Source organism: Arachis ipaensis, chromosome B9, assembly GCF_059453495.1.
Source record: "Arachis ipaensis isolate K30076 ecotype BB chromosome B9, ASM5945349v1, whole genome shotgun sequence".
Classification (NCBI taxonomy): Eukaryota; Viridiplantae; Streptophyta; class Magnoliopsida; order Fabales; family Fabaceae; genus Arachis; species Arachis ipaensis.
In genome coordinates this window covers 12,466,362-12,538,450 of record NC_142444.1, presented here as the reverse complement: position 1 = coordinate 12,538,450, position 72,089 = coordinate 12,466,362, and the positions used below count along the sequence as shown (strand labels likewise).

The window sequence follows — 72,089 nt, the reverse complement described above, 5'->3', positions numbered from 1 at the left end:
AAAGCAAGTGGAAAGCATGTAACCCACTTGGGCTTAGATCAGAAAATTATTTGGGCCCAAGTAACATTAAAACAGCCACATTTATTTTTGTTATTAAAACCAAGGCTGAGTGTAAATTGGGCTTAGCACAATACATTTATTTCCGGCCCATGATTAAACCTGCAGCAAAATTATAATCATCAATGTATTGAATAAAAATTCAGATCAAATAATTTTGCAATTAATTAATTTTAATAATGTTTAGTCATCACACATATTAATTTAGAGTTTTCCAAACTCATCACTTTCTCCACAACTTTTTAGTGTAACTTTTATTAAAATAAAATTATTTTTTTATGTTAATTTGAAAGATATTTTATTTTCACTAAATTATAAAGTGTTGTTTAAAATAGCAGTGATCATAAAATACCAACTATAAAGCACATCTTTTATGATATTTAGAGAAAATTAGTACCACCAAAATTTAAAATATTGATGTAATTTACGATTTCAGAAGATCTCAATACCAAAAATAAATTACAACGAAGAGGCATAATAAACTAAGAAGATGGAACTTGTGTACTTTGTGAGTCAGTGCGAGAAATAATAAATCATCTTTTCTTGCATTATTCCTTTTCTAGTGAATTATAGTAGATAATCTTAAATGGAGCATGTAGGGGTGAACGCGGATCGGATCGGATCGGATGTGGACAAAATTTCGATCCGATCCACACTAAAATTATCGGATCGGATCGGATCCAATATTCGCAGTTTTTAAGTTTGGATTCGATTCGATTCGATCCGATCCGCATATTTGCGGATCGGATCGGATCGGATATCGGATATATCCGCAAAACTCAAAAATATTTTTAAAAGCTTATTTTTATTAAAAAAATTATCAGTAAAATTCATTTTTTCTATTTTTTTAAATAAAAAATTAAAATAATACAACATATATGATAATTATTAGTTGAAATAAAACATAAAAAGAATATTTAATTATTTATTTCTTTATTTTTGCAGATATGCGGATACCAACACAAAATCCGCAATCCGATCCGATTAGTGTGCGGATCTGATCCGCTATCGGATCGGATCCATATTCGCAATTTTCGTATCGGATTCGGATAAACACCGCGGATACGCGGATCGGATCCGATTTATGAACACTCCTAGAAAGATGTATACAATAGATGAGTGCCAATAATATTTAGATTTGGTTTGAGAATTGAATGCAATAAAATGTTATGGGATTATATAAAAATAAGTGGCATAGATTTTTTTTACTATTATTTGGATTATCTGACAAAGTAAAAATATGAAAATTTTTGAAAATAAAGTGTTTGATATTAATAGCAGTTAGCAGCATGTTAATATACTTGTAAATCAATGGAGTGTAATAAAAAAGAAGAAATATGATAGATTCAAGTTAACAAGGATGGAAGAAGTTATGTTCTTACCTGTAATAATTTTGTTGTTGGTAATTACCTTAAAAGATATGATAAAGTGTTTTATGGGAGAGAATATTATTGAAAAATCTGATGATAAAGCTATATTATAAGTATGGAATTAGTTCTTCAATTTTTACAGGAGGAATTATAGATCAAAGAAGAAGACATTGTGATCTTTATTGACAACAAGAATATAGTAAAATGGCTAAACGTGGAGGAAAGTACGTCTTGGGAGTAATAGAGCATAAGAAATAAAGCTCATAGAATAAAGCATTTGGTACAAAATATCGGGATCAAGTATAGGAACACTGAAAATTTTAAGGCAAGAAAGGAATGGAAGAGTGTGGTTGTGACAAACAATAACTATTGGATAAAGTAAATTACATAAATATAAGTGCACGGTAATGAAGTTGGTTGGATGAATGAAATGAGTCGGCGAAATTAAGATGATATGAGTGGTTAGTATGGTGAAATCATTTGAGAGAAAATTAAAACAAGGCAAACACAATATTTAAAGTGTTCATCAACAGACATGAAGAGATTCATTCTTATTTTATGTTACTCATTATTTATTTGTTTGAAGGTTTGTTATGTTTTGGTTGTTAGTTTCTAGATGTTTTTAGTGTAATGTGCATTTTGTTTAATTTAGATTTATTCTTGATGGCATTGCCAAAAAAAATAATTTATAAATTAAATATTCTCTCCCTAATTTGGGTCGAATTCTGTAACAATGATCTAAAAAAAGTGTTTAATGGACGAGTGCAACTCCTTCAGTGTTGGACGAGTGCAAATTGATACCTGTTTAATGGACGTGATCAATGAATGAATACACATTACAATAGGTATAAGTGGTTTTGATGTGTTGGTAAAGGAGGTAGGACGCGAGACGTATGGTATAAGTTGCAAGTTGGATAATAGTGCTGTTGGTGACACAAGTTGTGAACAACAGAAGAAAAATGCTGCAGATAACCGTATAGATGCAGATAATAGATTGACGAGGCTCACAAATCCACTAGGATGCGTAGAACTGGCAACTGAACAGCTAATGGCGGTGACGCAGGAGGGTGACAAAGCTGAGGACAGAATGGTAATTCCAGAAAATATTTTAAACGAGTGGAATTATAAAGATTCAAAAGAGAATCAGTTCAAATTTGTAACATACAATCCTAATAATGAGGCTATTGAAAGGAGTGCTAATTTTTAGGGGGGTGCTTCTATGAGCAATAAAGAAGATTCTGACAGAACAGTATCTTGGGATTTTGCCAATTTGAATTATGGGCTACAAAAAGGTGTCATAAAGGGTACAACAAAAATAATAATAGAACCAAAAACTGGCCTGAAAACAATATTAGCGGCAATATGGGCTGTGCTATGGCTACAGGCCCAAATACTACAGCAACTCCAATTTGGATGAGCGCTACTTCAGGCGGTGAGGGTGGGCCGGTTCTAGAGAAGCCGGGTCGGGCGCAGCATGATCTCAACACGGATAGCCATCACGGACATCACGTTGCAGCCGAGGGAAGCAGGAGCGGCGGTGTATCTGCTGCATAGTTATCAGAACCGAACCGGTAATCAACCCGGATTATTGGTTCAACCGGTGGGTCACTAATTCACCCAGTTAACCCGGTTATTACTAAAAAAATATAAAATTATATTAATAAAATTGAAATAAAGTCTTAAAACTTAAAATGCGAGTCTTACAAACATTAATAATCAAATATCAAGTCTCAAATATAACTAATAATCTAAAAGAAGAGTTAATAAACTAGTTTCTAGTATAAAATATGTTCTCAATTTAAATCAATAAGAGCAAGTTAAAGATAACACAATCATTAAATCACGTCCAAGGGGTGAACTCAAAGTCGGCATCAACATCTTCATAGGGCAAATTAGGAGCTTGATCAACATTTTCCTCATTTTGATTTGTATCCATATCTTCCATAGCATTGTTACTTGGTCCATCATTATCTTGGTCATCTTCCAAATTTAATTGATCTACATTTGTGTATTTTTGACAAATCAATATCAAGAATAATTCGTAATAGCAACTGACAATTAAAATATTCAAGCAATTGAAGTATTTACCAAGATCATCCAAAGTTGGTTGAATGGACATATTTGCCAATTCATTTCGTAGAGCATCAACCTCTTCAGGAGTTAAAAACGGCGGTGAATCTTCCAATATCCAATCCGAATGGTCATCAAATGTATCAAGACAAATTGGATCATAGCTTTGCTTTCTCATTAGATTCCTATGTTATCAAGTTATGTGATTACTAAACTAAAGATTAAATTTTAATGAACAATACTTCTTAAAATTAGATAAATAATTATAGAAGATACCTTTGTTGTAGCCTCAAGTTATAATGAACGAAAACAAGATCATTAAGCTTTTGATATTGTAACCGATTCCTCTTCTTTGTGTGGATGTGTTCAAAAATACTCCAATTTCGCTCACAACCAAAAGAACTACAAGTTTGACTTAAAACACGAATGGCTAACTTTTGTAAATTTGGTGCTCCAGTTCCATAAGATTCCCACCATTGGTCTTAAAATCAAAAGAGGCAATGCATTACAATTAGCTTTTTTAAATAAATAAACGAATAAAGAAAGATAAAACTAAATATAATATTTACCTGGCATCACTGTGCTTCATTCATGCAGTGCAAATTGTCTTCCAAAATCATCTTCAGCATTAGAATATATTCTCTTCTCACTTGTCAACTTAGTATTCAATTATGGATCATCATATGAATATTTTTCAATTACATCTAGTAAGGCCGTGAGGGTGAGGGTGAGGGACTGCCGATGGAGAGACGAGGTTGGCTTCGGGGGGGTATCGGCGGTGACTGGTGAGGGTTCGGCGGTGACTGGTGAGGCCGATTGATGAACTCAGAGTCTCAGACACTCAACTCTCCAGAGATTTGTCTCAGATGCCATTAGGGAGATGTGAGGCAATGGAGGAAGGGGGATAGCCTAGGGTTTCATTTCAGTTTCAACGGAAGAGGGGGATGATTAGAACGACGCCGTTTAGGATAATAAAAAAAAATTGCACCACCCGGACCGGGTCAAATCACTCGGCCGGGTCACTGGTTTTTATCAAAACCTGTCGGGTTGAACCGGATTCCACCGGGTCCATTGCATGGCCGGTTCAACGTGTGGCTCGGCCCAACCAGGTGACCAGATGACCGGGTTTTCGGTCGAACCAGCCGGATCGAGCCGGGTTTGATAACTATGATCTACTGGTTGGACTCAAAACCGGCATTCACGAGGAGATGGTGAATGCCGAGACGTGAACCATCGAAGCCATGCATGTGAGAACCACTCAGGCTGTGAGGTTGGGCTGATTCTGGAGGAGTCGGGGTGGGTGTAGTGTGCTATCCACTCGGATAGCCATCACGACCTTCGCGGTGTAGCCGAGGGAGGCAGGTGCATCTGTGCAGGCGTTGGCTGGATCTAGATCCGGGGTGCACAAAGAGATGGGAAATGCCGCGGTCGAAATCAAGCATGTGAGGTCCATTTGGTTGTGGGGAACGAAGGGGCTAAGATTGAGAAGGTGGGGAATGATAGGAACAGTGATGAAGAGGCTATTAGGCTTGAGAATCATGTAAAGGTACCGGTGGAGTTGGAGGAGGAAAGGATTAGAGTGACCGAAGGGGCTGATAGCGCAGAGACGCAAGCAGTTAGAGGCGTTGGTGATGAAGGTGCTGCTCGAGAAAGAAATAGTGGACCTGGTGATGTTAGTGATGTTGGGAATTATGGGTATATTGATGACGGAAATGGCACAGACGGGGAGACCAAATTTGAAAGTGAAGTAGTAAACAGAGAAAGGGCAAACAATGACGGTGTTGTCGTTGATATTGTAAATAGACGCTGTGGGTCAAATGCAGGTCAGAGTGGGTTGATACAGGATGGAGAAGGAATGGAAGATGCTCAAAGTGGACAAGGCGGGGATGAAAATGACGCAGAAATTGCTGACAATCAGAGTTCAACGTTGGAGGAACAGGTACTGGAAAACAAGAGGACGTGGGAAGTAGCAGTGGAATCTGGTGCTATGTTGTACAACGAAGAAGATGATATCATGGCCATTCTTAAAGCTCAAAATGAAGAAATTGCTCAGAAAAAAATGGCGAAACAAAAGGCGAAAGCAAGGCGGTGCAGACCCAAGAATAATAAAAAGGTGTGTAATAATTTTTTAAAATGATCTTTAGTTCTTGGAATGTTAGGGGGTTGAGGGGGATGGTAAGGTGAGGATGATAAAGGACCTTAAGAAAAAATATAGGCTGAACATGCTAGTTTGATTCAGACTAAAAGACCTGTAGTGACGAAGTTTGATGTGGCAAGTTTTTGGGGGTGTGATAGTGCAAGGTGGGCATATGTTGAGGCTGGCGGTGCGTCGGGTGGATTGTTGTTAATGTGGGATGAAACTAATTTTAAGATGAATAACTGTTATAAAGGGGAGAGATGGCTGTGTATGGAAGGGATCATGTGAAAGAATAATTTCAACTGTGCCTTTTTCTTGGTTTATGGTGCTCACACTAGAGAGGAGAAACTTGCTGTGTGGGAGGAATTGAGCTATACTGCTGGATTATGCCAGGTCCCTTGTTGTTTCATGGGAGATTTTAATGAGATTGTTAGCGTTGAAGAAAGAAAAGGTACTACTAGTCTAACAGCATCTGCAGAAGACTTCAAGGATTGGATACAAGATATGCACCTGTTGGATTTGCTGCTTAATGACCGTAAGTTTACGTGGTTCAGAGGTCGTTCTTGCAGTCGGCTAGATAGAGTTCTGGTTAGTCTGGAATGGGCTAAGGAGTTTCCTGAGATTCGCTTAAGAGGAGGATCAAGAGGCATGTCAGATCCCTGCCCGTTGATAGTGGAAGGTTCAAGGTTGAGGGATGGTCCTAGACCGTTCAGGAGCCTAGACTCATGGTTTACACATGATGCGTGAACATCTTTGCTATATTTTCCTAGTGAATTTGCATCTAAATTTTTGAGTTTAATAAAGAATTAATTATCTTTTAGCCAATATGGATGCTACTTTGAATCTTTTGCAATTCTGTTTATTTTAGGTAGTATTCAGCTAGATTTGATGGAGTTTCTGCAGAAGAAGAGATGAAGGCGAATGATGTTGTCAACCCTGACCTCTCTGCACTCAAACCTGAATAACTCAAGCTACAGAGGTCCAATGGACGTGATTCCAGTGGCGTTGGAAAGCTAACTTCCACAGCTTTTCAACGATATATAATAGTCCATATTTCTTCTCCGAACTCGCTACCAAGGCTGCGCCTAACTTGAGATTTCTCAAGTTAGGCGCAAGACACAACAACAATACGCGAGATTGGTCCTGCTCACTTCAAGTTAGGCACACTAAAGCCCAAGTTAGGCGCACTAAAGCCCAAGTTAGGTGCAGCTTCACTCAACTAAACTCCAATTCATGCTGCCAAGCCCAGGTTAGGCGTGGATCCTAGTGAAGCCAAGTGGTCCACATCCATCAATTGAAGATTTGCTGATTGCTATAATTAATTCTAATTTAAATTCAAATTTTAAAAATAGGAAAAGATATTATTTTTGTTTTAAAGATAGATTTTAAATTAATTAGGATTAGATATAAATAGGGGGATACCACCTCAACATTATTTCATTCCAGACTTCCAATTCTATACAAATTTACATTCCGTAATCCTAGTTTTCTACTCTGAACCATGAACAACTAATCCTCCATTGTTAAGGTTAGGAGCTCTGTCTATTTGTATGGATTGATTTTATTGCTTTATCTATTTTAATTCATGTATAGATTTATAATTTAAGAATTATTTTCGCTCTTTATCTTATGAATTTGGATGGAACGGAAGTATGACCCTCTTTCTATTTGAGTTCTTATATAACTTAGAAAATCTCTTTACTTGAACAACAGCTTGAAAACATATTCTCCTAAATTTTAATTATCTGGATTTAACGGGACACGTGATATATAATCCTTTTATTTTTGGGTAATTAGAGTTTTTGTGGCATATAAACTGGAATTTAATCATGTAGCTTCTAATTGGAATTAATTGACCAAGAAATTGGCATTTAATGAATTTTAGAGGAGACTAGAAATGTCTAAGGAATTAGGTCTAGTCACATATAGTTTGCCATAAATTAAATCCTACATAATTAAAATAGTTAGTAAAAAAAGTAAATCCGGAAAAATAGATAACTCTGAAGCCTTAACTGCCTTCTCAATATTTTATTCCCAACTTATTTATCTGCCTATCTTTAATATTCTAAATTTACTGTTAATGCTTTTAAACTTCCAAACACTATTTTTTGATTGTCTAACTAAGCCTATCAAACAGTATTGTTGCTTAATCCATCAATCCTCGTGGGATCGACCCTTACTCACGTAAGGTATTACTTGGTACGACTCGATGCACTTGCCGGTTAGTTTGTGGTTAGAAAATCCGCACCAACACACGAGGGTTTTCTCAGAATGGTAAAAGAGGAATGGAGGGGACTAGGGGAGATACAGTTCACAGACAAATTAAAGGCCTTGACGATTCCGTTGGGGAGATGGCACAGAGACAATTTTGGAGACATGGATAAAAAGATCATGAAATTTGAGGAAGAGATCAAGAAGATAGATGATATGGTAAGCAATGGGGTATATGATGGTACGGTTGAGGCAAGAAGAAAGGCGTTAGTGACTTGTGAGAAGTGGTATGCGAGGAAAGAAGTACACTAGAAGCAGATGTCGCGTTCTCGTCTCGCAAAGGACATGGACAAAAACACAAGGTACTTCCATAACATAGCTTCAGCAAGGAGGAGGAATAACAGGGTTGATGCACTGGTAATTAATGGAAGGTTGGTAAGAAATCAAGCAAGAATAAAAATAGCTATCAGAGAGTTCTATAAGAAATTATATCATCACGAGGAGTCTCCTATGGTGGGTTTTAGAGATGGTCTGGTGGGTATGATAGCTGAAGAGGATGCTGCGGCCTTAGAGGTGCTGCCGTCGGTTGAGGAGATTAGAAATGCAGTATGGGACTGTGATTCTTCTAGAGCTCCATGGAGTGATGGGTACAACATGAATTTTATTAAGAAGTGTTGGGACGAGATTGGGGCTGAGTTCACAGCAGTTGTGGTGGGGTTCTTTCAGACTTCTAGGCTACCGACCGATACTAATATAACTTGGGTTGCTTTGGCACCGAAGTTTGTTGGGGCTAAGGAAATCAAGGACCTTCGACCGATTAGCATGGTGGGTTGTGTGTATAAGGTGATTTCTAAGGTGTTGGTTGGGATGATGAGATTAGTTATGCCAGGCCTGGTTGGAGAGACTCAGAGTGCGTTCGTCAAGGGTCGGAAAATATATGACGGGGTGCTTATAGCATGTGAAACTGTACATTGGCTTAAATTGAGGAAAAAGCAGGCGGCCATAATCAAACTAGACTTTCAAAAAGCATATGATAGGGTCAGGTGGAGTTTTGTAGACATCGTCCTACAGAAGATGGGCTTTGGGCGAAGGTGGAGGGAATGGGTTATGGAATGTATCGGCACAACCTCTATCTCCATTTTTGTTTGTACTTGTTGTTGACGTCTTGCATAGAATGATTGGAGAGGCAATAAGAAACGGCAGGATAACCCCTTTATTCGTCGGGAGAGACAATATTGAATTGTCATATCTTCAATTTGCTGATGACACTGTGCTGTTCTATCTGCCAGAGGAAGAGACCATTAAGAATTACAAGAGACTTCTACGATGCTTTGAGTTGATGTCGGGTTTAAGTATCAACTTTGACAAGTCCAGTTTGATCTCAATCAATTGTGAACAACAGTGGGTTCGGAGTATGTGCAGCTTGCTGGGGTGCAAGGAAGCTAACCTTCCAGTCAAATACCTTGGAATCCCTTTAGGAGCTAACCCGAGGTTGGTTAAGACTTGAAAGCCGATCATAGACAAAGTGGAGGAAAAGCTCAGCTTGTGAAAATCTAAGGTACTAAACAAAACCGGGAAGTTGGTGCTCATCAAAGCAGTGATAAATAGCTTGCCGGTATATTACTTAAGCTTATAGAAGATGTCGAAGGCGGTTACAGAAAAACTGATCCCATTACAAAGAAAATTCTTGTGGAGTAAGGAGGATGGAAGGAATGGTATGGCTTTGGTTAGTTGGGAAGTGGTCCAAGCTCCAAAAAAATTGGGTGGGCTAGGTATCGGAGATGCGATGATTCGTAACACAGCTCTCCTATTCAAGTGGTGGTGGAGATTCTCGAAGGAGTGTCCATTGTGGAAGAAGGTGGTGTGCTCTTGTAATAATCTCTCTCCTAATGTGCTATTATCATGGTTCTGAAAACCGAACCGAATTGGTCGGTTCAACTGGATTAACCGGGAACCGATCACCTAATCGGTCCGAGTAAGGCCAGAAACCACTTGGCAAAAAACTGATGAAAAAACCGATCAAACCGACACTTAACCGGTGAATCAACAGAACCGTCCGATTTTTTAGCGGGTTTTTTGGTTTGAATAAAACCCCTAACCAGCGTCATTTTGTCTCTTAAAAAAAAAAAAGAAAGGCTAAACTAAACGAAGCTGAACCCTAATCAATAATCACCTTCACCCAGAAGCCAGAAGAGGAATCAGCACCCACACTCCCACAGCAACTATCTCTCCTCTCTTCGCAGTCGCATAGCCACCACCACCAATCGAGCAGCCCACCGCCATCGCCACCGCATCACGCAGCCACGGCTTTGACCACCGCAACCACCACCGCGTCCTTTTTCGTCGCCGAGCTCGCCTCCTCTTTCGTCGCCGTTAGTCGCCGCCGGTAAGTAATACTCTGTTGGTTTTGATGTTCATGGTTTCTGATTTTGATTTTGATTTTCTGGATTCATGATTTTGATTTTCTGAGGTTATTTGTTCATGATTCATTTGTTTGCTACTTCATGATTTTGGTTGCTGAATTATTTATTTGTTCATGGTTTTCTGATTTTGATTTTGATTTTCTGGATTCATGATTTTGATTTTTTATTTTCTGAGGTTATTTGTTCATGATTTATTTATTTGCTGCTTCATGATTTTGGTTGCTGAATTATTTATTTATTCATGGTTTTCTGAGGTAATTTTTTGTTTTTGATTTTCTGATTGTTACATATGGAACAATCACAAAATAAACCACAGCCACAAGATAATGCTATTCAAGATTCTCAAACTGGTTCATCTAGAGGTAAATCTGATCCAGCTTGGCAATATTTTACAGTGAAATATGACAAAAATAACAAAGCTCAATATACATGTATTTTCTGCTTGAATACTTACAATGGAGGGGGATATACAAAATGAAATATCATCTTGCAAAAATTCCTGAACAAATTAAAGTTCGTAACAAAGTAACTGAAGATGTTGAACTTCAATTCAAAAGACTTTTGGAGGAAAACAAAAAAAATAAGGCAGAAAAAAGAAAATTTACAAGTGATTGTTATGATGTGGAAACATAAGCAGAAGAAGAGTGTGAAGCGCCTAATATTGTATAGGATTAGGCGCTTCACACTCTTCTTCCGCTTGTGTTTCCACATCATAACAATCACTTGTTAATTTTTTTTTACTGCTTTATTTTTTTTGTTTTCCTCCAAAAACCTTTTGAATTGAAGTTCAACATCTTCAGTTACTTTGTTATAAACTTTAATTTGTCCAGGAATTTTTGCAAGATGATATTTCATTCTGTATATCTCCCTCCATTGTAAGTATTCAAGCAGAAAATACATGTATATTGAGCCTTGTTATTTTTGTCATACTTCACTGTAAAATATTGCCAAACTAGATCAGATTTACCTCTAGATGAACCAGTTTAAGAATCTTGAACAGCATTATCTTGTGGCTGTGGGTTACTTTGTGATTGTTCCATATGTAACAATCAGAAAATAAAAAAAATTACCTCAGAAAACCATGAACAAATAAATAATTCAGCAGCCAAAATCATGAAGCAGCAAATAAATAAATCATGAACAAATAACCTCAGAAAATCAAAAATCAAAATCATGAATCCAAAAAATCAAAATCAAAATCAGAAAACCATGAACAAATAAATAATTCAATAACCAAAATCATGAAGCAGCAAACAAATAAATCATGAACAAATAACCTCAGAAAATCAAAAATCAAAATCATGAATCCAGAAAATCAAAATCAAAATAGAAAACCATGAACATCAAAACCAACAGAGTATTACTTGTCGGCGGCGACTAACAACGAAAGAGGAGCCGAGCTCGGCGACGAAAGAGGACGCGGTGGGTCAAGGCTGGATCCACCGCCATTGAATCGTCGAAGGTGGTCCTTGGCAAATTGGGAACTGGAAATTAGGGTTCTCCATGAACTGCAAACGCTCTTCCTTAATCAAACAAGAGACCTCGCCGGAATCCTCAGCAGGATTTCCGCTATGAGATCGTCCAGAAGGATAGGCGGTTCCGGCCACTCCTCGGTGGTTGTGACAACCTTCCCCTTCCTCGAAACAGTATCATCATCATCATGAGGAATGGGACCCCTCGTCATACAGTGAAATGCTTCTCTAACAAAAAAATAAGAAATAAAAAACAATATAATTCTAACAATTCTACTCTCAGAGGTAATGTACAAGATAAAACATACATTCAGATTCAATGAGAAGAAAATCATAGGCCTCAATGTTTTCAGTTAAAATTAGAACAAAAAAAAAAGTAAAACAGAGGCTTACCTATAAACGAGGAAGATGACGAGGGTGCTGCTGCAACTTTTTGGAGGTTCTGACTTCTGATCTATGAATTTATCCAATGTTTATTACGAGGGTTTTTCCCTGGAATCAGAATCGGTATATGGGATTGGGCCCCTAATCATTCAAAACTTACTACTAGTTAACCAGTTATTTTATCTCTCACTTGTTCGTCGATTTCTCTCCTCCTAATATTCAAAATGGATTTAGCTTAAAAATTATTTAACTATTTTTTTTTCTTTTCAAAGAGGAATTTTAAATAATTTATTTTTTATTTTATTGTTAATTTATTTCTTAATTAGTTATTTACCATAGCCAAGTGGTCACCAAAGATTCTATCTTTGAACTAAATATAGAAAATATTAACTTGATCAAATTGTTAAAGTATATAGAAAAATATTTTTTCCATATAGAAAGATTTGTTATTTATTTATTTAGTGTATTTGTTAAATTTTAATAATAAAAATATAAACAAAATAATTAAAGAATATTTTTTTAAATATTATAAATTTTTTTAAAAAGATTTTTTGTTTAAAAAATATTCTAAAATAATAAACAAATAATATTTTTATGTTATTGTATTTAAATATAATTATAAATTAAAAATATTTTTATATGATATTTAAATATTAAATTATTTTTAATTTATTAAAAATATTTTAAAAAATTCTTTTCTACTAGTAGATTGTAGGGTACATACTATTCTACTAGTAGGGAGGACTTTTCAACAATTTCAACTTATAGAAAATCACGTAAAAAAAACCTATAAAATATTGTGATAAGGATAAATACTTATTTAATGGATAGTTCACTTTTTTAATTGTAAGAATTTAATTTTTTTTAAAATAGATTAAAGTTAATGAAACTTGAAAACAACACTTTTATATGGGATTTTTTTACAAAATAAATATTAAAATGATTGAAATATGTAATTTTTGAAATTTTTATCATTTTCCATTTTTAACATTATCTTGTTTAAACGAGATAAGGTTAAATGGCGCCTATAAAAGCAACTCGTTGACAGATGGGTCGGGACCACTTCTGACCCACATTTCTCTTCTTTCTCTCCATTCCTAGGCCAGTTTCTGGATATTTCTGAGTTCCGGGATCGATATGGCACGCAACCCTGACATAAATTGACTAAACGCGAGCTGATACATTGTGGGAGCTATCGACTTCGAGGTTGGTGCTATCTTTTATGTTTCAGATTAATAATTGATTGTCTTTTAATTAGTGAACAGACGGCATAAATGGAATCATATTTAGGTAACACAGAGTATGTTAATTAATAAATATGGATTAAAATATTTATAAGTAATTAACTTAATTTATAGTTAACCTTTTATTTATAGGGAAGTCTTGTTGACAACTTAGTTAGCAGAAATTAAGTTTATTCATAGTGAAAATTTGAAAAATATGTTGGTAGGCAAATAGGGATAATAAGTGCTATTCATTCTGATGTTTAGCTGATGATGATTATCTAAGTTGCATATGATATTTTTTTAGAATAGATCTAAACATGCTAGAAAAGTTGGTTTAAATTCTTCTATTTGTAACTTTTTATCTTTAAACAGAGGCCTCACCTTTTATTGCCTAGGTGTGTTAGCCACACACTTGCACCTCCGGATGCCATCATCCCTTACCTGAGGGAAGCCGGATTTGGCGACACAGTGCAGTTCAGGGACTTTGTCTTTGACAATTCCCTTATTACTACATTTGTTGAGCGGTGGCGTCCGGAGACCCACACTTTCCACATGCCATGGGGTGAGTGCACCATCACTCTATAGGATGTTGCGTACTACCTTGGATTATGCAAAGATGGAGAGCTAGTGGGTGGGTGCCCGCGTGACTTCTAGACTTGGCACCAGCGGTCGACATGGGAGTACGTGGAGGAGCTCCTAGGAGACAGACCGCCCTTTCCAGAGATTCTGTCAGAGGGCGACCTGGAGGGTCCAAGGACAACCGTCGGTGAACTGCCTGCATCGTATGTGGTACTTCAACCGGCTCGACTCAACTACTCGATACTCTGCACTTCGTCGAATGCTGTAATTCTTTACATCTTGCAGCACTGTCTCTCTGCTCTTGAATTTATGACCAACCCTAAACTCCATACTGCCATCTGTGTTGTAATCCTCGACCCCCATGTTCGAGTACGGTGTTTTCTCATGAATCACATCCAAGTCCAATGTGTGGTAGTGGTTGGGCACAGATGATAACTCTGGGATTGGCTTGGGAGGTGGCAACAGGTATCGACGTGGTTTCCCAACGGGAGTCTCTGGTACGAATTCATTTTCGTCATCACCCTCAGATGAACCACTTCCGTCACTATCGGCAATGTAGTCATCGTCCAATTCCTCACCCTCCAACTCCATGTCCTGCACTGGACTCGCATAGTGCAACAGGCGTGGTGCGAGAGGAAGGTCATCCGCTACGAACTCCGAGGTATCACTACCGCCCCACCAACGTCATAAACTTCCGCTAAAAGCTCCATCACTTGTTCAACTATAATTCTTCCGTGCATATCAAATATAAGGCACACATATGCTCATCGTCATCGAGCCAAAATAGACGAAATCGAAACACCCCATTCCCCATTGGTGTTAGCATCCTATACCCAATTTGACCAACTTCTTTTGCCTCTGCACCACCAACATGAGACAATATCATACTCTTTAGCTCCGACAATAAATCCGCTCTTCTAGTTCAGAAGAGCGTCGGACTCTCGCACTCAAATATCACCCCACTGTCACAGTTTCTCATCCGAAAGTTGGGATAAACTATCACAACAAAAAAAATCACTACTACTAGACATTTTTTCCAAATCTCTAGGAAGAAAAAGAGAGGAGAAGAAAGATTTGATGATTTTGTGAAGAATACTAACAGTTTGCTAGTCTTTTTATAGAAGCCATATTTTTGTCCTATTATATCTCGTTTATTGTGTCAACGACGTACTTTTAACTTTATCTCGTTTACAGTGTAAACGAGATAAGACAGGTATCACAACACGTTTATAAACGTGATACATGGAGACGTGATACATATAAACAAGATAAGGCTATACTTATCTCGTTTACACTGTAAACGAGATAAAGTTAAAAGTAAAAAATGGTAAAAATTTTAAAAATTACGTATTTCAGTAAGTTTAATATTTATTTTATTTATTTAAAAAAATTCCTTTTATATGTATATAGTTAAGCATGGACTGAGACAAAGTTACACACATAATACTAATATATAAATATTTTTCTCTCTTTTTATAGATGTAAATTGCAACATATAATAGTAGTAAATATATATGAATCATCTCACTTATATTGAGATAATAATATTAGTGAATATTAATATTAGAGTTTTCTATTTACATTTCTTTATTTTATATTTATTTTCTCTTCCTTATTTATTTATTTTACAATACGTTATCAGTATGAGGCTCTTCTCAAAATTTCAAAAGACTCGTGTAATAAATTTTTATTATGTCAAAACTCTCTCATCTTGAATTTAATGTTCTTGATATATCTGGAAATAACTACTTATCATGAATATTAGATGGCAAAATTTATATTGATTCAATGGATCTTGAAAATACCATTAAGGCTAAAAATAAAGCATCCTAGAAGGATAAAGCCAAAGCCATGATCTTCCTTAGTCGTCATTTTAACGAATGATTAAAAAATGAACATCTCACACTAAAAAATTCTGTAAATCTATGGAAGAACCTTGAAGAAAGATATAATCATTAAAAGATAGTGATACTTCCTCAAGCTCGATATGAGTGGACACACTTTTATCTACAGGATTTTAAATCTATAAATAAATATAATTAAGCAATGTTCCGAATTGTTTCACGAATGAAATTATGTGGGAAAAAGATAACTGATAATGACATGTTAGAGTAAATTTTTTCGACATTCTATGCCTCAAATGTGCTCTTGCAGCAGCAGTATCGAGAAAAAAAATTTAAAAATATTATGAACTAATTTCTTGCCTTCTTGTTGATGAACGAAACAATGAATTGCTTTTAAAAAAATCATGAAGTGTGCTGAGCAGGCGCTGTCCTATTTTCTGAAGCAAATACAGCAAATTATAACTTCAGAAGAGGTAAATGGCAACACTTTAATAAGAAGAAAAATTATGGCAGGAAGAAAAATTATGTTCACAAAAAATGATCTCACCAAAAGTGAGATAAAGAAAGAAGTTATGAGTAAAATAAATCAATAGAGGATAAATATTTTCTTTGTGGTAGAAAGGGTCATTGATTGCGTACATGTCGTATCTCAAGGCACTTAGTTGATTTTTATCAAGTATTCTTGAAAAATGATGACAAAGGAAATGAGATTAATTTTGTTTCAAAAGATATTGTTGAAAATTACACCACTCATTATGAAGTATCTGATTTCTTTAACAATCTTGAAGAAAAAATTGGTCATTTAATTAATGATAGAAAAATTTAATATTTGAGTTTGTTAAGTATTTATGTAAATAAATAATGTAAGAAATTTTTTGTTAAGTTTTATTTCCGATGCATTTAAATTTTAAATTTGGTGTATATAAATAATGTTTAATAAAATATTAATGTTTATGTTTAAAAATTTCAAAATCACTAAATGTGTCAAGTTCTGTAATAATAATAATAATAGTAAAATTTTTAGTATATGATACTATGTACAATGCCTGTTAGAAAAATAATTCCAATTAGAATTGTAATTTTATTGCGCATGTACTTTTACTAATTTTATTATTATTATTATTTGTCATTGAAGAAAATGGTAAGGACATATAATGAAGATGTTTGTCTTGCGGATACTACAAGTTCGCATACCATTCTCAAAAGTAATATATTTTACTCATCTTGTACCAAAAGAAGAATGTGTTAATACTATTATTGGCTATGTGATAGAAAGCTCCGAAAGAGTTATAATTTTGTTTTTTAAAAGAATAAAATTCATAATAAATAATGCACTATTGTCTACTAAGTCTCTAAGAAACTTATTGAGTTTCAAAAATATTTACCAAAATAGATATCATATTGAAACAATGAATGAGAAAAATCATGAGTACTTATGTATCACAATTCATAATTTAAGTAAAAAGGTTATAATAGAAAAGTTACCCTCACTTTTATCTAGGGTATGTTATACCAAAATTAATGTAATTAAATCACATGCCATTGTAAACTAGAATTATATTAACCTAAATGAATTTATAATTTGGTACGATCAATTGGGTCATCCTGAAATAACAAGGATATAGAGAATTATTGAAAATTCACATTCACTAAAAAACTAAAAGATTTTTAAATTTAGTGAATTTTGTTGTGCTGCATGTTCTCAAAAAAAGCTAATTTTAAGGTCATCACTAGCAAATATTGAATTTGAGTTTCCTGAATTCCTTGAAATGATTCAATGCGATATATGTAGACCTATTCATCCACCATGTGAATCTTTTAGATATTTTATGGTCATATTAAACGCATCTTCGAGATGGTCATATGTGTGCTTATTGTCTTCTCGCAACTTGAAGTTTGCGAGATTACTTGCTCAAATTATTCGATTAAATATTTAAAGGCACAGGTTTTAGAAAATCCAATTAAAACAATTTGTCTTATGCTGGTGCCTCTCAAGCTTTCGATGCTTATTGTATGGCCAATGTTGTAAGTGTTGAACATCCAATAGCTTATGTTCATATACAAAATGGACTAGCAGAGTTACTTATCAAATGACTCCAATTGATTACTAGACCCTTACATATGAGAACAAATCTCCTAACTTTTGTTTGGGACATGTCACTTTACAAGCTGCAGCATTTATTTGCTTAAGGTCAATAAGTTACCATCAATTCTCTCATTTGCAATTAGCTTTTAGTCAACAGACAAATATTTCTCATTTGAGAATATTCGGGTATGCAATATATAGAAATCTGATGGATTCTTACCATCACATAGAACAGGCTTCTGAAGAAAGTAGAACATCTAATTTTACTATGGCCATCAATGATGTTATCTTTGAACTAAATATAGACAATATCAACTTGATCAAATTGTTAAAGTATATAAAGGAAAGTAATATCATGCACAAGGTGAATCTGCTACTAAATATCTACATTTTTGTCAAAATTTACTTGATTTTCCAGGTTAATAGTTATGGAGAAAAGGTGGCTAATTCGGAGAATACATCAGCACGCAATGGAATTCGGGAACATGGAGAGGAGGGGGGGATGTCTGTCTGCTTTCCAGGCATTAGCGGATATATTACTATCACTGACAAACAATGATAGCGATGGAAGGATAATAATTTCGAGGTCTAGTTCATCATCAAGCTTTAGGAAACAAGGAGGATATATCAAGTTTCTTATGCTCAGTGGTGAGAAGATTTTCTCTGAAGCTTTCTTTAGATTGTAGATGAAGCACATGCTGTTCTATTAGTAGGGGGAACTCTTCAACCTATAGAAGAGACAAGGGAGCGATTATTTCCGTGGTTACCACCGAATCAGTTGCATTTCTTTTCATGCGGCCACATTGTCCCTCCAGATAGCATTATGCCAATTGCGGTTTCTCGTGGTCCTTCTGGCCGCTTCTTTGATTTTAGCTACAGCTCTAGAAGCTCACCAGACTTGGTGACTGGTTCCTGAAGGAATCGTAGTCTTCTTCCCTTCCTTCGATTATTAAGGTAAAGTGTATGAACTCTGGGGATCTTCTGGCATCATTGAGAGGATTACTAGGAGGAAGCGTATCTTTAGAGAGCCTAGGAATAATATGGAAGTTGAATCTGTTCTAAAGGAATATAAAGATACCATTTGTGCATTATCTCAACTTAAGTGATGGAATGGGTCGGTGTGTCGTCATGGTTGGACTGCAATCTGCTAGTTCAATAAAATGGTTAAAGAAACGATTTGATTATTCAAAGAGGTAAATCAGTTTAAGCAAATAAATAGATCTCTATATACATGCCGATGAGTATCAACTACTAGACAAACATCCACATTGTACAAAATTAGAGTCCCCCAAAAGCATGTAACACGATCATGTTTCCCCACAAAAGCAAATAACTAACCACAAAGAGGGCTTAATATGGCACATATATAAACCCTAATTAGTAATCAGGGAACAAAAATTCCCTGTTCTTTACTGCTATGAATGTTTCCTTTCCCACTTCCCTTCACGTCTGTTATCCCTTTCTCTTCGTTCACCAAGTTGCCTTGACTTGCTTCCCCTTGAACCATGCCTTTGGGAACCATATGCACTAGATTGGCCATCAAAAGCTGACACTAGTTCTGGATCTCCAATGCTGCCGGTATCCCCCGAATCCCGGCTTCCATCAGCGTTTTCTTCGTATAAGCTACTGCTGTCATCCTGGCTATCACGAGATCGTAAGATGGTAGGCTGGATGGGAAATGACCGGGACCCAGAAACAACAATTGATGGTGAGCCTCCTATTGATGAACTCGTGGAGGGAATTTCCGGCTGTAAGCTCCCAGATCCAGCTCTAGTGCTGCCTTCAATAGAAGACCTTCCGTTTTCCCTCTCACGAAATCTTTCCCGGGGTCTACTGCAAGATCAAGACAAAACAAAATTTGAACCAATTTACCATGCAAATCCCAAAACAACAAAGATAATTATATCACTGGAGTGAAGACTGTGTTCTACTATGGACACCATCAACTTTGAACATACGAGAAACTATTTCAGGCAACAATTTTAGCCCACAATTGAACTAAGATTTTGCCTCTACATGATTTCCATTCTCTCCCTATCTCTTACATCCTTTTTCTCTCTAAAGCTATTCCAAAACTAGATATTTTCTTCCATCCACGACAATCAAACTCGAGCTTATGGGGACTAGGCGCTAAATCACTCGAGCCAACAAGCATTGGCATAGACCTTCCTCTTTTATCTGTTTATTTATTTTTTACTCTCTTTTTCTTATGAGAATTAATTGTCTACCTCAACTTTTGCAGTCTTTCTTTTTCATCATAATTTCCTTTTTTTCCCCCCAAGTATTCATGTGTGTGTATGCGCATGCATGTGTATCACTTAAAAGATGAAAACCTAATGAACCTCAAGTATGACCATCTAAGGTAACATCAACATAAAAAAAAGTAAAAAAGACTACTGGAAAAATTGATCAATCAAATTTTATTGAGAAGTCCAGAAACCACATGACCTCTAAAAACTGTAGATCAGAACTTTATCCAAATTTGATCAATGTAAATATAAGAAAGAGGACTAGAATCAATCCTTAATGGTTAGACATACAACATTGTACCTATGCAACACAACAACGATTAGCAAACCTTGAGCCACTAACTGCGACCAATTACATGGATTAAATGTTGTAGCATCGTATTACTTATTTATTTTTTCAATAAAAAGAAGAATATCATTAAGAAGGAAACAAGAATGATACAAGAAATTGGGAGCATAAGTGATCCACCTTTAGAAGAGCCAAAGGCAAACAAAAGAAAAGCCATCTATAAAGTATTTAGTGCCATATTGTAACTTACATATAAAGATAGAGAAATCACTGCTGAGTAACTTTCTTAGCGGGAAGCCTATAGTTTTCTTGGATTCCCTATTCAATTTATTGAACTATCGTCCATTTGATCTACTCTCCTTAACGGAGCTTTTGTAAATCTTTCCTACACAAGCAAGCTTCCTATATCAATATTCTTCCATGTTTTTCCACAGGAAGTGTTCAACTTCTTTCAAATGCATTCATTTTCAATCTTATATTATCTAACGTGTTCATTCCTACGACACAATATTCTGGATATTAAGCTTATTCTTGATGGCTTTCATCATCCAACATTAATTTCCATATGATGTCTCTTCTGAATTTTTTTATTCTGTAAGAAAACCTAAAAGGAATGTAACTTGATATAATAGCTTACCTGCTGTGAGTGGAGGAAGGATAGTCCCGTCGAGATGTTCGAAGTCCTGATTCGGCTTGCTCTATTTCACGCTGGAGTTCTCTCTGCATAAAATCGGAAGGTATTATTATTTTGAGGACCTGAACCAAACCATCATAACTATATTCTCGAAGCCTCAATCAAGAAAGTCTGACAAATGGACATGTCAATAAAATATAAAATAATGCATCCTCCTGGGAAATAGTTGGCAACAAGACAATACAACAAAGTCAAAATGGCACTGCAGGTGTAGCATACCCGCTTAAATTACACAAACAGTACCCGTCATGATTACTGAACTGATAACCAGAAGTAAAATTATGAAGAAAATAATTCCTCAGAAGAAAATTGCTCCAACAAATGTATCACACACAAGAAGCACTGTAAAAATAGGTGTGCTTGATATCTGGAAGGCCTCTTCATCCATCAAAAAATCCTAATTGCATAGTAATTTACAGGATAAACATGATCTCATGGCTAAGGCAGTTGCTAAGGAGCTGAACATTTGTTGAATTACCACATTTAAGCAAAAATGTGATAAACATGCAATTGTATATATGTCCTATATAGTCTTCCATGATAGGTCCAAGCACACAGATTGTCAGTTACTTTGTGAAGGAGAAGATTCAGTTTGTAGAATACGTTGCTACAACTTTAATGTTCTAATGACCTATTAGAAAATATGTCTACTAAGATAGCATTTGGTAAGTGTTTCTCCATATCAAGATTGTGACGCAGTTCCCTTGTTTTAGCACGCTCTATTTAATGTTCTAATGACCTATTAGAAAATATGTCTACTAAGATAGCATTTGGTAAGTGTTTCGAGACAGAGGAGCTAGAGACCTTGGGGACAAAAACTATTTTGAGAAGGGGCAGAACAAAAACTTAAAAATATCCATGTCTATGGAAAAATTTAAAATGTAATTTATGTGCTTCTAAAATAGAGACACACAAAAGACATGTCTCCAGGAGGATTTTTAAACCAACTTATGTACCTTTGAAGAATGGACACGGTAGATGGTATCTATTGTCCCACTGTTTCTGCCCTTTTTGTCTCAAAACAGAAAACGAAGACTACCTAACTGCCTTAGAGATCCAAACCTGGATTACATACATGATTACACCTAAACTTGAGCATTACAAGGGGTAATGCTTGACTAACAGATTTAGTAAGACTTAATGGACAGGGCTAGTACATGTAGTAATGCTAACATAATTCAGAACGGAAAATCATGTTGATAAAGTGAAATTACTTGTGTATTCCTCTCCTTCTCCATATCAAGATTGTGACGCAGTTCCCTTGTTTTAGCACGCTCTATTTCCAGCAACCTCTGTCTCTCTAGCTCTTTTTCCATTTCAGCTGCTCTCTCCCTGTTGAACATTTTCAAAAAGATCAGATTTCACTACCATCAAGAGCCAAAAGCAGTATAATTCTCAATAATGGGTAAGAACCTATCAAGTTCTTGAAGAAGTTCTGCCTCCCGTAGAGTTGCTTCTTCTAAATACTTTTGGCGGGCATGTCTTATAAGTAGTTTCTTTTGCCTACGAGCTAGAATATCTTCTTTGAGCTTGGACTTTTCTCTGGTAAAACATAAGAATAGGTTTCCAAACACTTAGCCACAGAACTCACTAGCAAACACAGCCAAAGGAAGTAAATACTGTTTTATTAACACGGTTTCTCCAATTTGCATTCTCTTTCTAGTGGAGTCCTATCATTGCTTCAGAAAAGAAACATATGATCACTATGATAAAAAAATAAAGAATCCTATAATCACTTACAGGGAACGAATGCACTCTCTGATTTGCTGAAGCCGTGAAACATCCTTTTCCAAGGCTGTAAAAAATGATTAAATTTTGTAAAATCGACAACAGTAGCCGCAATGACAAAAAGTTACAGGGAAAGTTTAGTTTTGGTTACATGAACCTTTATACACTGGAGTTAAAAGTACTTACCGGGTAGACTTTGAATCTGATTACCATCTTTGGCATCCTTAGTCTGTTTTGGTAGTGTATTTTCCTTCTGTATAATGTCTAGTTCAAGCTCCGCCTCCTCTACCTCCTAGAAAATGGTCAATTACATGTAACAGGTTGAAATTTTTAAAATAATAAATGGATTCAATTGACCATGCTTACCATATCATCTTGGTCAATTTTATTTGAAAATATATCAAAGTATGAGTGAACGGCTGTTAGGTTGGAAAGGACCTGTTCAAGTCAGCAAAGTTTAGAAGGTAACCATGGATCAGAAGTGAAAGTATGCAATGATATGCAAAATCTAACCACGTTTCTAAATGACCATCCTTTAAAACTGTTGCCTAATGTAAGCAATCATAAATTGCAATTTGCTAAATATTGCAAGGGGATGTGGGATTAGGACAGAATGATGCTGGTTTGACTTTAGCAACTTACCCTACTAAATAATTTAAAGTGACAGAATTTTTACTGATACTAACCACTAAATTAAAACAATCTGATATAGATTTTGAATACAAACACTTCATGTGTCAATGAATACAAACGTGAACAAATAACTTATTTGTATAGATTTTGAATATATTATGCAAATGTAGATTTCAGTTTATAAAAAACATTACATTAAATTATTTTAAGATAGTTGCCAGAATTCGACTGAATTGCTTGAGAAAAGTCATTATCAGCACTAATAATTTATACAGACCATGTACAAGGAGAATCCCTGTAAGACCCCATTATTAATCGAAAGAACAAACACAAAAGATAAAAAGGAATGTCTGGGAAAAGTTAGTAACCCCCAACAATATACCATCCAGTTTGTCAAAAGCAATTGTCATAAGGCAACACTCTAGGTCCATGCAGTACCCCAAAGTTTTGTTACTCAATATTGGCATCAGTCATGGAACAGACACATCAAACATATGGTGTATCTATAAAAGGACTAAATCTGGTTAAAATTTAGAATTTCATCAAAAGGATGACATGATGATTAATTGTTATACCTGGAGAATAGATTCACGGGTGTTGGCAAATTCTGGATCACAATACTTTGGAGAACTTGACGAAATTACTTCTTTCAGGGCCTAACATAAGGATAATTATGAAAATCAGCATGGGGTAAGAAAAACGTAAATATAAAATTTCTGCATTGATCAAGATACCATTTTGGCCTCATCTCCCTCGTCTCTAAATCTACACAGAACTTGACAAGTCCTTTTCTCTATGTCCCCAAGCTTGCCATCTAGAAAAAAATATAGGGCATAGAACTTATGGTTATAAGCAAGCATAAATTATCCAGATTACAATATGCCAATTCCACATGGTAAAGATTATTTAGCATAATAGAAAGGCTAAAGATCCATACCATGTTTTGTTGAGCCTAACTCCTCAATACTTCTCCATACATTTTCAGGAATTAAAGAAATATCTTCAACTGGTGAGTACAAGCAAGCACAAGCAATAAGTGCCAATGAAAGTTGTAGGACAGGACCATCATGCACTTGTTGCGTGTTATGCAAACAACAAATAGTATCTGCTGCCATAAGAAAAGATTGAAGCTTTTGACGCTCAGCAAATGGAATGTAATTTGAAAGAAGTGCCATTGCATGAACCCTTATTTGTAATGAGGAATCAGATGATGCCAGCACAACGACCTCATCCCATGTATTGGAAACCAGATGAGAGAGAACATGATCTGGAACAGATACAGAAACCTTATTTGGAACCAAGTCACCGCAAATTTTAGAATATATAACTGCTCTTTCTCCATTGGTGTACTGGCCAACAAGTTTTCCCAAATGTTTAATAGCTATAATTCGTTGCTCAGGCTCAGCATGGCCCAGCAATATACAGAATAGTTCTTTTAGAGGAAGTTCAGTTTCTTGACTGTAATAGATACCTCTCGCAATCAAAGAAGATAGCCATTTATCACTCTGCAATCGCCATGAGATTTTCGGGGCACTATAACACACTTTCTTGATTGCAGAGCAAATTGTGCCTATCACATTATCCAGGCAAAAGCCACTGGGAATTCCAAGTAGACAATCAACCATCAAGCAAGAAACTTCCCAGCAATGGTTTTCTTGGAGCATTAAGATCAATTCAGAAAGGCCTTCAAGACCTGTTGTCCAATGATGTGTGGACAGTTCAGATGATTTAACAGGGGAAGAATTTTCATAATCTTCAGTACTCTTAAACTTTTGAGAAACTGATGTCAAAGATTTTAAATAGACAACACACTCTGCTGCAGTTATTGTCAGTTTTCTGGTTAGCTGATGATGAAGATTCCAGCAGCGCTCAATAGCTGGATTAAGCTCATTAATGAGACCCTCTATGTCTTTGGAAAAGCTCTCTAGATCATCAGAATGCAAATGGCACCGATCAACATCATCAATAGCATTATTCATTTCAATCTTATGAGCATCATTCTCAATTATAGTGTTAGAGACATCACTAAGAAACCATGACTTTGGCTTTGAGTTATCATCAGAAACGTCCCCATCATTCGCATGGTGGAAAGGAGGCAGTTGAGGAGGAATAAGACCAAAGGCTTTTAATGTATTCACTAACAGGACTTTGCAGTTATCCATAACACATTGAAATGCACTTAGATAATCATAGAAAGAAGTGGTTGGCTCGATATCAGGAAAGTTTGCCCAATTTAATAAACACTGCAAAAAGTCTCTCTTGTAATGAATAGATAAGTCAGGAAAAATTGATGCCAAAATAAATATAGCCAGTGCTACATTGTACCCATTATCATCAGAATTTCCTTCTATCTCATTCTTCTGCTTAATTTTATCAAATAGAACATTGAAGCATAATTCCTCAAAGTTAAGACAGGAAGCACCATCCGACAACCTTGCATCATGTGAGATCTTGGACAAAGAATATGAAATGATAGGCCTCAATATACGCAATACAGATTCAAGAAATGAAACGTCACAGTATGTAGAACTTGAGAGTGAAACCAACACTTGCACCAATTTAGGTGTCTCGGGAACCATGGCTTCCATGTGCTCAACTATAATAGACTCAAGTATATAGAGGATTATAGCTCTTGCATTCTTTGCATTATAGCCCTTTAAATTTTCATTACCAATTGAAGAAGCAAATGAAAATGGCCACGAGCACAACTCAGAAAACCAACACAGAACATCAGGCACAAGAGCAGAAGAAACAGATCTCAGTTGCAAACCAACAGCTTCCAAAATAGCTTCCCCAAAAGTTTCAAATTGCTTTTTCACATTAGGAAAGAACTTCCAGAGCTCAGGATAGATTGCGCGGAAAGAGTTGTCCTTACGGTTTTGATTACACTGTTCAAACTCTCTTTTAGCTGAAGAATCATGTTCGCCCCTGGAATCTTCAAGTTTAACATCTTTATACTTTCCATCGACAACACCATCAACGACAGCAAGATCGTCAGCAAAAATCGAAAGTAAGTGTGATAGCTGAGACAGATCTGATGCAAGGAACATTCTGTCCTTCATATACTGTTTTGCATTGCGAGATACTGCCATCCAACCCAAAAATCGAACCAAAGGGTATGGTGAACAAGAGAACTGAGAAATTCTCTGCATCCATGCAGAAAAGGGAATCAAGTTTCCAGACAGGCAATTATTCTGGATTTTTGTTATTAATTTTTCCTTGTCATCTCCACCACTTGAAGCAATTACAAGTTGTTGCAGCAGCAACCAACGTCGCTCTACCCCTTGTGTTCTTTCTTGTGCCAAATGCAAACTGCCTTCCTTTAGCTGCTGATGGAAAGATGACACCATCTTGTTCAAGTCTTCAGCATATTTTAAAATGATATCTATCACATGCTCTGGAGGACAATATAGTTTGGTGCCAGAGTGCAAAAAATACAAAAGACTCTGCAGAAGAATCTCATGCATAGAGATTTGATCTCGCCGCAGTCGTTGGATTAGGAAGCTACATAGCAAAGCTTGGTTTTGTCGAACCAATGTAAGAGCATCAGCATATTGTATATCATGTGGAGACAGCTTGATAACCTGCTCATCAAACCCCTCAGTAAAATAAGGACAATCTTCACCATCAGATACTGTTGAATGATATTTTCTATCTAATTCAGCAGCCTCAAGCAGTATGTGAAAAACAAGTTTATCTCTTTTTCCTTCTAAATTTGCTACTGTTTCCAAATTAGCTTTATTCGTTCCAGAAGCCTTATTTAACTGCTTAATATTGTGAAACTGCAATGTTTTCCTTGCATTGATGTTGAAAAGGTCCACAAGTTTTGAAGAGGCTCCAATAGACAACATGAAATAAGGATTTACATAGCATTCTGCAGCCAATAACAATGCATCAATTGCAGCATCATGGCTTTCAACAGTAATATCACTTCGAGAATGAAAATCTAAAGCCAAGCGTTTAAACTCAGAAGCACGAAGCTCACAATCATGGTAGTTCAAAAGTTGAAAATAATCTGCTTGCAAGTTTAAATAGTCAAAACCCCGACCATCATTCAAGAGAACATCAGTGGAATGTTTTTCAACCATTTGACTTGATTCGGCGCTCATATCCCCAAAGTTTGCGACAGAATTATTTTGACTAGGAATGCTAGAAAACTTGGTCAAGGCAATATTCTGCAATTCTAGTGGGGCAAAAAGTAGATTGCGGTCTTCAATGGAATCAGATTTTCCTGCTGTTTCTGAAACATCTGATTTTCCATCAGATTCATCTTGCCCATTTGGCTTAGAGAAACCACTACTACCATTAAAAACAGATGAGAGTGGTGACAATACAGTTTCTGGTTCTGCTGGTTTGGAGGCAGACTTGCAGAGGTCAACATCAGGTGGCAATGGCATGTGCGGTTCCAATATGGAGAGAAGCACACTGCAAAAGGAAGTAAAAGAGTAACATAATATCAGAATTAATAGATCCTAACAAGTTTCTTCATCTTAAAATAAATATTAGTTTTATTCACCCCTAAACATTAACAACAATAGCCACACACAAAGTCAACTGCATTTTATGTGGCCGCCAAAGAATTTTGCTAACATATAATTCATTCACAACGTTGTTGTTAGAACGGGAAGATCAACAACATACAATATGATTATATGAACAGAAAAACAATGCATTGAAAGAGTTGATAAATCCCTAAGCTACAGCACAAGAAAACCATGCATTACCTAGGAGCCACAGATCCATGCCTCCACTCTGATTCCAAAGAAGGTAGTACAGCTGGCTTTTGTACTGCAATACGGATGATATTTAGAGCAATCATGCAGTTGTGTTCCTGTTTTTCTTGAAAGGAAGCTGGAAGATTCCCAAAAGCTATTTTGCTTTTCGATACAGCAATGGCGGGATCAAGAAAAGGCTCCAGCATCTCCACAAGAAAGAGGATTCTGTGTTTAACTTCCTGGAATTGGCACATGTAGGAGTAAATATTAACAAACCTCATCCACCTTCTTCAAACATCATTCTTGACAAAAAATATCATCACTCCAAATAAAAACCTAGAACTAGTAAATATTACCTCAAATAAAATATCGATTCCAACTATTTTTTGTTTTCGAAAAAAAAGAAAGAATAAAAACAGAAAAGAGATACATTGACAAAGAGAGAAAGAACAATGGAGAGGGTGAGAGAGGTGGCGGCAACGAATGCAATGGAGGAGGCAACAGAGAGAGAGAGAGAGAGAGAGAGACCAAATGGAGCCTAAAAGAATGTAACATCAAATTCTACAATATAAAAGGGAATCACTTAATTCTCAGGCCCAGATATGGACCAAAACTAACTGCCTGGATGAGCTATAAACAACAAGTGAGCTGACACATGATTATATGTCCAGGTTACCAGTGAGTTATTTCAGCTTGCTCTAACATCCTCCCTGAACGTTAGGGATCTCACAATGAATTCTGGGAGTCCTATGCATAGAAGTTCGCTTTATCTGAACCTCAGCATGTCTGTAATGCATTTCTTCTTAGAATAGTTATCTTTTTTTACTTCTTAGCATAGTTCTAATTTTGTGTGTCCAAGAATCCCCTTTTTTTTTCCCTCGATGGAGTTATCACTATAAACATATAGAATATTCAAACATACAGAATATTCTGATTTTGGATCCCATCTCAGCCACCTTGACACAGTTTATATGGATTCCCTTGATTTTGTCCCTTAGCAGAGTACTTTTGAGAAATATTTGTATAGATTTTAAACTTGAGTTACTCTTCTTTCGCATGGTAGTACTTTTCCTATTGATAAACCATTGTGAAAATCCAAGGTATTTATTTGAACATAGGTGCTTAACTAATGCCAATGACATTTTTTAGTGGTCAGGCCAATTAAGGCACTTTATCCTGATGTGTCCAATGTATCATGCTTGCACATATTGTGTACTTCACTTGTTACTACATAATTGTCCAAATAGTCGTTCCAAATAGTCGTTTCTATACAACACTCCCTGTGTGTGTGAAACGTCTTGAGCACAGTGCAACAACTTCATCACTATTCATAGGCCTCCAAGTTCTAGCTTAAACTTCAAGGTTAGTTAGTATGGCACTGAAACGTCTTGATACAATGTACCAACAATAATGGAAAGGGAAGCAACAATTTTAATTCTCATTTATAGTGAAGTACCTTATACTTCCCCAAAATGTCATCCATGTGCCCGGACAGAGCAAGCAAGATATACTTCAAGGCAGCACGAGCACGAACAAGTGAATTGTGGGCATCCTGAAAAACATGCTAATCTTAGCTAGAGACCATAACATTAAGCTTAGTAAAGAACAGTTATCACCAGAAAAAAATGGGAGTATGGAACGAACTTTCAGGCACAGCAACTTAATTCATTCAACAAATTCATTGCACAAGATGCCAAAGCAAAACTACTTAAAGGTAGTTTGAATGTCATAATGCAAGAAATAACGACAGCACCCAAGAAGAACATGATGTATCGAAGATTGACAAACAAACCTGTATTACACCCAAAAGATCCTCCATCAGCTCCAAAGCAAGATCAACCTATGCAAAGCAATCCCATAGATAAGGAAACAAACAATATTTAATACCAACACTTAAATCTTGGCATATGTCCATAACACAGAATACAAAATAGAACATTTACTCCACAAGAATTTCCTACATATATTTATATATACTATTAAGTTAGAAATTCATTCAAATAGCAGAAAATTCCTTTTAAAAAAAATCTAATATGTATATATATATGCTAATGCTAAGGGGTGAGGTTAGCATTCCCCAAACATATAAGTTCATCTTTTTAACAATAACTGGTACCCCAACTACTTCCACTAACCATTGGTTCCAATTGTCCAATTCATCCTCATCATTGCAACGTTAAGCTTCCTTGTTTATCTTTATCATCTGGCATCCAGTCTCATACAACTAGGTAGTAAAAAACTAAAAATTCAAAAATCAGTGTTGACCTTTGACTTTAACACACCCTCCTCTTTTATCCAGAATCAGTACCGGTTGTGTAAGGGAGCATGTGAAGTTACAAAGCCTACATCATAAAATCACTTTTCTTTGTTTAAAAAGAAAGGGAAAAAGAAATGCAAGCATCACCCTCACCGGAGGAGGAAGTGAAGACGGAGAGATGGAGAACTAGAAGAAGATGAGGATGAGGCAAAGGCGGTAGAAATTGGAGCTGTAGCGGTGGTGGGTTTGTGGGTAAGGGGAAAATGATGATGATGGCCACAACAGTAAGGGGTGACAGCGGTGGAGTGGGGTTAAGGTTTGTGGTGGTGTTGACAACGATGATAATGATGGTGATGATATTGGTGGTGGTCAGTCAGGGGTGATGGTAGTGGGTGAGGAGGGGCAGTGGCGGGGTGGAATGGTGGCAGTGAGTGAAGAGCAATGGCAATGGGGTGGTGGCAGTGGGATGGGGTGGGGCAAATGGTGGTGAGGTGGGGGTGATGGCAATGATAAGAGAGAAAGTGAGGGTAGATTAGTAATTTCATAAAAAAGCTAATAGTTAACTGAGTAAGTTGACCCTTGACTAAACATTTGATAATTTTGACAGAGTATATCTTTTAGGGGTCCTTTTGTCAAAATTTGAATCTTTTAGGAATCAAAATAGCTATTTACTATTTAGGTAATATAAAGCCTATATGAAAATCAGCAATTAAGTGAAAGAAACCAACCCTAAAACTCAACCAAAGAGTAGCATATATAGCGCAATACAATAAAATCCCAACCTCCTAACTCCCTAACTCCAAACAAAAGCATTAGATAAAACATAGAAATTTGAACATGATACGGAACGAGCATAGATAAAACATAAAACCAGGTTTGGTATTTATGGGTGGCGGTGACTGGTGAACTTTTAACAAGATGAGGATGATTATGATAAAAAATAATGATAATGACAAGTACATATAAAAACAAAACAAGGAACATAACATCCCCAGAGTATTTCTTAAATCATATGGAATCAGGTTGAACGTACCTTCGCAATCACCTGAGTCATCCATGGTGCTAGCACACCAGAGCACAAATCAATCAGCACACATGCAGCCCTAGCCTACAAAATAGTTTATTTGAAGTAAGTGGCTAACCCAGAAGAGAGTAGGTGTATAATTTATTACGGAATACTTCTATTCTATCTACTTTATAGTTAATTATAGCAAACCATAGTAAATGAGGATTAAACTTTAGACCACTTGGTCATAGATGCAACGTATAAGATATAACGAACTATCAAAATAATCAAAATAAATGAATAAAATAATAAAATAGAAGATGACTTCTCTCCTGAAAGTTTAAACTGTTGGAAAGAAATACACAACTCATTCAATATATAAGAACATTATTAATGTATTTATTCTTTTAATAATAGAAACATCAATCCAACCTCTGATAAACTGTCTACACCAGACTAGAGGAAAATAATAGCAAGAGTGACAGAAGATGTGATCCACATAGCTAGAGTGACTGAAGATGTGATCCAATCAAGCAGAAGACCACAGAATATAGATTACTCAAGAACAAAATTAACCATTAAGAAATAGCGGTTGACGTACATGAGATGGTGAATATGAAGAGAGATAACCAGCACATGCATGAAGAAGTGGTCGATATGCGTCTGATGTTGCTGTAGCAACAATCTGCATACATGGCCCACATCAGGAGAACAAAGTCTAAGAAAATCATCAAAAATAGATTTTAAAAAGAACATGTATAAAACATCCAGAAAATAGATTCAATATAAAGGGATGGGATCCTCTCAATTTTTGTTTTCACTTGATAGGATAAAGTATGATCTCTCACCATTAATTTTATAAGTGGGACCAAGAAAAAACATGAAAGAGAAATCATTGAAGGGTTAGAGATCACACTTTACTCTCTCAATTGAAAAAAAATTGAGAAGATCCATTCCCCAATAAAAAAGCTTTTTAAGCATAACCTGGGATAAGGCCTGTTGTACAATAGGCTGCTTCCATAGCGAAAAAGTCTCATCAACAATTTCAAAAGGATTGCTCACCAATGGGCGCAGAGCTATCAAGGAGAAATAAAATGATGAGGAAATTAGCACATCATTTTCTACTAGGGTAGCATTCCATTTCAAAAGTTTTCGTTATTTCAATGACCCAAAATGGCTTCATTATGCTGTAAACCTGATTTTAACCACAACATCAACTCATTATTAACACTCAACCTGGAAGCAGAGCTTGTACAAGTGGCAGCACAGCCCAAAAGTCTGAAGCTCTCTCTGCCAGCTTGCTGCAAAGGACAGGCTGCAAACAACAATGTATCAAACAGTGTGCAAAATAAAAAGAAATTTGAGAAAAAGATAGGCTCAAGGAATGATATATCATTTTACTGTAACAAACCTGTGACGCACAAGAAAATAAAACATTTAAGATTCCTTCTTCCAGTGCTGCAATATCCAATATATTAAGATAACTGCAATCCCAAGGCTCATCTGGCATCCGGAACTCCTCACCGAAGAGGCTTGAATAGTCAAATAAGGTGAAAGAACTCGACAGTTCAAGTTTTGATTTTTCTTCCGAAATAGATAATATATCATTTTGAGGGTTAGATACATTTTGATCGGTATCAGGGTTTATGAACTTCTGCATAATTCTAGCTGCCTGAAACAAGAAAAATATATACCCAGAAATAAAAATGAAAATGAACATTTGGAATGGATTGAGCAGGGAAAAAAAAAGGAGGATAAATGCACAAGTCAATGTAAAACAAGAATTTATTCAGGCAAGTACATGACTAATACCGTTCTACAAACAGATCCAAGATCAGAATCTTTATATGCCTTCCTCAGTAGCACAAAAATTGCATCTGGCCTAAAAACTATGGCTCGATGCGCAGACAAGATAAGAGGTGATGTACTTCGTGATCTCCTAGGCTGCATTGAAAAAAAACAGTAGAGGAGTGAGAAACGTCATACAAGTGTAACCCTCAATAATTAAGAATAAGTAGATGGAGGGAAAATAATATAAAGGTTTTGCTCATGATTATCCTTGAGAAAAGTAGAATGTTTTATATAAAAGGAAATGTTTTAAGTTTCAAATTCATTGAATACATCAAACACTTCAAAAGTTTTCCACTTTTGTCTCCTTAACAAATGCCCTTAGGAACTCACTACCAAATCTCATAATAATAATCAAGAAAAAGTCCAGCAGGAGACTGCTTCTTTCCCACGGATTTCTGTATAAATAATGTGGTATATAATTGAAGAGGCCATTTTGTAATGAAGTTTTCAATTGTTTTTCTCTTTTAAGCTCTACTTTTGGTTAAGGAGAATTCCTTATCTTCTTTTTTGGATTAAAAAAATATTATTTTAATCAAAGAATTATTTTGGTTGAGGTCGAGGTGAATTACTTTTTTGGTTGCATTATTCAAAACCATGGAAAAAGAGATGATGTAAAACCATATGATTCAAGTTGGTTGGTCAAAATGGAGAAGTGTTTTGAATTACAAATAAAATACCTTTAAAACACACTGCCATTAGACCAGCTACGTTGTTTGGAACAGAATGTTGGATGGTAAATGGAGAACACGAACATAAGTTTGGTGTGGCCGAAATGAGGATACTTAGATGAATGAATGACTATATAGGAATAGATAGAATAAGGAAAGAGGACGTGCGAGAAAGTCAGAGTGGCACCTATGTTGAAAAGATGATGGAATCCTGTCTCATGTGATTTGAACATGTTGAGAGAAGACTACCAGAGCATGTAACAAGGGTAGATTAGAGTGAAGATACACCAAAGGTTAGAGGCAGAGGGAAAACTAAGACTTTGAATGAGAAGATCTAGAGACATCTAACCATACATCATACCTTACAAGACTGAATAGCATCATTGATCCGTGTAGCCAACCCCACCTAGTGGGATAAGGCTCTGTTGTTCTTGTTAATTTTAAAAATAAATATTGGGAGAAAGCATGTTACAAGAGATTGTGAAACTTCTTCACAAAGATAAAAATAAAAGACAGTGAAAACCTAATGGACTAGATCCTGTAATAAATAATGAGAAATTGAGAATCTCATTAAATGTCAACTAAAGTAACATTCTGTGTTGTTATTTGGTGGAAAAAAAAGAGGCACTGTTTTTTCTATTTCCTCTTCGTTTATTGGTGTTGAATCCTAAAGAAGAATATCTTATCTAATGCTCCAAACACATTGTTTCACTTCTCTAATGAAGATGTCTTTTCTTATTAAGAAAATAAATAAAGAAATATTGAACTCTGGATCGTAGTGAGATTAAGGGATCAGGCAGTATATTCATGAATATGAATTTTAAAGTTGAAACAGACAAACTCATCCCATGAAAGCCAAGAACAGCGCATACATAGTGGCAGAAAAAGACAAAAATACAATTGAAAAGCAAAAGTTTGCTAATAAAGGCAAGTGGACAAGATATCAGACAAATGATTCTAGAAGCTACCTCAAAGTTAGAGGAAACAGTTAAAGCCGTCGAGGGTTGACTACTTTTGGAGATATCAAGATCTGTGATATTTCCTGAAGGCTTTGAAGAAGTCCTGCAATTACAGAAAAATCAATATGGATACAGATGCATTTGAGATTTGTACTTCAGGAGATACAGTTTTAGAAGTGATAGAGAGTATATTAGTACAGATTAGGTATGTACAATAAAACCACATCAAAATTCAAAATTCTTACAAATTGAATGCATGTTAATTTAAGCCAGAAGCACCAAAATGAGCAAAATAGCTGGCATTTTCCCAGCAGGTAGGGTGGGCTATACAACAATTTGTACCATTGGGTTCTCTATAAGACTAACATATAACAACACTTCGTTTCCAAAATTTCGAATATGACATTAGTCAAGAAAACCCAACCAAGACAAGGAACTATAAACAAATAAAACCAGTACCAAACAAGACTTGCACTGGCAACAAACAAGAAAAAGCAAACTAACCGTTCATTCACCACATGAAGAATGGGATAAAGAGGACCCGCAAGCATGGATATAAAGCGTAGGCTAGACTCTGGACTATCTGGAAAGGTTGTAAGGTCTGCCTGAAGTTCATAAACATTGCACAATCAATACTTAAGAAGGATAGGGAAAAAATGGAATTGTGATAAAATCATGAAAGAAGAATCCCGAATTTCACCTCTAGTTGTGGAAGAAATACAAGTAACCGACTCGTCAAGTCTCGCAATAACTACAAAACTATGAAGCATCAGAAATAGAAACAAATAATAATAACAATAATAATAATAGACAAAATAAATTACACAATAACCATATTTATGGAACCAAAAATTCAATCAACCTGGAGATGCATGTCATGAGGATCCTGTTTGTGTGATATAATATGTGGTAGCAAGTAATTAACAACTGGTTGAAACTCGGGCTCAAGACCAACCACAGAAACTCCAATCAGCTGCAAGAGATAGATTGTTAAAAACAAGTTTAGTAACACCAATGACAATCATTTGAAATTTAAACCTTTTTTTTTATAGAAAAGCATTTCGTTAAGATGAGAAGAAGGATGATACAAATTGGGGATAAGGGTTCCCCTATACAAAACAAAAGGTTTATCTACAAACATAGTTTTTTTTTTTTTCCCAATCTCTCAACATGTCTGAGAGGGAAAGTCCCCTATAGAGATAAGCTTACAAACACTTATAATATAATAAGTGTAAGAATACGAACCTAAAATGCTTAATAAATCATTAATTCGCCTCAGAAGCTCAAAAAGTAACTGAAGAAACAATTTGTGTTTGAAAAAAGGAAAGAGTCCAAAACTTAGTCTAGATGTATTGTATAACAAGAGCTGAGCTTTGCATTACTTTTCTATGAACCATTTTCTTTTTCCCAAAAAGATAAGGTACTTTCATATATGCAATAAGGAAGTACACAAGGTCATAAAAGACCAACAGTAACAAAGAAGTGGGCATTCCCAATACATTAGAAACAAAGAACAAATAAAGATTTCTAGAGAGATTGCTGAAAAAAAAAAAGATAAGTTAGTAGAACTTTAAAGCTCCTTCTCTGCCTCGTTAATTTTATGTGAATCTGCTTGCATTTTAGTTTATCTTCCTGATATAAACACATTATGTCTTGTACTGTGCGTTACCCTCTTTCAAAAATATAGAGGAAGGGAAAGGTTCAATTAACATCTGCATAATGCATTGACATATTTCCACCACCTAATAATTTTCATCGATATAACAACTGAATCAAAGTTATCTAACATCTTGATCATTTATGTTAGCATTTCGATAAATTGAACAAAAATATGCAATAAAGAAGCTCTTTATGAGGCCAAATCTCTCTTATTTATTTATGTCTGTCTAAAATCCCCATATAGTTTCACTTTCTCTCCCTTTTCAGAACAATGGAGAAATTTATGCAGAACTTTCTTTTGTGAAGGGTACATAGTTGTAGAAGAGACCACCTTGTTAGTTGGGAGGTATTTGTGAACCATGAAAGCAAAGGGACTTGGGCTTTGCTGATTTGGAGTCCGCGAACAAAGCATTGACAACTAAGGGCTTTGGCATTTTCTCCACAACCTACACTGTAATGTCATCAAGTCAACTGGGCTTGCATCTGAATGGGTGGAACACCAATGTGCAAGTTAATCATATTAGTGCCTTGAAATTTATTTATCAGGATTTATTGTCGTTCCGTTCTATATTCTCCTCACATTTGAGAAGGGTTCCCACATTGCGTTTTCGGAAGATATTTGGATTGGTATTATTATGTTTTGAGGCAGTTCCATAGCTTGTTTTCCTATCCTCTATAAATAATGCCACCTATTTAATGCATTTCTTTCCCTCTACCCTTCACTTTCAATTTTACCAACTCAAGAACCTGAACTTTTGATTCCTTAGTGTTTTTTGTTGTAAATCTTGTTTTTCATTTATTGAACTTCGCCTCCAAATAGACAAAAACTTCCAATTGCATAAGTCCCTCCACCATTATCTCTGATTTTGTTAAGGAAATAATAATAATAATAATAATAATATGAAGCTTAGGTTACCAACAAAAGTGGCATAGAGAAATCAACTGCAACAAGGGAGAGGGAGGCGGGGGGTGGATAGCAATTCGATAAGATTTAATTTGTCACATGATGAACATCAGAAAGAAAAGCATACCTGAACGAAGAAAATGGCAATGGGATTCCCACGCAAACAAGATATCCTCACATATCGACATGGAATATAGTTTGTAGGGTAGATCATGTCGCGTCTAGGTGCTTCACAACGTGGTCGAACTTTCTGAAACGTCTCTGGCTGGCAAGCAAATATAATCAGTAAGGATTACACAATGACACTTTTGATCTTGGAAAACACATAGTTAAATCATAAGTCACATAGGTAATTCAAATATTGAACAAACACAAGTGCATCTCTCTCCAAATGAGGGTAAGTTTCCAATTATCATTGTCTAAGAATTTTCCACTAACCTTGTAACGCAATCCAACTGCAATTTCCCACTCAAGTACAGACTTGTTGTAAATCCGTATATGTGACAATAGGCAAGGCTCCTGCAACATGAACATACAAATACCACTTAGAGATGTGAAGAGATGCACAATGATAAATTTGTACAACAACTTTAATCCCACATGAAAAGATTTATCTAGCATTTTGACACCAATTCGAAAGGTATCAACACGAAACATCCTATTCACAACACTCAATCTTTAAATTGATTAATGCTCAAACCATGCTACATGACCAGAATTCCTCCTGCCAGAAGAAGTTGGCAATCTTTTGCGGTTGGAGGAAATCATGGGTTAACAAATCTAAAGAGTTCAAATCATAGTCTGCCACTAATTCTGGCAAATTTTATACCTAACAAGTATTTTTTTTTTTTTCCTATTTTTGAAGCATGAAAACCTCAATACAAGGCCAAACCCAAGTACTTGTTCATCACCAATTTATCATTCTTGAAACAAAACTACCAACCACAAAACCAACAAGAGGGTAAACTAAGCTGAGCGATGTTACACTTAAAGAAATCCAAACCTAAGTACTAAGTAGTGACTAAGCATCCATGAAGACTTAAAAATAAAAACCCTGGAAAGGGAAGGAAGAAAAGAATGAAATGTACGGACATCGAGTTCGAGAAGAATCCACTCCTTGGTGTTGGTGGCGGTGGACCAGTGAGTGCGGAGGTCGGTGTCGAGAACGTGAAGTGCCTTCTGAGAAGGTGACTCCCTGGACATGGCTTTCACCTTGTACGGAAGAGCCTTCACTCGAGGCTCCAACTCCACCTCCATCTTTCTAATCTCTTTCTTTCCTTCTTCCTTCTTCTTCCTTCTTCCTTCCTAGCTAGTAACTACCAACCTAATACCTCATCCATCTCAACCAAGCTTCATTCAAGTTTTTTAGTTTTTACTCACCTGATTTAGGGATGACCAATTTGGGTATTTCATGTAAAAAAAACATTTACTTCATCCTTAAAATTGCCAAACTATGTTTCACTTTCACCACGCATCCATGATTATTTAAAAAAAAAAAAACACTATCGATTTGATTAAATTTTAATTTTGTTCCTCGCGTTTGTTAAAAAATTCTAGACAATTATTTGTTCCATCTATATTTTTTAAGTTATCTTTTTTTTAAGAGATTTTATAAAAAAATAAAAGTAATTATTTGTTTGAATATTTTATATAAAATAATTTTTTATTTATTAATTATATTTTTGTGTAATTATATAAAAGTATTTTTTATTTATTTATTACGTAAAAAATATTTTTTTAAAAAAAATCTTTTAAAAAAAAGATATAAATTGTAGTTTTTCAAAAAAGATATTTTTATTTTTTTAGTGATTTTATTTTTACTACTAAAAATTTATCAAACACGCTAAAAATAAAAAAATAATATTTTTTATTGAAAAAAAATCTTTTTTTATTAACTTAATGACATCAAAACAAGCACTTATTCTATTAGTTATTTTATAAAATTAGTAATCTACTTATGTCCAGCTATTGTGAATAATCTTTAATTTTATTTAGAACTTTTAATTCTTGAACCACCAAAATTGAGATAGAGTTAGAGTGTTTTGTTATTACTTTGAATTGGGGACTAAATTAAGAGAACGATTTCTCCCACTTTTCACATCATACTCTAAAAATCTTGTTTTTTTAGATTTAACTATTTTACATGAGTGAGAGGGACAATAAAACATATAATCCTTAGACTTTTCATATAAAAATAGGCACTTATCGTTCTTGGATCCAACTTCCTTTTTTGTGGATTATAAACCAAACTTCATAAGGACAATCTCAAATACATATATGATTCAAACTAGGTTTTCAACATTTTCATAGTTTTAATGGCGTTTTAGTAACTATCTTAGTTGGAAACTCTATTTATATATGCACGGTTGTCTTAAAGGCTTCACTCCAGAAATAAAAGAAGATTGGAGTTGTTAAGTATACTCCTCACCATATCCAATAAAGTCTGATTCTTCTTTTAGCTACATCATTTTGATCTAGTGTGTCAAGCATGGTATATTATACCACAATACTATGCTCTTGAAGATAATTTGCAGATGGACTAGATGTATATCCATATCAAGTATATCTTTTGTAGAATTCTTCACCTTTATCTGATCTCACAATCTTAATTTGCTTTTTATATTGCTTCTCTACTTCAGCTTTAGAGTTTGTTTGGGTGAATTTATAAAAAAAGATCTTTCTTCGAGTTATCTTTTTTTAAAAGATCTTATGAAAAAGTAAAAGTAATTTTATGTTTGGGTATTTCGTGCAAAAAAATCTTTTTATCTATCAATTATGTTTGGGTATAACGATATAAAAGTACTTTTTTATTTATTTATTACATGAAAAAACATTTTTTTTAAAAAAAGGATCTTTAAAAAAAAGATGTAAATTACCGTTTCTCAAAAAAGATTTTTTTTTTCTAGTGCTTTTACTTTTACTACTAGAAATTTGTCAAACATGCTAAAAAATAAAAAAAAAATCTTGTTTTCATTGAAAAAACAAATTTTATCAAGTTTATGGCACACAAACAAGCACTTATAAACTTTAAAAGCATTCAAAGTGTTATTTATTATGAAGCAGATAGAGATACATATATCTTGAATAATCATTAATAAAGAAGATAAAATATTTCTGACCACTTGAGGATATATTCGGACTACATATGTCATTGTGAATTATTTCTAATATGCCAAAACTTCTTTTAGCACATTTTTGAGACTTTTTTGTTTGGTTTTTCTTAATGCAATCCACACAAGTATCAAAATCAGTAAATCTATAAATTCAAAAACCTCATCACTTACTAATTTTTTCATTCTCCCAATAGAGATATATCCCAACCTATGTGTCATAACATGAAAGATTTTTTATTCATAACACTACCATGCACAATCATTAAACTTGATGAAATATTTTTAGCTAAATGAACTTTGAATAAATCACCAACTAAAGTATTATGTCCAATAATATTTGAATTTTTAATAATGCCAACAGCATCATCATACAAATTTATAGATAATATTTGTTTTACAAGTTTAGATAAAAAAAAAAGTCAAATTTTTAGAAAAATTTGGAATATAAAAAGTTTTTTCCAAATATAAAATACAACCGTATTTAATATAAGTCTAAATGTTCCAACAGCTTCCAACGTGAATGCATCCGATTGCTCATATAGATGCTCAAATCATTTTCTGTCGATTTTCTTTTCCTTATGAAATTCTGCATAATATTTGAAATATGAATTTCAGCACCAAAATCAATCCACTAAGTGTCATGACACATTTCAACAAAATTAAATTCAAAACATACTGAAGGAATAAGATCATAAAGGTTAGTACCTTTCTTCTCAAGTCAAGCTATAAATTTTGGGTACTCTTTCTTTATATGTCTTTTTTTTTATGAAAAAGACACACAGTGCATCTTCTTTTTTCATAGGATAGGATGCAATACTCTTTCCTTTCTTCTTATGAGTTTGCTTTTTACTAGCCGCATTTGTCACCATAAAGTGCATGTTTCACCAAGTTCTTGAACTAGTTTTTCTTCCTCTTGCACATACATCCTCAATAATTCATTAATAAGCCACTTTTGTTTATGTGTGTTATAAGAAATCTTAAATGGTTCATATTGAATAGGAAGAGAATTTAAAATAAGATGCACGAAAAATGAGTTAGAGATCTCAACCTCTAAAGTTTTCAGTGGTGCTGCTATGTCTCTCAACCTCATGATATGTTCACGCACACTGCTTACACCAGTAAGTATCGTAGATGATAGTTTTTCCATTAGAGTGCTTACAAGTGCCTTACTAGAAGACTCAAATTGTTCATCAATAGTCTTCATATAATCCTTGACATTCTCGTAATTAGGAATTGAACCATGAATACTAGCTAAGATAGAGACTTAATGAACATTATATTTAAACGGTTAAATTTTTCACCATTCGTATAATACTACCTCAGCTCGAGTACTAGTTAGTATTAGTAGGTGTTGGAGGCTCTTTCTTACGAAAAGCATAATCAAAGTCTACATATCCTGAGTGAAATAAAACCTTATGTTTTTACTCTTTATAGTTGTCACCACTTAACAAATGAACTTCAAATACAGTTTCAGATATCATTACTTTTGTAACTAATAAATTATGCTAACATTACTCAACTTTAAATAGACATATCAAAATAAATATAAATCATAGTGTCATTAAAATCTATTTGTGGATAAAGACTTTGATACACATAATATTCATTATATTGATTAAAGTGTTAAAATTAAAAAATAAAATACTACTTTTTAATATTTGTAAACTAATTAAGAGTTAAAATATTTTTTATTTTAATCTAATTATATGTGAATATATAATATAATAAATTTTTATGGGTAAATTTATTATATTATTTACAATAATTATAAATATATCATATTTTTAAAATATAATTATTATAAAATATTCTTGACTATTCTTCAATAAATCATGTATTAATCACAATATAGAATGTAAAAAAAAAAATTTATATTGCATACAAATATAATCATCATAATCAAATAAATAAATTTAGTGACATGCAAAATAATAAAATTGAACATGATCCGATGGTTGAAACTTTTAGATAAGAGGATAAAGTATCTAAGTTCAAAACTCACTCAAAATCAAGTTTGTATTTTTTATAGCAAAATTAAAATTTTAAATTAAAAACCCAACAACTTCAACGTGAAAAAGAGCATTCAATATTATATAACAAACAAACATCCATCGGATTTTATTTTCAAATAAAATAAAAAAATAATTAATTCCCCAAACCTCATTTTTCATCTTTAATTATTAGGATATGATTTTTTTTTTTATATAATTAGGGAGAGTTCGCCGCACCCGCGACGAATCTATGTAGAGTTCGGCGCATTATATAAAGCCAGTGGGACCATTTGTGTTTGTCCTATTCTTGTACAATCTCTCTTCAAAATTCACTGTCTTCCGCTTTTATCCTATCTTTTGGACGCACGTGAAGTACATTGCAGACGACATTCTTAGTTTCAGGTTAGTAAATAATAGTTTAGTTAGAGTTAAATTTTTTGCTTACTTAGAATTAGTTTTTTTTAGCTTAGTTAGCGTAACTATTGACATGTTAGTTAAAATAATTTTGTTATAGGTTGTTAGTTAGTTAGAGTTACAGAGTTACTGATGACATATTATTTAGATTTACTGTTAATTATTTATTATGTTAGTTAAAATTTGTTCGTAATTGTTTTTAAGTATAATTGATATTTATTGTCTATAACTTGGTAATTAGTATAACAAAATAAATTGTGAGTTAATTTAGTTAGAATAATTAGTTTAAGTTGTGACTCAGAAGGTAATTAGTGGAAGAATTAATCAAGTTAAGTTGGATGAGAATAATTTTAATTTGAAAAATTTAGAGTTCAGTTACTTGGGGAAGAATAAGAATTATTAAATTTATAAGCTGAGTGAAATAATTAGATATATTTTTTATTTAATAATTTGGTTAACGTAAAAGGTGAGTTCAATGTTTGTGATTTTATTTTACTGGATTGTATTTAGATGGAGGAGCAGCTATTGGGTTACGAGGGTGAGATGTATAGACTGGATCACGCTGAGCACATTGCGGGCAGGCTTGATAGAGTGGAACACTTTTTTAACTGTTTTTTATTTTGTTAAACTCTAATTTTATGTGTTAACTGACCCCTTTTTTTGTGTTTTTTGTTTCCGTTTGGTAGGCGCCTCGGATACTACGCACTAGGCGGAATTTAATGGTAAGGCCGCTGGAGCAGATTAGGTCATATCTCAGACGAGTTGGGTTTGAGTATGTCGCCTATATGGTCGAGTTTGAGCACGATTGGCTGCTTGCCTCGGCTTTGATAGAGAGGTGGAGGCCTGAGTCCCACACGTTTCATCTACCGTGCGGAGAGATGACTATCACCCTGCAAGACGTAGCCTACCAGCTGGGGACTCAGGATTGACGGTGATCCTGTGAGTGGGTGCATCGGTGGGTAGGAGCAGCACCATCAGGGACGCACGATTGAGGAGATATGTGAGCAGCTACTCGGTGTTGTTCCAGGCACAGATGACCGTCAGTCACAGACGAAGTGGACGGTGAAGCTCACGTGGTTCTAGAACACTGTTTGTGGAGAGTTGGAGCAGGACGCTACAGAAGAACACCTGATGAGGTACACGAGAGGGTACATCATGCAGCTGATAGGGGGTATCCTGTTCTCGGATGCCTCTGACTCTCGAGTGCACATCAGGTGGCTCCCACTACTGGAGGACCTTGAGAGGTGTGGTTAGTTATCTTGGAGTTCGGCGGTCCTGGCATGGCTGTATCGCCAGATGTGCCGGGCCACGGAGCATGGCCAGCGCAATTTGGGAGGGTGCGTCAGCTTGCTGTTGTCCTGGGCTTATTTACCATATAGGTGAGTGCCATCAATAGAAACAAGTGTCTTGCAATGCTTGAAAGCCTCAACACATGGTGAAAATGTCCAAAAGATCCGATGAAACATGACAGTATCTGTGGATCCAGGCCAAGGCTGAGTCACCAATTGCACCCAAGTACCTAAAGAGCCAAACTTAGTTGCCTACTTGTACACATCTGATATTTTTAATAAAAAAAATCAATATTGAGATAAATCTTACCCGATAAGTACATCTGCATCGCGAATAACTAACGAGGAAGCTCGTTGTATGATTCTTCCCAATCACCATATATTCTAGCAATCACTCTTTGTTTTGCAAGCCAAACCTTTCTGTAGGACGCCTTGTAACCAAAGTGATTCTCCACACCTCTTTGGAGAACCCTGATGCTGATTGTTGGATTAGCTTTGACCATCGTGAAGATGTATTGTGCAATCACCTTCAAATCCAACCTACCATGGTCTTGTCCCATCGAAGTTTTCATGCAAGAATGAGCCCCCTTGTATCTCCTAACCTCCCACTTTTCTTGCTTCCGACGATACGATATGAGTATGCTCCAATTACAACTGGTGCCGAACTGGATACACTGTGCATTGTACCTCAACTGGTCACTCTCTACTATTTTATAATCCATAGCCCTTCTAATGTTGTACTGCTTAACTGCCAACATCACTTCTTCCATGTCTTTAAATTGTTGCCCAACCTCAAACTCATTACTTGGATCCTCTTCAGGGCCTCCCTGGGTAAACGACCAATCCGAAATCATTGCATCGAGATTCAACCTCGTGAAATGATCCGGCCGGTCATATGGTCGAGAGATGGCGGGCTGTGTAAGAGCGATATGAGTGTCACTGTAGTAATTCATCTCTTCTTCCTCGTCACCATCATCGGGAATTTTAGCTGGTTCTTCATCGCCATCGTCTACGTCATCGGGGTTAACTTCATATTGATCCATCATCAGATCTCTAATAGCAGAACCATCATGACTTTCAACCCCATCGTCCATCAAGTCAACATTACAAGCTTCAACATTAGACCCCTCCTGGCTCCCCTCGGGTCGCATATTTAGGTCCACCATAGTCCTTCTGATAGTACGTCTAACAGCTCCACTCAACGGACTATTATCGACAGTATCTGCAGATGATCCTCGGCCACCCACCTCAACGAGATACACGAATAATTTCAACAGATGAATATTTGTCCATCGGTTGTGCCACGACCTTATGAGCCATACGTCCTCGTCGTCGCGCAAACGGTAACTAATTCAACACAACAAACATATTTCTCACATCTGTTATCTCATAAATATAATAGTAACAAAGACAATACGAGTGTAACATACCTTTTATAAAACAACCTGCCATCTACTTCGGTCAGATATCTATAGTAAATCTTTTTCATCCTTTTTTCTTCTTGCTGTCCGACGGAATGCAATATTAAATTCTTCAAAGCTGTTAAACTGTCAATCTTCGGTGTCATATAAGTGAATATCGGTTGCCCGGATCTAAAAACTATAAAATCTTTTTCGTCATATAATATTTCACCATCGTAACAAATGAATAACAATGGATTTTTTGACATCGTAGAGAAAATATTAACCTTAAAAATGAAAATCAATATTGTGCTTTGATCGTCTACTCTCCAGCAGCTATGCTTTTATTTTTGAAATCCAACATATAATTTATCGGGGGTGCGGTGAACTCTATAATATATATAGAGTTCGTTGGGGGTACGGCGAACTTTCCCTAATTACCAAAAAAAAAAAACTCGTATCCTAGTAATTAAAAGTGGAAAATAGAGTTTGGACAATTAATTATTTTTTTATTTTATTTGAGAAAAAATTCCTTAAAATCAGTCTTCTTTTCCACGCGTCTCCCTTTTTCTTTTTTCTAATAAAAAAACTTATGAAAATTATGAAGAATCATGTCATTATAAAAAACAACTGCGACACAAATTCGGAAAATTTTTTTAAAGAGTATTATTCGTTATTTCCTCTTCTTATATTAATTTCAATCATTTCTTTATTCTATAAATTTATAAAAATTGTTTCTAATTTTAAAATTCATACAATACATTTTTCTTTTGAAAACAATAGATCAAAATAAATTGCATAGTGATTGAATTTTGAAATGATAAGGCAAATATAATTTTTATTTTAATGCTACATGTTAGTTATTTCATAAAATTAGTAATTTATGTATGTTCAACTATTGCCAATAATCTTTAATTTTATTTGGAATTTTCAACTCTTGAACCACCAATCCAAATGGATTCAGAGTGTTTTGTTATGATGATTTAAATTGGGGACCTAAATTATATATTTTGAATAGTCGTACTTTTTTCCATCAAAGAATAAACCAACTATCAAAACAATTAATTAATAAATTTTTTTAATAATCATAATATTATCTAGACTAATTTTTATATTAACAAATTAGACCATAAATAAAATAAAAATTCTAATCGCAAATACATGTTTTAAAAAGAGAGACGCACATCTTATAACTTATAAGAGTGGCATGACAAGCTCTCAAATCGACTTCTTCTTGTTGAGGAGAGTCAACCAAAAATTTTGTATTAATTGTAAAATTATCTCGGGAGAGAGTTTGACAACACAACATAGGGTGCTCGTCATGGATTTTCGCGTTGAGCAAAAGTTGAGAAAAAGACATCATACGAAGAACCCAAGGACGAGGTGGTGGCGGATGAAAGGTGAGGAATAAAGAAGCTTCCTAAGATGGGTAGGAGAAGAGGCAAAGTGGGATGGGAATGGAAGCGCGAAAGAGATGTGGAGGGAGATGGCAGAAGTTATTAGAAGAACAGCAAAAGAAAGCTTTGGTGAATCTAAAGGAATAGGGCCAAGAGACAAGGAGTCCTGGTGGTGGAATGCGAGTGTACAAGAAAAGATAAATATAAAAAGGGAGTGCTTTAAAGAGTGGTCTTTATGCCGCAACGCAGATAACTGAGAAAAATATAAGGTGGCTAAGAAAGAGACAAAAGTGGCTGTAAGCGAAGAAAGAACAAGAGCATATGAAGGTCTTTACCAGTCTTTGGGCACGAAAGAAGGAGAAAAAGGTATATATAGAATCGCAAAGAGCCGTGAAAGAAGAACGAGTTATTCAATGATGGAGAGGTTAAGTGCATAAAGGATAAGGATGGAGAGGTGTTGGCTCAAGAGGAGAAGATTAATGAAAGGTGGAAGAGCTACTTCTACGAGTTATTCAATGAGGGACAGAAGACTCTTCCGAGCCTTGGTCGGTTATGCATAAGGGAAGAAGATCAAAACTTTGACTACTATCGAAGGATTCGAGATTTTGAGGTAAAAGAGGCTCTAAAGCAGATAAAAAATAGCAGGGTAGTAGGACCTGATAATATCCCGATTGAGGTTTGGAAGGGTCTTGGAGAAAAAGGCATCAACTGGTTAACCAAGCCTTTTAATGAGATTTTAAGGTCAAAGAAGATGTCTGATGAGTGGAGAAAGAGCATCTTGGTACCTATCTACAAGAATAAGGGGGATATACAAAGTTGTGGAAACTATAGAGGGATCAAGCTTATGAGTCATACCATGAAGTTATGGAAAATGGTGATAGAACGGAGGTTGAGAAAAGAGACACAAGTAACAGAGAACCAATTTGGATTTATACCAGACAAATCTACCACTGAAGCGATATACCTATTAAGAAGGATGATGGAGAGGTATCGTATTAATAAAAGGGATCTACATATGGTGTTTATTAATTTGGAAAAAGCATATGATAGAGTACCAAGGGATGTCTTATGGAAGGTTTTAGAAAAGAGGAGAGTAAGTATCGCATATATTCGTGCAATTAAAGACATGTATGATGGGCCACAACTAGTGTGAAGACTCAAGGTGGTGTGACAGAGGAATTTTCTATTGGTATAAGATTACACCAGGAATCATCCTTAAGTCCATACCTTTTTACATTAGTCTTGGAAGTACTCACGGAGCACATCCAAGAGCCTGTGCCATGGTTCATGCTTTTTGCCGATGATAACGTCCTTATGGGAGAGTCAAGGAAAAACCTAAATAAGAAATTGGAGTTATGGAGAGAAGCTCTAGAAGTGTATGGTCTGTGCATAAGTCGTAGCAAGACGGAATATATGGAATGTAAGTTCAGTCTGAGAAGGGAAAATCCTAATATAGAGGTAAAGATTGGAGAAAACATCCTACAAAAAGTTAAAAACTTTAAGTATCTTGGGTGCATCATACAGGATAATGAAGAGATTGAACATGATGTAAATCATAGAATCTAAGCAGGTTGGTCAAAATGGCGGAGTACATCTGGTTTTATATGCGACAAAAAAGTGCCTTTAAAACTTAAAGGTAAATTCTATCGCACCGCTATAAGACCGGCTATCCTTTATGGTACGGAGTGTTGGGCGGCTAAAGGAGAGCACGAATATAAGCTGAATGTGACAGAGATGAAGATGTTGAGATGGATGAGTGGTCATACGCGATTGGATAAAATAAGGAACAAAGATATAAGGGAGAGAGTTGGAGTAGCACCCATTGTGAAAAAGATGGTTGAATCGCGTCTCAGGTAGTTTGGACATGTGAGAAGAAGACCAATAGAACATCCAGTCAAGAGGGTGGATGAGATGGAAGATAGACAAGGGGTGAAAGGCAGAGGAAGACCTAAGAAGACCATCCATGAGGTGGTCAAACGATATCTACATGTAAACGGTCTCTCTGTAGACATGATACATGACAGAGTACAATGGCGTCGTTTGATTCATGTAGCCGATCCCACTTAGTGGAACAAGGCTTTGTTGTTGTTGTATTCTTCTAACAAATTTTTTATTATTATTATTATTATTATTATTATTATTAATATTATTATCTTCTTTTTATTATTTTCACTCTCAAATCACTATAATTACTATTATAATCATTGGATTTTTTATTTAAATAAAAAATTCATTATTTACATATTTAAATAAGGATACATAAATTTATCCGTTTGTGCATTCAGTCTCATTTCGCAGTTAGATTGAGAAAAAAAAGATTTGTAAATTTTTTTTATAGTTGTACCAGTGAAAATAAAAAAAGATTTTTCTTCTCCATTTTTGTAGATAAAGACAGCGAAAATGAACCAGAAAAAAAGGTAAACTATTATTGTTTTCCTAAGCAGCAAAAATGAGGAAGAATGTTTTAATTTTCTTAAATACACTCTAAATATGTTGAACAATAGAGGAAGTGGTATCACAACATCAACAAAAAAAAAAAAAAAAATCCTGTCAAATTCTAATTTTTTATTTTATACTTTCTTGTTGATCAGTTTCTTAAATAAAATGGTGTTGGATAAATAAAAATCAATATTTTTCGTAATTATGAATTATAATTTCAACTTTGCATATGCTATATATAATACTATAATCATGAATCTTATCATTGTTGAAAACCCAAATAGTTCATACATTTAGTTTCAAAAAGAGTAATTTTCATAATTTACACAAGCGAATATCTCTCCACCAAAAAACATAGAATAAATAATAATAATTTCTTCACTCCTTGTATCACCCTATTTTATACTTCAAATGTACACCAGAGAATCAACTTCTATTTCAAATTTTCAATACCCTCTTTGCTATATATGCCTCAAGAAAAGCTCTTTGAACCTTTTTTTTTGTAACACTAGTTTTCATCTCATCCCATTTGAGAAATTGGTAGCAATATTCTTCATATATATAAAAAATCTGATTATGTATCAACCCAAATTACTTTAATTTTCTTATTCAATTTGTATTTCTTCCAAAATTGTCATAATAAGCATGCCTAGTCCTAAAGTATAGCACAAAACTTGAAACCAATCCTACAATGGAGATGCAACTCCACCATAAAAATGTCTCAAGGTAGCACTTCCTCCCCATACACATTGTCATCTCGCGCAGCCATATTGTGTCGCGGCTTGCGCCGTCTGCGTTCGAGTCGTAAACCAGAGCTGCTAGAAGGCCATAAAGACATGACCCTATTGGAATGTTGGTGATTAGTATGTTGTGGTTCACTGCAACACTGTTTGGGCCAAACAACTCTGATGTAATGGAAACTGCTGCCGCGAAAACAAACCCGGAACTTAGGCCGATTAAGGCCGTGCTCATGCGCAATGCTTCGATGCTGCCGGTTATGGCGAGCAAAATGAATGCTATAGGCATTGGTACTACTGCTGCTGCAAACCATCCTGTTCTTGCAAAGTGTATCTTCCTGCATTGTCAAAACAACAATATTAGTGGATTAGTTATAATGTAAAGGGAATAAAGATTAATTTGAGTCCAAAAAATTACTATTTCAATCAATAGAATTGCAAAGAAAGTAAGAAATCATGCTTACAATTCTTGAATGAATGATTATCTTTCTAATTGAGTTTATCTAATAATAATTCCTCTTGAAACTATTAAAATTAAGTTAAATACATGGCTATTTCTTTTTCTTATGTGGGCTCTAGTTTGTGTTGATTTTATTGCATCAATATGACTACTAAGATCTAATATGAATGTACATTAACTTTAGCAGTCCATTTTCACTTAGTGATGCATTAAAATATCAATGTACATGAAACTGTACATTGATTTTCTAAAATAATACTGTTCAAATTGACAGTTATTTTAAAACGAAGATAGTGTTCGTTCCGTTTCAAAATAAGTGTCTCTTTTACTTTTGAGTTATTTTAAAGGTGAAAACTCAGGGACAATCAACTTCACGTGAAGTTGATAGTTGAAAGCGGTTAAATATTTTGACTAAATTTTCATCTAACGGCTTTCAGTTATCAACTTCACGTGAAGTTGACTGTACTTGAGTTTCCACCTATTTTAAAACCCTGTTTTTTTGTCTAGATACGTTAATTTTTCAATGAAACCAAAAAGTGAGACTTATTTTGAAACGAAGGGAGTACTTAAGAAAGACTTAAACTCATACCTGTTCAAGAAGTCAGGTGCGGCGGCGAGCAGGCGACCGAAGAAAGAACACGTGGAGTAAAGTGTGACAAGAGTTTTTGTCTGAGAATTGTGTCCCAATGATTGAGAAATTTGACCCAAGTTGTTACTATAGACCAATCCCATTGTTCCTCCACATAAATAAGCCATGTAATAAATCCAAAAGTCCCATCTATGCATAAGCATTTTAGTTGAATGCTCTTCTCCAAGAACCTTAAGTTGATCTTTCAACAACACATTATCAAAACAACACTTCTCTCTTACAATTACACTACTTCTATTTCTTGAATAATTGTCCTCATTCTCAATGAGTTCTTTATGAAGATCATCATCATAATCATCATCGTCACCGCCACCACCATCAAGGTTAATGAGATTGAACCTCGAATTCAAAAGCGGATAACAAGCAGGGCTAGTAAGGCAAGACCATTCTCTAGAATTCACAATCACAGGCAAGAACAAGAGAAGCACTAGTAGAAATCCGGCGCCAACGAGAATGACACGCGCGATGGTTGTGCTGGAAGAGAGGGAATACAGGAACAAGAGGTAGAGGCCGGTCACGAGTGCAAGGATGTTGAGGCAGAGGAAAACTAAGGAATCACGCCGGATCATGTCGGCCGAATTCGGCTGAGGCTGCGGCTGTTGGAGGATTGGGACTAGTACCACCGCGGAAATAAGTAAAGGGACAATGGCATTGAGCAAAAGGTAGAGTGTGTCATCACTTGAGGTTATTGCATTGGCAATGAGAGTGTACAAAGCTGCAGTTACCCCATTGAAGCTTATGCTTAAGGAAAGCGCGAGTGATCGGTTAGAAGGGAAATGCTTGATGCATAAGACATAGCAGATTGTGTTGAACCAACAGATGCTACATCCTGCAACCAAGCATAGGAGAAACACCTGTGTCCATTCCAATATTGCTAATTCTGTTAGTAATAATCTTACACAGTTTTGTGGTCTCGTGAAAAATTTGACCAAAGTTCTTTCTTATTGTCTCTAACCATCACACAAGTATAGGATCCTAGTTAGGTAGTGAAATTGATGAATTTTTCATGGTGAAAATACCAGCTCCTCTCTAGAATTATCCCTGAATGAGTTTGAGAAAAGCATTAAGAATGTCTTAAGACTACTTGTTAAGAAAACAACAGGTTTATTATTTTCAAGAGCTTAGTTTTGATATATTGAAAATGTAGTTTTACACGGTCATCTAATCAAATTTATAAGCTTAGATGGCTTTTTAAGTAGTAAGTTTGAAATTAGTTACTTTTAATAATGTCAATATACGGTTAGATGTCCCTGCACGAAAATTAAATTCTATTTTCAATATTGTAAAAAGTATATTTTTTTTTCCTTTATTAAGTGCCTTGAAATCCATAATGGATTTTAGGGCAAACTAGACTCGCGTTCCCTAAAATTTAGTGAAATTAACTCAATTCTTTTCTATTTTTAAAATCACATTGACCTGTCTTAAAATTTCATGTAACAACATACCCAAGAACATAACATTATTAACTTCACCTAAAGGATAATTTAAGAAAAAAATTCGGTAAAGAGTGAAATTGGTAAAGAGTAAAGATGTTAATTAAATTTTTAAAGAGAATGTGCATTCCACATAATGTCTTTATTTTTTTATTTTTCACCATGGCATCACCCTATGAATAAACCTAAGGTCAATTTGGTCTTGATTTTAATTTACCATGTACTCAAACATTCAAAGTCACACAAGTGACATAACCATCTATCCATAAATGATGAAGAGTGGTGGGTGAACTAACAGTAACAGAATAGTGATGAATTTCAAAGAATGCTTTGAAAGCACACATAATTTTAAAGCTTAAATATCTTTGTACCAAATGTTCAGAATCCTACTCAACTTTCTACCATGACAACAACTTCTAAACCAACATTCTTGACACAAAATTGAAAATTCCAATCAAAGTAATAATCTAAATTCAATTTCACCAATTATTGAGAAGTTATATGCTTATATTTTTTACCCTTCCTTTTATGGGTTTATGTTAGGTGAATTCCCAAATCGATCTATATAGTATATACCCCGTTCATTTCTTAATAATTATACTTTTTGAAAACTTGAATATTAATGTTTTTTGTGTCTAAATCCATTCTTTTTTATCAATGCTGCCATCCTCCTAAAAAATAAGTTGTGAATTAGATTGACTTTAATTTTGACATAGTCATAGTGTACACAGACATCCAATTCAATGTGTATTGTTATAATCCATCAATGTGTTTTCTTAATAGATTAACAATCAAATTAGTCTTTAAAAGATTGGGCATTTTTCAAATTCGTTCTTAAAACTTTTTTTTTTCAAATTGGTCCTTCAAAGATTACGAATTAATCATATTTGTCTTTCAGTGACTCCATTAACAATGCTTGTCAACGATTGATGACGTAAAATATTAACTGATAGCATATATGATATCTAGCATGTTCAATTAGACGCTGACCAAATATGTTTATGAAAATCTATCAATTTAGTCGCATAGGGAATATAGTTTATGTAATTGGAAAAAATGGACTAAATTAATAGATTTTGATGTATACCTAGTAAACATCCAATTATACATGTCAAATATTATGTATGTTGTCAATTAACGTTTTATATCATTAATTATTGATGAAAATTATTAATGGAGTCACTGAATAACAAATATGATTAATTCCTAATCTTTGACTGACCAATTTGATTGAAAAAAATTTGCAGGGATGAATTTAAAGAATGCCCCATCTTTCAGGACTAATTTGATTGTTAACTCTTTCTTTAATATAATTTAAAATTAACCCCACGTAGTTTCCATTTATTTCCAAATCTCATTCCCTTTATTTACAACCTTTTCATAATTGCCAACAAAATTGGAAACCCCTATAACCCTATGGTTGTTTTTAGCTCATTTTCTTTAGTTACCAAACATTTTCGAAGAATAAATTGTCCAATTGTAACATACACCATTTTTTAATGCATCTAAGAAAGGAAAAAGTGACTAACATTAAGAAAAGGAGACAATAATTGTCTTTTTAGTGTATAGGTTTTGCAAAAGGAAATAATACAAGGCAGAGAAGAAAATGTGCAATGCATTGATGATGAAGTTATGTGTTCAATTAATAAAAGATAAGGAAAGAGACTTGAAGCCAATTATCCAAACAAATTCTCATTATTTTCCACTTCAAAAAAAAAAAAATAACAAGGATAAAATCTTAATTTTTGAATTGCATTTCATATTTAATTGATAGGGACAACATAAGGATAAGAATATATTTAAGTCTAGCTTCCACACTGGTCAATTGGTATTAAATCAAGCAGAAACATACATTTACACTTTAATGAAATTGGTATTAATAATTATTATTTTAATTTATCAAAATACCAGTAGACAATTATTTGAATATAAATAATTTCTTCAAAGAAAATTTAATAGTAAATAAGATAGGATGATGCACAGGTACGGAAACGTATGGTCCTTTTTAATGCAGCTTGGCTCATTTTGTACAATAACATAATCTCCAATGAAAATATTAAAAAAATAATTGAATAATAGTGATGACTATGATGTTTAAAAGTGTTTATTTAATTTATTAAAAAATATTAAAAATTAATATTTAATTTTAAAAATATAAAAATAAATAATTATTAAATATTTAAAATTTATAATTAAAAATAAATTAAACAAAAATTAGACACCAAATTATAAATGTTATAAAATTTATCTTGAACAATATTAATAATGTTAGAAAAACAAAAAAAAAAATTATCAAAATTTATCTTATTTAACATTTATTAATTACTGTAATAATGAATGAATACTAAATAAAATAAATTTTAACTAATTTTGACTAAATTTTTCCGAACAACATAATACAATAATAATACATCAATGAAGGAGTTGATGTCACGTGAAGCAATAAGTGCTTTGTTGGTAGACGGTAGCCATTGAATCTTAGCAAAATTAGTTGTTAAACTTAGCAAAAAAGGATTTTTTTTTTATAAACTTTATAAAATAAGCATAATCTCAAAAAAAAAGTTTTATAAAAAGCTAAACAAAGTGCTGCCGTTTAAATAGGTTTTGCAATTTTTTCTGATTATTTAAAAAATAATTTGTAAAATTTTTTTATGTTTTAAACAATAAAAAACAAACAAACCTAGTGTAGTAGGTAGGTTGATGGTAGTGGGCATGCTACCAACACCTCTAATTTTGCTTTGAAGTTTGTTGGCACTATCATAATGTTGGAGCATATGAGCAAAATTGAGCACTAGAATGCACCATTGGAGATTTTTGTCAGACTAAAAAACAAATGATTCTAATTTTGTGAAATTTTTGTGCGGTCAACAATCTTGATATTAATGGTTTAAAACTTGGTGTGCCTCATCCTACTTTTTAATTTTTCCAGAAAACTATGGAAATAATATTAATGCTTCAAACCCTTGACCGAACAATCACCGTATTATAATAAATAATAATAGAAAAATATAGATAATTCATTTTTAGTTAGTTATTAATATTAGTTAATTTTAAAATTTATATGATTTAAGATTTAGAAAATAAGATAAATAAAATCATTTTTAAAAAAATAATTAATATAAAAAATCTCTCTATACTCACCGAAAAAATTACAAATTTGAATCTCATTCCTAACTTTTTAAAAAAATATTACCAGTTAAATTGTGCAAAGAAAAACAAAACCACAAACGAAGTCCAATATTCAAATCTCAGTGCCCTCAACATAACCCAAAAAAAAAAAAATGCAAATAGAAATGAGATATTAATTAATAGAATATTATTACTGACCAGAAAATAAGGCAAGGAAATGAGCTGCTTGATAAGAAGGCACTGGAAGCCATAACCAAGAAGACCCAAGAAAGCAGCCATGAACAGAACAACCCACAAAGGAAAGTACAAGAGAGACACACCACAACACCACCCAAATACTTTTCCCATGTCAGATGCAACTGAGAGATAATTCAGCTGCAGCTGAGTGATTTGGAGCACAGATTTCAACTCTGATGAGTATGATGAGAAGTCAAAGTTTGTTCCTGTAAATGCTTGTATCCATATTGTTGCTACCAATACCACCCATTTTCTTGATCCCACAAACATTTTTTTCTTGGACAAGTTTTCACCTTTCTGGGTTAATCACTACCAAGAATGCATAAGAAAAAATGGGAAGCTTTTTTTCTCTTGTGGGTCTCCAATTTTTGAGTGGTGGTTGTGTTTGTTTGTTGTATGAATCTTTTTTCTTTTCAGTTACATGTTGGGAGAGGAGAGAGGAGTGAAGGCATTTCTAAACAAACTCATGTTGCAAATGCAAGCCACTGAAGCCTGTCTCACTTTGCTAATTTGCTTTAACTAATATGAAAAAGAAAAACAAAAAGATAAGGGGGAAAAATAAAGGGAAATTAGCACACTTCATATATATATAAAAGAAAATTATCCCATCCTTTTTTTCCTTGTAATTCAACACAAAATTAAAAAAATTAAAAGATATGACTTGATTGAATTTAGTAAAAAAATTTATTTATATATTTTTTCTCTCATTTTATTATATATTTTTCTTTTTTTTTTTTCTTTTGGATGAGGTTTAGTAAGAGATTTAGGTTTGAGGGTTAGTTTTAGTTCTTAGTTAGGTTTGAAAATATATATAGTTCGACAAAAGAATTAGTTTTGGGATTTTGTGTTCGAGACTTGAGATTGAAATAAGAATTTGTTGTATTGATTGCTTTCTTTTTCTTATGATGGTTAAATTATTTTTTAACTATAAAAGCATGTTCAAATTTATGAGAGTAGTGATATATTTTTTAAAAAGATATTTTTTAATAAATTATAAAAATAAATAAAATATTACGACAAAAATAAATTTATTATTTTTTGGGTATTTTACTTTTATAGAAAGATGAATTATCATTTTTTATTCATTATTTGAAGGTTCTAATCCGATGAAAAATTGAAAAGTAGACTGGTGGGTTCTATTAAATAAATTAGAAAAGATAAAGTGCGCAAATAATGTCTTCCTAATGAATATTGAATACATGCTTTTATTCTCCTTTTTCAATTTATTTACTTTTAAAATTTGTTCGTTCCAAGTGGTGCCACATATGCATGTTGTAAACGTGTATTTTGTTGGATGTATGAGTGAACATCTGCATGTTTTTTCAATAATTGCATTTAGAAGAACACAATTTCGGTATTTAGGTTTTAGAACATATTCAGGCTATGTTTAGAAAGGAAATTAGGACTAAAAAATTAGAAATTGAGATAGAGATAAAAAAACTGATAGTAAATTAAGTATTTGTATTATATTTTATATAAAATATATGTTTTATTTGATTTTAGATAAATATAAAAATAAAATAAAAATATTCAATTATTAAAAAAATATTATTAAAATTTTAATTTTTATTTTTAAAAAATTTAGTTTATTATATCTCAACTTTTTCAATATACTAAAAAGACTAAAATTTTATATTTCAAAACTAAAATGTTAGTTTTAATCACTCTACAAATAAATACTAATTTACATCCTATTTATCGGTATGCCTATTTGACCAACAAAAAAAAAAAAGACAAACTCTATTATGTGCATATATTATGAATAAAAAATATTATTCGTATATTAAAATTAATTATTAATTTATTTATGTATAAATATATGTGTAATTTAATTTATTTTTAATGTATAATTATATTCGAATGTGTATTTTATATTGATAATTAATTTTGATAGCTAATTTTAGTGTACATATATTTTTTTTTTAAAACAAAGCAAGGTTAACACATTAGAGTGGAGCAAAATAAACAAACATAAAATAACTGCATACAACACTCAATCTCTTGGCATCTCTTTATTGTCATCAACTACCAACATGATCTCATTCATTCTACTCTTTGTAGTTCAACACCGTCCTTGTTATAATGCTCTCAACATCTGCCCTTTTATTATTGAAGACTCTAGTATTACGTTCCAACCAAATATTCCAAATCACTGCAAAGAACGCTATCATCCATGACTTCCGCTCCTGTTTTTTAGTGTTCATGCCAGTCCAACTCACAAACAGTTCTTTCATGGTTTTCGGAAATACCCACGCTCTACCAAAAGACCTCAGCCAAGTGCACCACACTTTCCATGTTATGTCACATCGAAGGAATAAATGCTCAACCGATTCTGACTCCTTGTTGCACAGTACACAAAGATCATCACTATGAATAGCTACTCCTAGTCTAATCAACCTCTTCTTAGTATTTACTCTCCCAACTAGAACAAACCATCCAAAGAGCTCAATTCTCGGAGGTACCAAACCCCTCCAAAGTGAATTTGTGAAGCTATAGCTCGTGATCTTGTCCGACAGCATTTCCGATTGTATGACTTGTATAAATGACTTTGTAGAAAAAATCCTTTTATTATCAAATTTTCACACAACATTGTCCTCACTCCTGATAACAACTTCACTGGCCTTAACCTCACATGAAGCTGATGGACAAGTTCCAACTCCCATTGGAACAACTCCCTCCTCCATTGAAAATTCTAAATCCACTCAAGTCCATCCCAAAATCCGCAGTCCCTAATGACAGATCCTTGTTGGCTAGAAATAGAGAAGAGTCTTGGAAAGCTCCCTTTTAGCGGACCACCTTGAACCCAGTTATCTTTCCAAAATCGGGTTTTTCTTCCATTGCCAACTTCCATCGCCAAGCCAGTAACCATTTTTTCTCGAACCCGTTGGTCTGTTATATTCAACTGACAAATGTCTTTCCAGGGTCCTCCTCTTACCGGTAAAGGCTGATTAGCTACCATTACATTAGGGTTGAAGTTGTTGCAGGAACAAACAATCTTCTTCCACAGAGGGCAATTCTCCTTTGAAAACCGTCACCACCACTTAAACAATAACGCTGTGTTTCTAATTACTGCATCCCCAACCTCCAAACCCCCCCCCCCCCGCCTTTTTTGGAGCCTGGACCAACTCCCACTTAACCAAAGGTATACCAGAATTACCGTCCACCTTGCACCACATAAAGTTCCTTTGCAATGCAATCAGCTTGTCAGCCACCGCCTTTGGCATCTTGTACAAACTTAGGTAATAAATGGGTAGGCTATTCAGTACCGATTTGATGAGGACAAGCTTTCCTGCTTTATTTAGGACCTTCGCTTTCCATAAGCTGAGCTTCTGTTCCACCTTATCTATGATTGGTTTCCAGGTCTTCACTAGGCGCGGATTTGCTCTTAGAGAAATTCCGAGGTATCTAACAGGTAAGACAGCTTGCTGGCACCCTAGTAAGCCACACGCATGATCAATCCATCCTTGCTCACAGTTCACCGAGATCAAATTCGATTTATCAAAATTGATGCTCAACCCAGACATCAGTTCAAAACATCGCAACAGTCTCTTATAATTTATAATCGTCTCAGTTTCCGGTGGGCAAAACAGAATAGTATCATCCGTAAATTGTAGGTGCGACAATGCAATATGATTACCCCCGACCAGCAGCGGGGCAATGTGCCCACTCCTTACGGCTTCCCCCAACATCCTATGCAAAACATCGACCACTAGCACAAACAGAAGTGGAGAAATGGGGTCTCCTTGTCTTAGCCCCCTCTTTATCTTTAACGGCTTGGACGGTGACCCATTTACCAAGACTGACATAGTAGCCGTGCTAACACATTCCTTCACCCAATTCCTCCACCTTTGGCCAAACCCCATCTTCTGTAGGACAATATCTACAAAACTCCATCTTACTCTATCATAAGCTTTTTGAAAATCCAGTTTTATAATAGCCACTGTCTTTTTCCGCGTTTTCAGCCAATGAACCGTCTCACAGGCTATGAGTGCTCCATCATGAATTTTTCTACCCTTAACAAACGCAGTCTGAGTCTCACCTACCAATCCCGGCATCACGGATCTCATCCTTCTCACCAACACCTTTGAAATCACTTTATACACACACCCCGGCCGAAAGTCCTTCACCTCCTTTGCACCTTCAAACTTTGGGGCTAGCGTTACCCACGTGACATTCACATCCGTTGGTAATTTAGCACTTTGGAAGAACCCCAGCACCGCTGCAATGAATTCCTGACCTATGTCCTCCCAGCATTTCTTTATGAAGTTCATATTGTACCCATCACTCCCTGGGGCCTTAGAAGATTCGCAATTCCACACTGCCTCCTTGATTTCCTCCTCAGACGGCAACACTTCCAAAGCTTCAGCCTCCTCTCTAGGGATCTGTTTCAGTAAACCATCCCTGACACCGATCCTTGGAGCATATTCCTGTCGGTAGAGGTCCTTGTAGAACTCCCTGATTGCCCCTTTTATTCTCGCCTGGTTTCGCATCAGTCGTCCATGAATCATCAGAGTATCAATCCTATTATTTCTCCTTTTGGCCGAGGCAATGTTATGAAAGTATCTGGTATTCTTATCCATGTTGGCAGTATGCTGGGACCGCGACATCTGTTTCCAATGGATTTCTTTCTTGATGTACCATTTTTTATAGAAGCTCACCAGCGCCTTCCTTCTAGCCTCCGTTGTACCATCATAGATCCCATTGCTGACTAGGTTGTCCAGCTTTGTGATCTCCTCATCAAACCGCAGCAGTCTCTTATCCATGTCACTAAAGTTATCCTTGTGCCATTGCCGCAGTGATACTGTTAAAGCCTTCAGCTTACATGTAAACTGGGCATCTCCCAATCTTCTCCATTCATTTTTCACCATCCTCAGAAAACCCTCATGCGTAAACCAGGAGTCCAAACTTCTGAACAGTCTCGGACCCCCACTTAACCTTGCACCTTCCACAATCAAGGAGCAGTGATCAGACAATCCCCGCGGACCACCTTTTAGTCGAATATCTGGAAACTTCTCAGTCCATTCAATATTGACCAAGACCCTATCAATCCGACTGCACGATCGACCCATGAACCATGTGTACTTCCTATCAGTAAGAGGTAAATCGATCAACTGCATGTCATTCCACCTCTTAAACTCTTCCGCTGATGGCGGTAAGCTAGTCATCCCTTTGCGATCCTCAACTAGCAAAATTTTATTGAAGTCCCCTAAAAAGTAGAACGGCACCTGACATAACCCCGCAATATAACTCAGTTCTTCTCACACCTCCCTCTTCTCCTCCCTCCCATGCGCCCCGTATACCAAACAAAAAGCACAAAGAAAGTTGGTCTTTGTTAACATTCCTTCAACGCACAACCACCGCTCACCTTTATAACAATTTTGTATATTAAACATTACATCATCCGAAAGCAGTAAGAGACCCCCAGCCGTTCCTACAGACTCCACAAACTCCCAACCAACAGTACTATGTCCCCAAATTCGTGCAGCGTCATATTTAGTAAGCATCTCTCTTTTTGTTTCAAGAAAGCCTAACATGTTCAAGTTATACTTTTCCTTCAAAGATTTTACCATGCTGAATTTTTCGTCTCCCCTCAACCCCCGAATATTTCAACAGCCCACCATCATTTAAGCAAATATTTACTCACCTTATTTTTATTCTTTGGCCGACTCCTTCTCGCCTTTTCTTTTTATTTCGCCAACTTTCTCTTCGCAGCTATTTCTTCATTTTGTGCTTGTAAAATTCCCATAATATCTTCTTCTACATCGTATAAGACAGCGCCTAATTCCTCCGCGAGAGCCCAGATTGCTTCTGCTCTTCCTGCGTACCCATGTATTCATCATCCCCTGAATTATCCCTTCCTTTCTCCGGTCCAGATCCTACTCCTGCCCCCAAATTGTCCTCATCGTTAGCCCCGTCTTGTATGGCGCCATCTGCTGTTCGGGGTGCACTGACAGGCCTCCCCTTCTCTCCTGCAAATACACATGACATTGTGAATTTCTCTCTTTTTTTTTTTTATGATTTATCTTTACTTTTTTATCTTCATTATTGGATGAGCAAGCTTAATAACCAAGCCACCTATAATTGTTTATTTTGTTTTGTTTCGCCACACGCCCTTTGTTTTTTTTTTTTTCACCAATAAAAACTTGGTTGTGCACTTAGATAACCCTCACACTTAAATTTCCTCTTCCAAATCTTTTATGTCTGATTTTGAAATTTCTAATTTCCCCATATTTTGCAGTTGCAGTTTTGCACGCTTGGATTATTCTTTCAATCTTTCATTCTCTTCTTCTAAATTTGCTGCCCTACTCGTTTTGAAACCAAATTTCTTTAAGAAAAGTTATCCTCTTCGTTCATTATCAATCTTCGAATTTTGCCTCTTAACAGTGGATCAGTGTAGTCAAATGATTTTTTTGGATTTCAGATATTTGTTTTTGAATTTGAAAACAATTAGCTCTGTTTAGTTTAGTGAAGGCTTATACCAAATTGAGTTTCTGTATGTTGTAATAATTCCTTTGTTAGATTTTGTAAATTTATGTATTGATTCACCGACTTATTTTTTCAATGTCAGTTTCTTGTTAGTTATAACTTATATTTTTCACGTTCCAGTATGTGCCAACGTTGAAATGTCTTTTAACACATTTGAAGATCTAGGAAAATTCTATAAAAATTATGCTAAATATAGCAGGTTTTGAAACGAAAAAACTCAAACGAAAAGGGAAAGGAAATTTAAAAAAAAAAACACATGTAATAATAGAGAGGAGGAAAGAAAATACAATGTAAGTTTAAGCAATGTTATTTTGAAGCATTCACATCCATGTTACTCTAATAAAGTAGAAATATTTAAGCAACATAGAAAACTTAGCATGTAAGACAAGGTAGTAGACCAAACAAAACATATAATTCATTTGTTACTTCAGCTGAGGTCATGATGAATTAAATTTAGCTGAAAAAGATATAAGAAATCATATGACTAAGGAGGTTTAAAATGTTTCTGAACAAATTAATGTTAGAGTATTGGACAAATATTTGTTGAGGATGAAAGTCCAGGATTTTTTTTTTTCTTTACGAAATTGATGTTGATGGTAAGAAAGCAATTTATTTTTTGTCATGGTAAAAGAGCAACTAAAAGTATATTCTGAACTGATGCCAAGCAGTTGGACTGCTTACAAGTACTAAGATGTAGATTCTTTGGATACCACTTATAATCACTATTTATTGCTTAAATTCTATGTTGCGTTTTGCCAATAATGTGTCACTTGGCCATATTTGTTTGTTATGTGGTCCTAAACAATATATGATATCTCAAATTTTTAGGTATTGTTTTCCAAACCTGTTGTATTTAGCATAATGTTTATAGCATTTTTCCACTTCCTCAAAGTGTGCTAAAAGATATGATTAAATAGTCAAATTAATCACTAAAAGATCACTCATTCTTTAATTGGTCCTCGAAAGATTTTTTTAATCAAATTCGTCTTTTAAAGATTTTAAATTAGTCATGTTAGTCCTTCCATCACTTTGTTTGTTGATGATGTCAAAATTTGTTAATGTGACACTCCAACACAGCAACACACACCTCTGTCTTAATTGACAGTTTATGAAATTAGATCAAATAAAAACTTAATTGTGGGGAGAACTTGAAACATTAGAATTCTTTAATTTGGGATTAATTTTATCTAATTTCATAAACTAATCATGTTAATAGTCAATTAAGACTTCTAGGTGTATGTTGGGATATTACTTAACGTGTCACGTTAGCAAATTTTAACACTGTCAATAAACAAAGTGATGGAAGAACTAACATGACTAATTTAAAATCTTTAAAGGATGAATTTGATTAAAAAAATCTTTTACAGATCAATTTGGAGAACGGTTGATTTTTCAGAGACTAATTTGACCATTTACTCTAAAAGATATCTTACCCTTTGGTACATATCTCTCATCAACCTCATACATAAAATTTTCACATAATATAAATCCCAACTAAGCAAAATCTAACACAGAAAAATAACCAGTGAACACAAAAATTACAAAAACTAACCAAAAAATATAACAAATAAAAGCTCAACATAATATAAATTCTTAATAAATTAAACTCAGAAAATGAGCTGATTATTTTTAAAATTATTCAAAAAAAAATAAAGCATATAAAACTCAAATAAATCAAATTTGACCAATTAGATTATCAAGATCCAAACCTCTTTTATTTGACTTGTTTGAGTGATGAACACTTCAGACAATCTAGAGAGAAATTCTGGTTAGGAAAAGAGCAGGATAGCAAATTTGGAGAAAGAGAATGGAAGTGTAAAATATAATCTAAGCGTGCAAATAAGATTTTTCATGTTAGAAAAAAAAAAAAGGCAGTGTATGGTCAATAATGAATCAGCTTAAAATAATTTTTTTAATACCCAATAAACTCAAAAAGTCATTTAAATCTAAATAACTACTCCAAATAATCTTTTAAAATTAGTTAAATTTAACCGTATGGTCAACCTAAACCTTAACTATAAGAGAACTCCTATATATCTAAGTCTTTTTAGCAACCAAGTATGACCAAGTTAGCACAAACCCAACAAAAATCAGTTTCATTAGTGGAGCGTGAATACACGCTCCAACTACGTAAACGTTCCCGCGTTTCTCTCATCCTCCTCCTTCTTCTTCTACTTCTTGGCGTTTCTCCTCCTCCTTCTTCGCATTCCTCTTCCTTCTTCTTCGTGTTCCTCCTCCTTCTTCTTCGTGTTCATTCTTTTTGGTTTTATTCCTCTTAAAAGAGTAAATCAAGAAGAATTTTGAGAAAATGAAATAAGAAGGAGAAGATGAAGGAAAAAAGATGGAAAAGAAGAAGACGAAAAGAAAGATGAGGAGGAGAAATTCAAGTGAAACGAAACCAAATGAACCTAAATTAAACTAAGAAATGAACCGAAATTTCTTAAGAAATAAAAAATTTGGTCAATACTTAACAGCAGTATCAAATGAACCTCAATTAATTCACAAATGAACCGAAATTAGTTTAAATTTGAACAAAAACTAACTAAACAACCACACATGAACAAGTTAAGCAAATTCAAGCGAAACAAAACCAAATGAACCTAAATTAAACTAAGAAATGAACCTAAATTTCTTAAGGAATAAAAAATTTGGTCAATACTTAACAGTAGCATCAAGTGAACCTCAGTTAATTCACAAATGAACCGAAATTAATTCTGATTTGAACAAAAACTAACTAAACAACCACACATGAACAAGTTTAACAAATTCAAGCGAGATTGAACCAAATGAACCTAAATTAAACTAAGAAATGAACCGAAATTTCTTAAGAAATAAAAAATTTGGTCAATACTTAACAGCAGCATCAAGTGAATACAGTTAATTTACAAATGAACTAAAATTAGTTCAGATTTGAACAAACAGTAAAAAAAACTCAATTATCAACAAAAACATACCAAATTCATTTCTGGATCCAAATGAACCTCAAATAAACTAAGAAATGAACCAAAATTATTTAATAATAGCACCAGAGAAAATCAGAACCAATAAAGATGTTAGCAAAATGTTGGTGTTGTTGGTGATAACGATAACGAAAGAGAAAGATAACGAAAAAAAAAGAAGAAGACACAGCATCAGGGTACCTGCGTGCGCGAATTTGAAAGAAGAAGAAAGCGATGGCAGTGAACATAGGCGCATGAATTTAAAATACTTGGTTGGACTTTGTTAGGGTTATGACTTGGATATAGAGATTTATTCTAAATATATTTTCAATTAACCAAAAAAATAATTATAGTTAAATTTGAACCTTCTAGTACTTTTTATACTACCGGGAACCTTAGTCTCTAATCCTAATTACCCTAAATCTATAACCTTTTAAAATTAAATTTTAACAGCCTAAGTATTCAAATATATCTTTAATCTAAGCTAAACCTAGGTCTCTAATACAAATTACTATTATCTATAACTAAAAATTAAATTTCAGCATCCTCTCATATTTCTAGGCTACGCTAATTCTATTTTTCTAATCCAAAATACTAAAATAATAACTAGCCTCGTAATCTAAGTTTGTGCGCCACATGGCAATCTGGTTGAGTTTGTTTATATCATTCGCATCATTTTTATTTATAAGCTAAGTTAGAACCGTTGATATCTAAGTTTGTTAGAATAATTCTGAATACTTCTCTTATTTATAAGCTAATTAGAACAATACCCACGCACAAGTGGAAGCACACACAAACCACAAAGGAGAAAGCAAAAACATCCACAAAGAGGATAAATAAAAAACTCGAAAAGGACACCCCAAATCCTAAACTATCAGTATATGCATCTTTTTTACATCAGAGACCTACTTTTACAATGATGTGCCTCATTTCAATGTTGTTCTGAATACTTTTGTTACTTATAACCTCATCAGAATGTTACCCAAAAGGGGGAACACAAACACCACAATGAAGAAAGCAAAAAAATCCTCTAAGAGCATATCTAAAAACCCAAAGGACCGCACCCTCAAGGTATAATATTTGCGGCCAAATAGTAATTCCAAGTTCCAGAAAAGATAAGAGACACACAGCCAAATTTACTGAGAATCTGAAAGTACACTAGGGGTCATGTGGAGATGCATACACGACTTTTCTACCTAGGTACCACAAGTGTCTCTGTACTTACCAAATACAACCAAAGTGCTCTTAACTTGCTTGAACATGTATAGAATGCTAAACTTATATTTACATTGGATACTTACGTCATTTATGTCTTCTTAGTGTTATACTCAGGGTTGTTTTGGGTCTAAAGGGAATACAAGCGCATAAACCTGATCAGTTTCTGATATAAAATTTTATGCTTTGGAAGGGTAACTTATCATTCTAAGTGTTATTCAACTAATTTTCCTCTTTAATCTTCTAGGATATATATAGAACGCTATAAATTTCATACAAGACAGCAGTTTGGAAGAGAATATGAAACTCCAAAGTATAAATAACATGAAAAATCTTGCTTAGAATTTAACAAACTTTTAACATTTTTCAACAATCAAAATACCTCATAATCTGCAATAAAGATGAACCTACTGAAATGGTCAATAACACCATCAATTCTAATTTCTAAAAGAATTTGACTTTGGAATTGCAATGATGTGAATAAACTAAAACTTTTCCATCTAAACAATGAAAATGCATTAAATAAACTGTGTCCCATGTTGCATTCTACACGTTCCATTCAATCAACAATGCAAGATCAACAGAAACAAGCAATCAGAAAATTTTGAGAACATTTCATATTTACATACCCTACTCTTGTTTGCAATTAGCGATTGCCTTCGCCGTTTATTCTTTACTGACCGGGCAGCGTGAGCAAGGTCCTAGCAAACATTAGCTTGATTGTGTGAATGTCACAACTAGTTCGTCTAGACTCTAACAACATTCCTTTGTCACTAAATTTCATCAACTCCTTTATGTTTTTCCAGCCGACACATTCACTGCCTCTAGTTAAACACATGGGGATGAATCCATCAGGAAAATCAATATTGAGCTTAGTCCAACTGGACTCCACCTTGTATTCTTTCATCACCCATAGCTCATTCCTCCAAGGTTGCCATTCCGTGTAACATATCCCAAGGTATCCTCCCAACAGCTTTAAAGTCGGGGTGCCACCACCTTGTAAATCGGGCATCGAAATTATCGATAGATTCTTTTCCTCCAAACCAAAGGCAACAATTACCCTAGCACTATCACCGACAGTGCGAACCGCAAACCAATGAATAGCACCGTTACAAAACACTCCAGAATTGCAGGTAATCAGATGGTTACTATGAAAGTCCCCTGTCTCAATTTCTTTCCATGAATGGTTTCTAACAGAGAAAAACTCCCAACGATGTCTTAAATTAGAAGTTTCTTCAAATCGATCACGCCACCCAGCAACTACTAAATAATCATCACTAGATTTGTCATAACCAATACCAGCCCAAAGTAGAAAAAAAAGACCACTTGGATATGAAACTCTTGTGTGAAAACCAGTTGTTGGATTCCACATAACAAAATGCGTACCGTTAACGCAATTAAGCAACAATATGAAGCCCCTGCAAGAACCCCTAACCCTAAGGGCATAATGTTCATAAGTTACAGGAATGCGAACCGCATAATCACGGTGAATCGATTCTTCTACATCCACACAACGAGCCACGGAATTCACGGGCGAAAAATAGATAAGCATATCGTTGGTGGTGGTAGGTGCGAGATCGAAATGCGATTTTGTGAAATGAGAATCGGAAATCATAGAGAACCATTGCTTAGAGACGCACCTGAATCGAACAAGGGATTTCAATGGTAAAAGTAACAGAATTTTCTCTATCAGTTCTTGAGGGAGAGCCACAACCTCGTGATTCCTCGTCTTCCTCTTCTTGTTCTCAATCTCCATTGCCCTAATTTTCCAACCTTATTTCTATTTGACAAACAAAAACAGACCAAAGAATCAGACGAATGCTCTTATGTATTATTTGTAGATCAAAATCAGCCACTAAAATCAGTTATTAATATATTTGTGTCTAAATATATATTTGGTTTAATTTATTTTTATAGTGTATTTATATTTTAATATGTATTTTATATTAGTAGCTGACGTGGCTAATTTTAGTGTACACGTTTTCATATGGATAAATACATGAGTTTTTTAGAATTTCACTATAGAACTAATGAAGAATCTTTACCATGAATACAATGAACTAATTATTTAGTCCAATTGAGATAAATAATAAAAATCACTTTATAGATTATCTAAATTCAAAAACTCCCGTTCATTTATTTCATATCAAATTTTAAATTTTAAATTTCTAAATTTTAAATTTTAAATTTTTAAAAAATCCAATTAGTTATTTCAAAAAAATAACCATCTGAAAATTCTAATTTACTAAAGCATTTTACTCTAATACTCTCTTTTTTTTCAATCGTCGGCCACCCCCACATTCATCAATAATCACCCCATTTCACTGTCGCTGCTTGATTTGCCACACGCCACTCACCCTTAGTAAAAATAACCATCCACTTAAGGATAAAAATAATCATCCGCATACCTAATGAATTGAACATCTAACATATTTTAATTATATATAACTAAACCCAATCCAATCAAAATAATCATCTACATAAAAATTAAAATAACCATCCACATACCTACTAAAAGACCATCGTAAATTGACCATTAAAATAGAATAAGAAGATGAATAAACAAAAGAAAAAAACTATGATCATCCAACAATTTAATTTTTATTAAAAAAAGAAAAATGTATAATTTGACACATGAGTCTCATGATTTGATGTAACCATAAAACTGGAGAAACAAAAAAAATCTTGAACAGATAAGGAGACATGAGTGAGAATCAAAAGTAAGCAATTGAGTGTTTGATTGAGTAAACTCCCAAAATGGTCCTTCAGATTGAGCCCGTGCATCGATGTTACCCCTGACTTTCGAAATGCTCTAATTGCACCCTTCAGATTGAGCTCCGTGCGAAATCCTGGTCCTTCCACCCAATTCCGGCGTGACTCAGCAGCCGGAGCGCTGAGCTGGCTGCTTATGGTCCACGTAGGCAGCCTTAAACGACGCCGTTTTGCCTGGATGGTGTTAATGAATCAGGACGACGTCGTTTTGCCTTGGAGGGGGAATTGAAAGGTTGCTTGGGGAGAGGGTTGATCAGTCATTAGTCTTTCTCCTACTTCTCTTCAAACGTTTCTTCTCTCTTTCGTCCAGAGAATGCTGTGACATTAGGGCACGTTCTGGTTAGTGCTTGACTGAGTTCTTTGGCAGGAGAAGGAAGGACGCCATAGGTACGAAGTTGTTGAAGTAGAGGGTATCGTCATCGTCAGCTACAACAAGGTTAGTAATACAATGTGTGGTTGAAGTTTAAAATTTTTTTATTGGGTTTTCATTGATGGCTCTTCACGTGGTGTATTGATTGAAGGAGAGTTCATATTCGTTTGGTGTTTTGTTTAGATTTCTATGTTGTTAGGTTTTTTGTGGTTACGTTATTAGCATGGGGTTTGGGTTGCTCTGTTTTTTTTATGTATCCAAGAAAGGTTGTTTCCTTTAATAATACGGTTCTCTAGTTATGGTCAGAAGTTAGTGTTGCATGTGTTTAATTTGTTTGTTTACTTATCTCGCAGATGGATAAAGTACTGGACATTATGTTTCATCATGGAGAAACTATTGAAAAGGGTGTGGATGAAAAGATTGGTTACTATCCGGACAACAGAAACTGCCTTGGTGATGTTGAGGTGGATAGGCTAGATGTATTTTACCTGAGAAACTATTATAAGGAGCTAGGTTATGACAGAATGAAGGAAGTCTGGTGGCTTGTACCAGGAAAGAGCATAGGGGAGGGATTGAGGAAGTTACAGAGTGATGCAGACCTAAGAGAGATGTGTGAGATGGGTTCACAGAATGCGGGTCTTGTTGATATCTACATTGAACATGAGGTTTCGTCACCTGAACTGATAGAAGGGAAGGAGGTTATGGTATACATTGATGATCAAGTAAGGGACCTTGGGACGCAAGCTAAGAAAAATGTTGCAGCTGCCCCACACAATGTTGCTAGGCCAAGTGATGAAAAGAATCCTACTGCTAATGTGAGTCGACCTAGGGAGGAAGGGGTTAAAGCATCTGTTAAGGTGCCGATCGAACAAAAACTTAAAAAGAAGGCCAAGAACACCCTGAAACCAAATCAAACAAAAGTTCACAGGAGGTATTGCCTGAGGTCTGCCACTGGGATAGGAGGCACAAAGGCTCAGAAAATGGGGCAGGGTAGGAAGATCCCAGTGATGTTGATGTCCTCTGATGAGGAGTCCTCTAATTCTGATGATAGTTTAGAAGATGAGCCCTATAAACCAGTAAGAGAAGACAGCTTATCTGATTCATGTGTTGCGGACCCTGTTCCTTCACGTAAGGTAAAGGGTAAGAAGAAAACAAGTAATAAGAGTGATTCACAGAATAAGGGTAAGGGAAAGAATAAGATGAAGAAGAAGATTTGTGTTGATGACGATGCTTATGTGGAGATTAATTCTGATGTTGAAGTGAATTTTGGGAAAGTAGGAACTGATAAGAATGATGATTATGATGTATACAATCCTGGGACTGATTCTGATGGTGCCAACTCTTGGCATTCATTGGAGATGAAAATTCCACCCAATTCTGAAGACGAATTAGAAGAGGAGACCGAGTCTGATGAGGTGTTTTCAGTTTTTAGAGAGGGGGCTAGGTTCGGGGAGCTTCACTTAGAGGTTGGAATGAAGTTTAATACGAAGTGGGATTTTAAAGAGGCTGTTAGGGAGTACACCATCCAGGAGGGAAGGCATATTCGATTCAATAAAAATGATAGGAAGAGGCTTAGGGCAGTTTGCAAGGTGAAGGAATGCCGTTGGGTTATCTTTGCTTCCAAGGACCGAGACGATACTTGCTGGCAAGTGAAGACTTTCAGAGATGATCATAGCTGTGCAAGGGAGGATAAGAGCAGAGCAGCCAATCGCAATTGGGTTGCTAGTAAGCTGGTGAAGAAAGTCAGAAAGTATCCCAACTTCAGGCATTGTGATGCAAACACCTTCTTCAAGACCAAGTATGATCTGTCATTGAATAGGAACTCGATCTCAAGGGCACTATCTGATGCTAGAAACCTTGTATATGGTGATGAAAAGGCACAGTATGCAATGGTGAGGGACTATGGGAAGACACTGCTGAAGACCAATCCGGGTTCAACTGTCCAAATTTGCACCATCCCACAGCCAAACAGTAATGTCATATTTGAGAAAATGTATGTGTGTTTAAGTGGCTGCAAGAATGGATTTAAGGTAGGATGTCGTCCACTCATTGGACTTGATGGTGCTTTCCTGAAGACTGTCTTTGGAGGGCAGATTCTATCAGCTATTGGGCAACTGCCTCTGCGTCAGCTACAACAACTACTTCCAA

At 34.8% G+C, this 72,089-nt stretch overlaps 6 protein-coding genes across 9 annotated transcripts; all 6 read right to left on the bottom strand.

Moving 5' to 3' along the window:
• Window positions 1-3,267: 3,267 nt before the first annotated feature.
• Window positions 3,268-5,135, bottom strand: LOC107618721 (uncharacterized). The gene is made up of 4 exons (XM_016320857.3): window positions 4,067-5,135; window positions 3,774-3,978; window positions 3,516-3,682; window positions 3,268-3,425 (listed from the first exon to the last, which is right to left on the bottom strand). The coding sequence occupies exons 1-4, from the start codon at window positions 4,071-4,073 to the stop codon at window positions 3,268-3,270; spliced, it is 537 nt and encodes a 178-aa protein (XP_016176343.1). The 5' UTR covers window positions 4,074-5,135.
• A 13,900-nt stretch (window positions 5,136-19,035) lies between these two features.
• On the bottom strand, window positions 19,036-38,853 carry LOC107617506 (uncharacterized). Of its 4 annotated transcripts, XM_088498072.1 has the most exons (27): window positions 38,564-38,776; window positions 37,910-37,990; window positions 37,599-37,736; window positions 36,899-37,018; window positions 35,771-35,881; window positions 35,609-35,659; window positions 35,413-35,513; window positions 34,918-35,011; window positions 33,243-33,374; window positions 32,842-33,102; window positions 32,667-32,745; window positions 32,415-32,506; window positions 32,032-32,115; window positions 31,458-31,532; window positions 29,960-30,007; window positions 29,624-29,719; window positions 28,177-28,406; window positions 24,390-27,877; window positions 24,187-24,266; window positions 24,028-24,108; window positions 23,186-23,257; window positions 23,006-23,111; window positions 22,832-22,886; window positions 22,505-22,633; window positions 22,306-22,423; window positions 21,035-21,117; window positions 19,036-19,692 (listed from the first exon to the last, which is right to left on the bottom strand). In XM_088498072.1, exons 4-27 carry the CDS (start codon window positions 36,977-36,979, stop codon window positions 19,275-19,277), a joined length of 6,165 nt encoding a protein of 2,054 aa, XP_088354198.1. In that variant the 5' UTR covers window positions 36,980-37,018; window positions 37,599-37,736; window positions 37,910-37,990; window positions 38,564-38,776; the 3' UTR covers window positions 19,036-19,274. The 4 variants fall into 4 exon arrangements, with proteins under 4 accessions (XP_088354198.1, XP_016174758.1, XP_016174759.1 ...); XM_016319272.3 differs by lacking the exon at window positions 36,899-37,018 and having other exon boundaries at window positions 38,564-38,852; XM_016319273.3 differs by lacking the exon at window positions 36,899-37,018 and having other exon boundaries at window positions 19,036-19,689; window positions 38,564-38,852.
• Window positions 38,854-44,616: 5,763 nt separating this feature from the next.
• Window positions 44,617-45,947, bottom strand: LOC107615038 (uncharacterized). The gene is made up of 2 exons (XM_016317160.1): window positions 45,709-45,947; window positions 44,617-45,625 (listed from the first exon to the last, which is right to left on the bottom strand). Exons 1-2 carry the CDS (start codon window positions 45,945-45,947, stop codon window positions 44,617-44,619), a joined length of 1,248 nt encoding a protein of 415 aa, XP_016172646.1.
• A 4,095-nt stretch (window positions 45,948-50,042) lies between these two features.
• LOC107619258 (protein NUCLEAR FUSION DEFECTIVE 4) lies at window positions 50,043-56,676 on the bottom strand. The gene is made up of 3 exons (XM_016321516.3): window positions 56,121-56,676; window positions 51,301-52,214; window positions 50,043-50,589 (listed from the first exon to the last, which is right to left on the bottom strand). The coding sequence occupies exons 1-3, from the start codon at window positions 56,427-56,429 to the stop codon at window positions 50,124-50,126; spliced, it is 1,689 nt and encodes a 562-aa protein (XP_016177002.1). The 5' UTR covers window positions 56,430-56,676; the 3' UTR covers window positions 50,043-50,123.
• Window positions 56,677-58,207: 1,531 nt separating this feature from the next.
• On the bottom strand, window positions 58,208-58,678 carry LOC148543766 (uncharacterized). The gene has a single exon (XM_088498708.1). The coding sequence runs from the start codon at window positions 58,676-58,678 to the stop codon at window positions 58,208-58,210; it is 471 nt and encodes a 156-aa protein (XP_088354834.1).
• A 5,881-nt stretch (window positions 58,679-64,559) lies between these two features.
• Window positions 64,560-68,586, bottom strand: LOC107619742 (F-box/kelch-repeat protein At3g23880-like). The gene is made up of 2 exons (XM_016322031.3): window positions 67,429-68,586; window positions 64,560-64,919 (listed from the first exon to the last, which is right to left on the bottom strand). Exon 1 carries the CDS (start codon window positions 68,553-68,555, stop codon window positions 67,473-67,475), a length of 1,083 nt encoding a protein of 360 aa, XP_016177517.1. The 5' UTR covers window positions 68,556-68,586; the 3' UTR covers window positions 64,560-64,919; window positions 67,429-67,472.
• Between the last annotated feature and the right edge of the window lie 3,503 nt (window positions 68,587-72,089).

Bases quoted from the DNA above. Each gene is read 5' to 3' on its own strand.
- LOC107619742 (XM_016322031.3), bottom strand. From the start codon at position 68,555: ATGGAGATTGAGAACAAGAAGAGGAAGACGAGGAATCACGAGGTTGTG.
- LOC107619258 (XM_016321516.3), bottom strand. From the start codon at position 56,429: ATGTTTGTGGGATCAAGAAAATGGGTGGTATTGGTAGCAACAATATGG. The intron at 52,215-56,120 runs GTCAGTAATAAT...GAATGGACACAG, and splicing joins TTTCCTTGCCTTATTTTCTG to GTGTTTCTCCTATGCTTGGT. The intron at 50,590-51,300 runs GTATGAGTTTAA...TTGACAATGCAG, and splicing joins GCACCTGACTTCTTGAACAG to GAAGATACACTTTGCAAGAA.
- LOC107615038 (XM_016317160.1), bottom strand. From the start codon at position 45,947: ATGTCAAAAAATCCATTGTTATTCATTTGTTACGATGGTGAAATATTA. The intron at 45,626-45,708 runs GTATGTTACACT...GTGTTGAATTAG, and splicing joins GGCAGGTTGTTTTATAAAAG to TTACCGTTTGCGCGACGACG.
- LOC107617506 (XM_016319272.3), bottom strand. From the start codon at position 38,728: ATGGAGGTGGAGTTGGAGCCTCGAGTGAAGGCTCTTCCGTACAAGGTG. The intron at 32,116-32,414 runs GTTATGCTTAAA...CCATGTATGCAG, and splicing joins TACAACAGGCCTTATCCCAG to ATTGTTGCTACAGCAACATC. The intron at 22,424-22,504 runs GTTCTTACCCAT...AATGTTCAACAG, and splicing joins CTTCTTCAAGAACTTGATAG to GGAGAGAGCAGCTGAAATGG.
- LOC148543766 (XM_088498708.1), bottom strand. From the start codon at position 58,678: ATGCTGTCGGACAAGATCACGAGCTATAGCTTCACAAATTCACTTTGG.
- LOC107618721 (XM_016320857.3), bottom strand. The intron at 3,683-3,773 runs GTATCTTCTATA...TTGATAACATAG, and splicing joins AACTTGAGGCTACAACAAAG to GAATCTAATGAGAAAGCAAA. The intron at 3,426-3,515 runs GTAAATACTTCA...ACACAAATGTAG, and splicing joins ACCAACTTTGGATGATCTTG to ATCAATTAAATTTGGAAGAT.